This window comes from Tupaia chinensis, unplaced genomic scaffold (assembly GCF_000334495.1).
Source record: "Tupaia chinensis unplaced genomic scaffold, TupChi_1.0 Scaffold000314_1, whole genome shotgun sequence".
In the NCBI taxonomy this organism is placed as follows: domain Eukaryota; kingdom Metazoa; phylum Chordata; class Mammalia; order Scandentia; family Tupaiidae; genus Tupaia; species Tupaia belangeri.
In genome coordinates this window covers 2,274,108-2,335,755 of record NW_006159807.1, presented here as the reverse complement: position 1 = coordinate 2,335,755, position 61,648 = coordinate 2,274,108, and the positions used below count along the sequence as shown (strand labels likewise).

Sequence of the window (61,648 nt, the reverse complement as noted above, 5' to 3'; positions counted from 1 at the left end):
AAAGAGAGATAGAGAGAGGTATTTCTGACAGTTTTGTGCATCAAGATCCTCCTGCCCCAGTGTCGCAGTTAGCTAGGATGACAGGTACATGCCACCCTGCCCCACGTGCTCGCGTTTGCCCAGGAACTGAACACGGGCTTCCAAGTCACCTCCAGCCACCCCAGTTGTTTAACCTGTTACCATCCACTAACAGTTAAGATACACTTTCAGGTAGCTGTCTTCTTGATGGTATTTAGACCCAAGTTAGAAGTACTGAGAAAACAATTTGCTTCGCATGGTATTTTAGACTTTCTCCAAGAAAACCATTAGCCTTCAGCATGCCAAGTAAGATAGCTTTCTACACACTATACAATCTTAGTAATCCAATGAAGAATATTACAGAGGTTTGTAACTGTCAGTACCACTTAATGATTTGCTGAAGAAAAGTTATTCCACTTCACAAGTTTGGTTCTTCGGTGTTTTATGTTTTTCAGTAGATGGCATCAGTAAAGGACAACAGGTAAATTTTACACAAAAACTTCTTTATATTCATTATTCTCCCACTTTAGATTCTAATAACATCTAGATAATAGGGGTTAAGGGGTGAAAACTACCAATCTGTTCAGTTAACTTGTAAAAGGATTAGTTTTGGAATTGTACTGTGATCACTAATTTACAAACATGGGTCTTGACCAAAGTGTTACAGATTTTTACTCCAAAGTGTAATTTGTTGTCCAACTGTTTGTGAATACTGTCCTTTTCTCCCTAATTTGATCTGGAGGACTCTTTCTGGAGAGTGCCCTAGATGCTAGCCCTGCACTGACAGAGCTCAGAGGAGGTGGTCACAGACATACACAGCATGCCTTTCAAGGGATACTTCTTTATCCTGATGGACAGCCTAATGCCTAAATGTCTGATCTGTGACCACGAATCCCTCTCACAAAAAACTTGTTTGTACTGGCAGACACCCTAGTGTCTCTTGTCTGACCTGTGTCCAGTTTATTTCTACCAAGACCACCACTCTCTGCGAGAGCCCTGATCAGAAGAGCTAGATTCTAATGTAGTACCAAAAAAGGCATAGAATAGCAGAAGCAGGTCCCAGAGAGAAAAGGGCACTGGGTCTCAAAGAGTCAATAAGAAGAGGGAAGTGGTCTGGGACATGCATGCTCAACCAATAGATGGGGAACAAGAAAGAGAAAGGGAGGAAGAGCCATTAGCCAGTCTTTTCTGGGACCCATAGCACTACCCAGCACATTTCTCGAAGAGTGTTATAACTGATGGGTTTACAGCAAGTAGACATGAGCTCCAGGAGTCCCACTGTGACAGAAGTGGTCACTGCAGGGCATTTCTGGGCTGTCTCTGTGGAGTGTGAGAGTTTAGTGGATAGAGTCAAATGGGTTGTCCCTAGCTGTCCCATATGAAAGGGGTCATCAGGAAGTGGTTGTATAAAACAGGTATCTCTGAACTGACCACATTAAGGAAGGAACTGGAAAGAGGAAGAGAAGTGAAAACTGGGCCGGGGGTGATTAAACCCTGCTGCTGGTTTGAGTATTCAAAATGAATGCCATGGCAGTATAAAATTATAGGAACTCACTACAATTGAATTTTAAACAGGAGCAAAAGATGACACCAAAAGACCACTTCAAAGGTAAAAAGAAGGTTGTTAAGTGACAGGTTTATTTTAAAATAAATACTTGGTTGTAATCATTCAAAGCCACAACTCAGCATTCCAGATTCGCCATTAACACCCAAGAGACATATGAGCATGGTAATTATTATTTTGGTAGAACCAAAAGGTGAACTATAGGTTGTCTCACCATATACTGGCCATCAGTGGTAAAACTACAATTTTAGTTAAAGTGCTTTCCTTCCACTCTTGTACCAACTCTAATGATCCCACCCTGCAGAATATGTCCTGTAAAATAAGCACTTTGTACCTCCCATTCACTCACTTAACAAGTACTTATTAAGTACCTACGATATGGCAAGCACTGGACAGAGCATCTGGAAAATGATAAACAAGACAGACCAAGATCCCTACCTTAACGGTGCTTACACCCTAGCAAGAGAAGATGGCAATCAATGACAAGTATAAATAAGTTAACTATTGAAAAGTATGTCAAAAAGTGAAAAGTTTTATGAAGACAAGACAAAGTAGAATAGGTAAGGAATGGAAATGCTGTGGGGGCGATAACGTGTAATTTCAAATACGGTAGTTAAAATGGGCCTGAGAGAGGAGCACGCCTGTGCATCTAAGGAATAAGAAGGCTGGTGTGGCTGAAGTGAATGGGGGTGGGAGGAGAGGCAGGGAAGCAGCAGGAGAGGATCACAGCAACACAGAGTGGGCAGGTGGGCCTTAGAAAGCATCTTTCGGATTGGGTTTCACTCTGAGTGAAATGTGAAGCCAGCGCAGAGCTTTGAGTGTAAGAATGACACAAGGTGACTCATTTCTACAGGGTCACCCTTATTTTTTTTTTTTTTTAGGAGAAATATTTTTGCTATCAGGTGCATGTGTTTACCAGAGAGTCAGAAAGCGAGAAATCACTCCCCAGGAGGATGGCCACGCCATAATCTCTTCTCCTCCGTTCTCCTCTAGGGATTGTGGGCATGCATGCACATGCACCCAGTATGAATTTTAAGCCACCGGATCTGGGACTTGAACCATAGTCGACTATGTGGGAGAACAGATAATGTAACCATTACACTGGGTGCTGGTCCCAAAAAGGTCACTTTGAGAACAGACTACGAGGGGAAAGACCAGTTAAGAATTATTTTGGTTATACCACTGAGAGATTACTATATGACAAGGTAAAATATCATAATATTACAAATCAACTGAAATATATAACTAGACACAACAGAAGTTTATTTCTTGCTTACTTTCATTCCTGGAAAGGAATTCAGGTCAGTACAACTGTCCTACATCCAGCAAGATTCCATCTTGTAGCTACACCTTTGCCTGTGGGGATCTTGTTTTTATCTGCATCCAAGCAGAAGGAGCAATTTATCTGAGGGGGAAATAATATGGAGGAATCTAAGTAATAGAAAGGATTTTTTCAGAGGTTTTTAAAGGACACATGCACTCACCAGAGAAAGAAAGAGAGAGAGAGAGAGAGAGACTGTAAGCTCCCTGAAGAGAGGGATCCTGCTTTATTTTACTTGAATCCCAAGGACCTAGAATAGCATTCCCTGAGGAAATATTAGTCTGATGAATAAATAGACATGCCACAAAAAGAATCAGAGCATCTCTAAGAAATAGAGATATTAAGGCACACATTTTTGTAAGCCATGTTATAAGAGCATTGTGCTGAAAAATAAATTACACAAAGGTATCTCATTCACTCACACATTCATGTTACTCTGCTGCGCTATTAGCGATCTATATTACACACCAGTTGGCATACCTTGGTGCCAACGTAATCCACCTGGGGGCGAGGGGACAGTTACTAGTCAATTTCCTACTCCTATAACTAGGTCTGAAGAAAACATTTAAAGTGCACATGCTACCAAGTGCATACCCAACATACATCTACCAGGCGCTGTGACTGGAATTACAATATAATGTAAAATGTGTCATTTTCTCTACATTTCTTTACATCAATAGCCCTGACTTGAGCTGTGGTGCATTTTGTGCAGCTTCAGTCTACGCTAACCATTTTGCCTAGAAAAAGACAACTGCCATTGTTGTAATAACGAGGACCTACACTCAAAAATGCCATCCAGCTCCTGCAACACGAACTCAAAAACTGTCATAGAGAGTATGGATTCATTTCATGCATTTAAAAAGACTTCACTACATTCCCACTGTTTGGGTAGCAGGAAAAAAAGTGTGTCCATTTTTAAATCCGATATTGAGGGATGGTGGAAAAACCAAAATGCCTTGATTTAGAACATACTTAACATCATTAATCAACTAAACATATGAAACTTCTTTGTTATCTAAATATAATACATAACTAAGATCATCTTTACAGTTATTAATTTAGATATCATTTATGTAATTTAAACTTGTGTCTAGTTTCTCTATATACTTATACTTGAAATTAACTAGGTGCTTGGCATAAAACAACAAGCAAAACCTCCTTTTATATCATTGAAACTGACAAAGGTATATATAAAAGGACTTCTAAAAGTTCATGGAAAAATGAACCTAAAGGATGAGTTTATTCTGATGCAAAAACATTTTTAAATACATACATAGTTTTTTTTCAACATACATCTTTTCTATGAGCTTTCTGAAAACCCCTCATATTTTGCATTTATTATATACTATATTTAACTGAATTATACACACACATAGTGACAAAGCTGTATACACAAAAATATGTACTATCATTTTATGGGTGATAAGGGATTTCCAAGGTTAATTCCGATTATATAAGATTTCCATTTTATTTGCTTACTTCAGAATAACTCTCCTATAAGACATCATTGCATTATATAACAGCATTATTAAGAAACATTTTAATCTTTTAATCTTCTAAGAATTTACTTGATTTCAAAAGCATGACTAAAATATTTAGTTACGGATGTGGACATTTTCTCCGTAGAAAAAAGATTATTTACATTTGAATTTCAAAATGTATGTTTGGTTTTTATTTTAAGAGATTTTTGCTAGAGGGCATGTGTGCTCGCTGGAAAGACAGAGAGACAGAAAGCAAGAAATCACACACCGGGGTGATGGCCACGTTATAATCCCTTCTCCTCCTCTTGGGATTTTGGACATGCACACACACGCACCCGGAGTGAGTTTTAAGTCACTGTGTCTGAAACTCAAATGACAGTTGACTATGTGGAGTCCAGCAATGTGACCATATGCCATCTGCTAGTCCCTCGAAATATATCTCAATCTATTTTAACCACAGTGGTCAACACTGCTAAATGGCAGGCTGTGGTGACATAGAAGGCCTGGGTTTGACTCCTGGCCTCCCCTAAAGGCCAGGCATGGTTGTATGTGCCTGTCATTCTAGCAGCTCTGGAAAATGAGGCAAGAAGATCTTAACATAATGAGACTCTATTAAAAAAAATTGTCTTAACAATATATTTTATAAAATAATCTTTTATGTTTTAGTGTCCACCACTAAAACTTACTCTGAGTGCGTGTGTGTGCATGTCCAAAGTCCCAAGAGGAAAATGGAGGAGAAGGGATTGTAACATGGAATTTGAGGTTGTAATGTGGAATTTGAGCTTGACCATCAACTGGCACTTCAGTCTGTCTGACTCCTTGGTGCTCATGATACCCAATAAACTTCAGTTCCTCCAAATCAAACATGTATACTTTAATGAAGACTAAGACTGAAATTGGCAACATTTTCTGGAATTAGGAAATAATGCATTAATTACAATTTGATTTTCTGTCATATTATTTGTTAAATATTTTGTTTTAGAGTTCTGCCCCTAATAATTTATGATTTAACAACTTTTAATTCAGATTTTAAAATAAGGCGCTACACATCTTGGTCTCAAGAATGCTAAGAGAAGTTCTTCTGAGAAAGAGCAGAAGGTGGAGTTCATCACCACAACCAAGAGTGGGCCACAAGAAAAAGGTTACACACATGGCTAGTCACTAAATATATGCTCCCTTTTAGCCTGGCATAATTCCTCAGACCCTGAAGCCACAGTCTGTGGTACAAGGCTGTAATTAGAAGAAAAGGGAGTTGACGTGCACATGCAGACAAACAAGGTCAGTTCTTCTCTTCTACAACTACAGGAGGAAAATTTTGGAAAGATGAAGTGATTGGATCCATTTTTTAATAAGATTATAATTAGCACCCATAGATAAGTAATAACTATCACTTAAAAAAAAAAAAACTAGCAATATATTACTTGTATTAACTTTTCCTTTAGTGTGGCTCAAGTCCAATTCCTTAGTGGAATTTGAGGTTGACCATCAACTGGTACTTCAGTCTGTCTGAATCCTTGGTGTTCATGACACTCAATAAACTTCAGTTCCTCCAAATCAAACATGTATACTTTAATGAAGACTAAGACTGAAATTTTCTTCTTTCAAAAAACAATTTCAGGTTGCTTCCCACTCTGACTAATCCTTTACTTTCATTTCACATGGATTATCTAAGTCGTTCAATTGTTACACAGAAATGTAATGCCCGTTCTGTCTCTGTTGTGCCATGGCATCCGTGAAAAAGCTTGTGGCGAAAGGGCACAAGAAAGAAACAGGTTTTGAAGTTCACCCTTGACCTCATCCACACAGTAGAAGATGGAATCGTGAATGCTGCCAATTTTGAGCAGTGTTTCCAAGAGACAAAGTGAGTGGGAAAGCCCGGAATATACGTGTAGAGGACATAACCACCGAAAAGAACATGGGCAAGATTACCACATCCTCTGAGGTGCCTTTTTCCAAAGGTAATTTGAAACAGTTCACCAAAAAATACCTGGAAAGGAATAATCTAAGTGATTGGTCACAGAATACTTGGTAAGCAGTGCTGAATTGAGAAGGTTTATGTGTGACTAGTGTGCTGGGCATTTGCTTTTCAACATTTTGAGTAGTTGACATGTAAATATTTTCTCAAAAATATTTAATACCATACTGTTTCTGTTGTTATAGAGTCACAAACAAAATTATACAAAATTATAAGAAATATTTTGAACATTATCTTTAAAATTCGGTATTCTAACATTTTATAAGTTGTTTATTAACTGTCAGGAACTATGGAGTATGAGCAAAAAATTTTTGATATGTGAAGTAAATGTCTGTGGAAAAATGTAAAAAGAAATAAATGATAAAAAAATCTATGCATTCATATAAATGCATCCAATTCAATATTGATACCACAGTGAACTCCCAACATTGCCCCATCCCATATTTATATTTCCTAAGAACTCTAGTTCTCCCAAATCAAAATAATTGCCCACTTGCTCTATTCTATATTAAACATAAAATAATTTCAGGGGCCCAGCTGTGGACTCAACTATATAATTCTGGAACTATATGGTATGTAAAATCAGGGTTTGGTTCCCACATAGACCTGTTCACATTGGTCTCACACATGCCCATGATCCCGGCTAGGCTAGCTGGCTAGAAAGACTTAGGGGAAGATCATAGCATGAAACCCTATTTAGGGTGTTTGCCTTTCTTTCTTGCTCTCTCAAAAGAAATAATTTATTTTTTTAATGTCAGGATTATTACACAAGTACCACCACCACCACCACAGAGTCTACTAAGGAAGTTAAAGATTCTTTGTGTATTTTTTGTACTCAGAATATTTTCCTCTGAGTTTACACAGTCAGAATAACATGTTTAAAAGCTATTAAAGGGGCTAGCCCATGACCGGGTAGTTAAGGCAGCTGGATCCTCCATGACTGATGGCGAAGTTCGAATTTCCACCCTAGAGGCTTGAAAAACACACTGGGCCTGTATGTGTACATGCCTAGAATCCCAACCGGAGAGAGAAATAGAGAAAGGATTGTGCTGTAACCAACCCTGCCTCATGGGTAGGGGATGCTTTCTCACTTTCCCTTTTTCTGGGAAGTGCACGCAAAGGGGGGTTGGGCAGGCGGGGGCAAGGGATGGGGGTAGGGGGCTCTTCTGGCAAATTAAAAAAGAAAAACTAATTTTTTTGGTGATTATGAATAAATTTGTTAGGTTCCTTTGCTTCTGTTTATGATCAATATTAGGGTTTACTTTTTCGCCATTTCTGATTTAGTTATTTAAATATGTGACATATTTACAGAGTACAAAGAGAGAGTGAGACAGAGAGCACTGTCTAAGGGAATGGTCATATTGCGATCCCTTCTCCTCTATTTCAACATTCTGTCAGGATTCTGACCAGCGTGTTTTTCAAGCTGTCAGGGCCAGGATTTGAACCATGGTCAGTCATGTGGGATCTGATTCCCTTGAGCCCCAGGCTACACAGCTCTAGGCTACACATCCATTGTATTTTAAATTGCATTTCTCTCATTATCAATGAAGTTGAACATCTTTTCATACACTGTCGTATGTCATGTCTTTTCTTAGTGAACCACACATATCTTTCATTCATTTTTCAATGAAAAGAGTAACTCAATAATCCTATAATGATGTTTTCTAACTTTGTTTCAAAAAACAAAGAGTAAAACATAAGAAAAGAAGAAAAAATGAATGAATGAACTAGGATAGGAACATTACTGAACAGTAATATCAAACCATACTGTAATTTTCTATACTGTCTTCCAAGCAGTCCATTAACAGGTGGCAGTTATGCCAAGTGGGAAGAATGTTAAGAAAAATGCATTCAAGTCATAATTTTAAGATGCCAACGAGTGTAAATGGTAATTACACAAATGGTTAAGCCGGCAAGGAAGGTCAAAGTTTGGGAACCATAATCGAGAGACATTTCGTTGTAACAGTTCCATTACACCCACCTCACAGGTACAGGTAATCCTTCGCGGATGAGGGGCTTCCTGCTGCAGCTGATATACTGAGAGAAGGCAGAAACAAAAGATGTCAGTTTCCTTCATGTAGAGAACTCATGGATATATTAGGAATACCAAATTGGATGCTTTTATATTTCTAAGAAACCTGGTGCAATCTTATTTTTATTAAATTTGTTATCGACAAACTAAAGTAAACCAAACTAAAAATAGAGGAAGTCCAGAAGCAAACGCAGACAGAAAAATCACCATCTTCACAAGTGTTTTCCTTACAACAACTCAGTGCTGGATATATGGCTCTGCTCATCATAATCCGATCATTCATTTTCCCTAACTTTTTGTGGCTATATTTAAGAATGTACACCTCTGATATAAACTACTGAAGGTTACACGTATCTTAAAGCACATTATTAACTGTCAAGCTTAAAACTAAAATAAGGATTTATAGGCTAGAAGTAACAGGCTTTCTCTCTCTGGCCAGTGAATGCACTCTCTGGCAATTAAAAAATAAATGCTTCTGCTTTGTAGATTACTGTAAGGATTATATATACAAAAGACTTTAATTTAAAAAAGACTTAAAATAGCCCTTGACACACAGGAAATAATAAAGACAGTTTTTTTCATATGCAGGCTATTGATATTACTATGATACCAAAAATTCTTTATAGTAATATTTGATTACCAGGATGCATATTAAGTTTATCAAAAAGACGTAGCATGAGAGTAATGCCATAATTTAATAGGGACCAAGAAAACACAGTTTTACTATTTGAAAATGGAAAAAACAAAGTAGCCTAGCCGCGATGGTACAAGCAGTAGAGTACCACATTGCAAGGCTGGGCTGCATGGGAGGCTTAGGTTTGAGTCCCAAACCAACCTAAAACAGGCTAGGCAGAGTGGCGAATGCCTGTGGTCCTGCTGAGGCAGCAGAGGGATTAGAAGAAGGGGAGTCTTTGCCCATAATACCAATCTATCTCTTCTCACTCTCTCTCATAGAAAAAAAATGAACTAAAAAAATTTATTTAAAAGACAATTCTTTCTCACAGCCCCTACCTGGCTTGCTTGCCTCGTTTTATTACATGTAAGTTTTTGGGCTTCATTCGTATACTATGTAGCAAAAAGGAGCAAGCTACAGTTGTTTAAAAAGTCTTCAATTTAGACTTCCTGATAATTTTTTTAAGAGGCTTTTTTTTGTTTGGTTTTTTGGTTTTTTTTTTTTTTTGCTATAAGATATGTGTGTTTGCCAGAGAGGAGGAAAAGGGACTGTGGCATGACCATCCCCCCAGGGGTGATTTCTCGCTTTCTATCTCTGTCTCTCCAGTGAGTGCAGATACTCTCTAGCAAAACCGTTCTTTAAAAAAAATAAATAAAAAAGACCCCTTTATTTTGCCTCTCTTAATCCATTCTTTCCTTGAGATTAGACTCCTCACTTATTATCATTTATGTTCCTTTTTTTTCATCAAGATCTCAGAATAATTAGACTGCCTGAGTTTCTAGTTGTTATCCCCTCACTTTAGTTTTAGCATTCTTAACAAGTGGTCTCAAGTTGCCCTATGGGGAATCCGTGCAAGCTCAGAGGGATGAACTGCATTCCAGAAATGCAAAGCATACACAGACTTTGTAGAAACATTTCTTTCACCACAATTATTTCTTCTGTGCTTGTTCTAAACCATGCTGTGAATTAATTTTTCAGAAATGGGGAAAAAAATAATAAATCTTTACATCTAATGATACCAATATTTTTACATTATTTATAAAGTATATTACCTACATATTTAAAAATTACTTGTGTACTTACAATAAGATTTCCAAACAGGAGGTCTATATTCATCTGTATCTGAAAGAATAAACATGAAATTAACATTACTGATATTTATATCCTAAATAAAATATTTTAATAATTAATTTATTAAATATATATTTGTTGACTTCCATTTGCCCTAGATGTTTTGCTAGGCACTAAAGGGCATTCAAAGGTTTAGTCTTGGTCCTTACTTTCTTACAATAGTTTTACAAAAATGTTCAAAGAAAATTCCTGTATTTATTCAACTGCTTATCACATAAAAGCATCAGAATTAGGGACCAGCAGTTGGCATAATGGCTATGTCACTAGACTCCCGTGCAGTCGGCTGCGATTCGAGTTCTAGATCCGGTGGCTTAACCTCACACTGGGCATATATGCGTGCGTGTCCAGGATCCCGAGAGAAGAATGGAGGAGAAGGGATTGCGGCGTGGCCATCCCCCTGGGGGGTGATTTCTCACTTTCTGTCTCTCTCTCTCTGTCTTTCTGGTGAATGCACATGCCCTAAAGCAAAAATCTCTCCAAAAAATCAGAATTAATTTTTATTCATTTCTTACAGACACTTGATTGAGATAATAGTTAATCATGCCTTTGTTTCTTTGAGCTTACCAGTTATTTCACTGAAACATGCCTGAAGTCTAAGAATTTATTTTTCAGTCAAACTGACCAGATAACTCTCTGCTGAGTGTTTCTCTTTCTCTCCATTACATTTGGGAGACTCCATGTCACTGGTTATGCTAACAGCTATGAAGAGGGAAGAGCAAGGTACAGGTCTTAGTCGTCACATGTCCCTACCAATCTGAACCAGGAAACGAGAAGCTGGAGAGGGAACCATGAAGGGCACAGGTGCACGTCTGCTCTCCCCATCCATTTCCCCTCACTCTGCCAGAGTGCAGATGTGGGAGAACACAGTGGGACGAGGCAGCAGGCAGAGATGGAAATACCAACACAGGAGGAGATGGAGCGCTGCGAGAATGGAGAGGGATCAGTGCGGTCCAGCTTCCATCAGCAGAGCAGAGGGAGGAATAGCTCTGCCTGCAACACTGTGTAGCCAAACTACCAGACCCTGTTTGCTTGGTGTGGAGAGGTGTAGCCAGACACACCACCTGGCTCTGCTGGTACCCAACATAAACCCATTAGGGAATTTGGCCCTAGAAATCTTCCTTCCTTCCTTCCTTCCTTCCTTCTTTCTTTCTTTCTTTCTTTCTTTCTTTCTTTCTTTCTTTCTTTCTTTCTTTCTTTCTTTCCTCCTCTCCTCTTCTCTCCTCTCCTTTCCTTTCCTTTTCTTCCTGTCATTTGCTGTATATCAAACAGTATACAAAACTAGATTTTCCATCCAGTATACATTATATGTTGGTTCAATCAAGGATATAACCATACATGTTGTCATCAACAAATAATTTTCTATTTCTTGTTTCTTATACATTTTGCTTTCCTTCCTCCCCTTGATTCCCTACCTCTCGCCCTCTGCCAATTCTCCCCCTTCTCCCACATGGTCTCTGGTACATAGAGTTGTTTTCCATGCCTTATTTTTTTCACATTTTATTGATTCACTAAAGATCTTAATTAAAGACTTTCAATAGCAAGCACAGCTGATATATATTTATTTATGAACGCATAACTGATTTTTAGGTGTAAGCCTCAGTGAGTAAAGTGAACATACTATAAGGTACCATCTCGCTGGGTCTATATAGCTAACTGCAGTCATTAAATAGATATTAATAGATAATTTTAAATGCATTGTTTTAACTTCAAAAAAAGATTTATTTTTAACAGATCAAAATAAAAAATGTAAGAGAAATTTGCTTAAAACTTAAAGCCAGGAAAAAGGTTAGAATTCTATTTAAATAGTAGGTAGATGAACCTATCAACAGTTGAAGAGAAGACAAAAATCCTTAAATATGGAAATCAAAGCATCAAAGAAAATCAGTAATGCTTTAGTCTAAAGTGAACAAATTCTATTTCACTAGTTCAGACTCACGTCATTTATCTCTCTTCTATTGAATTTTCAGTGTTACTGTGGTCTGATCTTTCCATTTAAACTCTGGAGGCTAACATTCAACTCCAGACTTGCCCCTACCATTACGCTGACTATTCTCTTGGTTGTTTCTTGTACTCTATGTCTGTATGTCCAACTTTAGTTTTCCTAGTATAGCACTCCCTTCAGTAATTCTTGGAGAGCTGGTCTGGTGTTGGTAAATTCTTTCAGGTTTTGTTTATCTGAGAATGTTTTTGTCTTTTTTTCCCCCAGGTGAAAGATAATCTTGCTGGGTATAGTAGTTGAAATTGTTTTTCACTTAACACTTTGAATATATTTTCCCATTCTTTCCTTGCTTGCATTGTTTCCAATGAGAGGTCGGATGTTAGCTTTATGGGATATCCTTTGAAAGTAACTTTCTTGCCAATTTTAGTATCTTGTCTATGTCTGTGGTTTTGGTCAATCTGGCTATGATATGCCTTGGGGAAGATCTTCTTGGGTTGATTCTATGCGGGGTCCTTTGACCCTAGAAATCTTGATTTCTAAGAAGTCAAGAAATTCCTGGGAAGTTTACTGAGAAGGCTGAATGGTTTTTTTGTTTGTTTGTTTGGGCTTTTTTGAGATTTTTGCTATAGGGCTCGTGCGTTTGCTAGAAAGAGAGAGACAGAGATAGAAAGTGAGAAATCACCCCCCAGGGGGATGGCCATGCTGCAATCCCTTCTCCTCCATTCTCCTCTTGGGATCCTAGGCATGCACACACACACGCGCCTGGTGTGAGTTTAAGCCACCGGGTCCGGGACTTGAACTGCGGTCAGCTACATGGGCGTTCGGCGACATAGACATTACACTAACTGCTGGTCCCAAGAAAGCTGAATGTTTAGCTCAAGTAAAAAGTCACAGACTCAACATATATGGCCCCTGATTCCCAACCTCAAAAGTGCAATCTCACATTTCATTTATGAAGTACTATCATAAACCACACAAATACTTTGAGTCAGAGCAAGACTACTAATAATGGGCATAAGAACATAAAAAGGGACATTTTAAGTCATTTGGAAACTGCTTAGCACCAGGTAGAAATGTTTACTTACAGAACGAGTAAAAGATTACACAAATATATGAACAATGAATGATGTAATGCAGCAAATAGTTATTTCTCATTGTTTATGGCAGTTATAAAGTCACTTCAAATACTAAGAACACTGAAGCACACTGTTCCCAGGGGAAACATAGGCTTAGGTTCCTATGTGCCTCTGGGCACTTTTCCTTAACTTATCAATACAGATAACCTTGTTATGTGAGTTTCTGTTTAAAGGGACTTTATTCAGTATATGCTGCTAATTCATTAACATTAAATTCACAGCCAACGGCCCTATAACTCATGCCTATGTGAAACTTACCTAACACATGTATTTTCTCCCTACGATATATCACACACTTCTTGCACTTAGGAACACCAGACAGCACTTCAGCAGTATGCTTGGGGACCATTTTAATTAGCAAAATCACCGAGAAAACTCCACAAAAATGTAAAATATGTGGCACTAAATAGATCTCACACACACACACACACACACAAAACAGTACTTGTTCACAGTATGAGAGTTGAAACAAGATGGCAGACTGTGGCTGGGAATATGTAGGTCAGATTATTCAAAAGTTTTAGTGCTTTATGAATAGCTGCAAATAACCACAAGAAATCCACGAATATTTATTTTAGGATTAAAAATGTTAGTAGGCAAATTTACAAATACAGAACACATGAATAATGAAGACTGACCATATATAATAAGCAATTATTGAGGAAAACTGCGCACTTGGGAGCTCAACTAGTGATGATAGGAAGTAAGATGAAATATGACCTTAATGTAGTGATATATAGATATATACCTATTTCTTCTGCAAGGGGATGAATGCATGTGCACATGCCCATTTTAAGAGTTATATTAAAGTTTGTCTTAATAAGTAAATTATAATTAATTTTCAATACTAGGAAAATTTTGCCTGTAACTATTTGAGTTTATTTATGATTTCACTGATGATATATGAATGTTGCTTCACTGTCATTTGATCCTAAGTAGTATGATGTATAGATGGTTTTGGGTAAATAAAAGCAAAATGTAAATTCACTCTCTCTTCACTTGCCTCTGTTCCACATGTGTACCTGCTTCCTTGCCAGGCTCTGAACCAAAAGTCACAGTGACCAGGAATCTTCTGAATCTACCATTTGGAGGTGACTTGATTATCATACACTGTATTCATGCTTTAAAAAACATACTGTTCCCCACAAAGATAAACAGCAAATATAAGTAAGCCAGAAATTATCATTTAAAAAAGAGAGAATAAATTTTAAAAAACATGCTGTCCTGGGGCCAGAAGATGGTGTAGTGGTTATGTTGCTGGACTCCCACACAGTCAACCACAGTTTGAGTTCCAGACTCGGTACATTGAAAATCATGCCAGATATGTGTGCGTGCGTGCCCAAGATCCCAAGAGAAGAATGGAGAAGGGACTGTGGCATGGCCATCCCCTCAGGGGGTGATTTCTCACTTTCTCTTTCACTGTCTGTCTCTTTCTCTCTCTCTCTGCTGAGCACACGTGCCCTATAGTGAAACAAACAAAAATAAATAAATAAAACCAAAAAAACACCTGCTATCCTGACCTTCACCTGGAGTTTCTGCTGTGACCTGGGCTATGGTCTGACCAGAAACCGGCATCCTAGCAGTAGTTAGACCAGCAACTATCAATAAATAGTGCAGGGAGCTTTGCGCAGTGGCAGTATCGCAGCCAATGAGGTTTATCCGAGGCGTGATTATTGCTAATAAATAGTGCAGGGCTGGTCATCAGCACCACAGAGTGATACGAGAAGAAAGAGAAATCATGTACTGTTATTATGTCCTACATCTTCTTTCTGGCCTTTGGAAGAGTATGGGACCACTCTGCAACTAAGACTCTCGGGTTCAAACTTGGAGATAGAGACCGCCGATAAAGGAAGATACTGGCACTCCTGTTCCTGATTAATAGAAAAAAAAGCATGGTAGTATATTTGGCCCCTGAATATATATAACAGGTCATCTCAGTTTCTTCTGCATACTTTTTTTTTGGGGGGGAGAGGGTTTTTTTTGCTATAGGGCACATGCCCTAGCCAGAAAGACAGAGAGAGAGACAGAAAGTGAGAAATCATACCCCCCCACACACACACAGGGGGCTGACCACACTGCAATCCCTTCTCCATTCTCCTCTCGGGATCTTGGGCATGCACGCACATGCACCTGGTGTGAGTTTAAGCCACCAGGTCCAGGACTTGAACCACAGTTGACTACATGGGAGTCCAGCGACATATCCATTACACTAACTGCTGGTCCTCCTTCTGCATACCTTTTGATCCAACGATTCTATTTCTAGAAATTCATGGCAAAAACAATCCATTAAAGATGTCTGAAAAATATTAATATAGAATATCATAGCAATATATCTTCTAAGACTAAAAAAACTGAACTTGATCAAAATATCCAACAACTGGAAACTGATATAATCAAATATGATATATCCCAGTTTGACCTTGACTACATGAAGAGGATTTCATGTTTTTTTTGTTTTGTTTTGTTTTGTTTTTAGATTTTTGCCTTGGGACACATGCGCTCCAGAGACAGAGACAGAAAAAAGGAAAGTGAAAAATCACCCTTCAGAAGGGATGACCACACCACAATCCCTCTTCCTCCATTCTCCTCTTAAGATTCTGGGCACACACACACGCGCCTGGTGTGATTTTCAAGCCACCAGGTTCAGGACTTGAACCATGGTTGGCCATGTTGGAATACAACACCTTAATCCACCACATCACCTGCTGGCCCACACAGATGTCTTTTAAAGTAAAGGGAGTGGGAAGATGAGGGATAACAACAGGGAAAAGTGAATATGAACACAGAAACAAAGTATGTATGTGAAGAATTGCAAATAATGCAGAACGGCTGAAATAAGAGATTTTGAGGAAAACCTGAAATACAGGCACTGAAGCGAACTTTGGCTTGAGTTGTCCAGGAGGCATCTGTAAATAATGCACCACGAGATTTTTCTCTATTTTGTACATGCTTTCCATTACACAGTCAGCTATATGAGGACAGAGACAAATACCGTAGTGGGAACCAGATCAATTCTTGAGAATCAGAAAAATAAACCAAGCAGCAGGTAAGTCAAAGACAGACAAAACAGTAAGCAGAATGGATGGAGAACACACAAGAGGTAGGAAGTAATGGGCTCCAATCACCAATGCCAGGCAAGGCCTGGGAAGAATAGCTGTATGTCTAAGTAAGAGGGAAGGCAAGAACATAGGTTCTATTTGAGATAATCTCCTGTGACTCATAAAAATTTAAACAAATAAACTCAGGGGGAAAAAACTATTATAAGAAAAATAAAGGCTAAGTAATACATCTGGATATATTATACATATAATATATAATATTTATTATTAGTGCTCATGACATGAAAAGCATAGGCTAACTAGCTGTCAGGTGAGGAAAAAAAAACATGGAAATTGATTTAGATAGGAAAAGTTTCCTTAATAAACTCCATGGGAGGTTCTACTTATTTCGAGTGGGTTCTGTAATACACGCCTGACTGGAGAAATCACATTCCCATTCAGCTACAGTTTTGTAGAAAACTGAGACAAAATGAAGCACCTTCTTCTTCTAAAGTCTTTGAATTCCCTCTCAGAATCTTCCTGGAGGTCTTCCTTTACCTCTTCTCTCTGTTCTAATTGAATCTCCTAAATGGCAAGCATTCCTTACGGAAAAAGACAGTGGTCTCTTAATTAAATTTTCTTTCACTTTCAGTTAATTGCTAGAGTTTTGAGACAGAAAATCTTACCTAAACATTTTTACATATTTCATTTTTTTTTTTTAGAGAAATTTTGTTATAGGGAGCCTGCATTCACTGGGGAGACAGAGAAACAGGAAGCAAGAAATCACCTTCCATGGGGTGATGGTCACGCTGCAATCCCTTTCCCTCCATTCTCCTTTTGGGATTTTGGCCATGCACGCACACACTCCCAGTGTGAGTTTGAAGCCATCGGGCCCGGGACTTGAACCGTGATCAACTATGTGGAAGTCTAGTGATGTAACCTGCTGGTCCCCATATTCCACGTTTATAAAACATTATTATGGAGCCAGTAGGTGGTGTAGTGGTTAAGGTGCTGGACTTTCACACGGCGAATAGTGGTTAGAGACCCAGACTTAGCAACTTGAAACTCACATTGTTGGGCGCATGTGCATGCATGCTCAAAATCCTGAGAGAAGAATGGAGAAGAAGGGATTGCACTATGGCCATCATCGCTGGAAGATGATTTCTCACTTTCTTTCTCTGTGTCTCCAGTGACTGCACACACCCTATAGCAAAAATCTCTCTTAAAAAAATTTTATTTAAAGATTACATTTTTTTGCTCATTTAAACTCAGAGGTACAGATTTTAAGCATGATTTAGTGTTAAACTCATTGTTGCTTAAAATCTTATACTAAATATTAGAATTTTTAGGACATCCATTTTCCTTTAAACATTAAAAATTTCTCTAAATATTAGTATTTTCAAGATATTCCTCTTTAAATATTTTTAAAAATCAAGATATTTATCTGTGCCTTTAGGCAATGATTAAAAAAAAAAACTTCAATAAAATATACCTAGGATGAGTCAGCAGATGCCACAGTGGTTAAGGCACTGGATCGCACATGGCCAAGTCCACAGTTGGAGTCTCAGACCCAGTAGCTTGAAAAATGCCAGAAGTGTGTGTTTGTGTCCAAAATCCTAAGAGAAGAATGGAAGAGAAGGAACTGTGGCATGGCCATCCTCCCTGGGGAATGATTTCTCACTTCCTCTTTCGCTTCCTCCCTCCCTCCCTCCCTCCTTCTCTCTCTCTCTCACACAAATGCACAAAACCTATAGTGAAAAAAAAAATCACACACACACAGGATAACATCTTTGATGTAATTTACATTAGAGCTATTTATAAGGTACTCAAAAGTGTTCGTTTATCGATGACAAAATTAAATCTACTTATAAATACCCAATTTTCGGATTTTTTAGATTCATTTAGAACATTATATGATTAAATGAATCTTTATGCCTCTCTAATTATACCCTATTTACATCTAGTACATCTATGAATGTTACTGAAAATTAGACTTTTGAAAACAAAAAATGTCATTCTTTTTATTAGTCTTGTGTGTATCATTATATATTTATGTTTTATGCATGCTTTGGCTGAGAACAGTATCCTGAAGCCAGGCATGCAGCAGTAGAAATGCAACTGGACCTACTTGGGAAAGGTCCTGGTTTCAAATCCCAGGGCCTCCCCAAGCACGTCAGGCACATACGCACACCCCCTCGGGCCAACAAACTCAGGGCTCCCAATGATTCTGCATTATGGTGAGTTGTATAATTACGTTATTATATACAACAATGTAACAATATAGAAATAAAGTGCACAATAAATCAAATGCACTTGAATTATCCCCAAAACACCCCCCATACACGCCCCTTGTCCATGGAAGAATTGTCTTCCATGAAACTGATCCTTGGTGTCAAAAAGGTTGAGAACCATGGCTTTAAAGTGTATTTGTTTTAGTTGTCTTTGGTTGAAAATTAACTATTTTGATTTCTATAAAAAGAATTGACACTTACTGACAAGAGAAAGAGCATTTCTTTCCTTCAAATGAAGACTCACCTTTCAACAAAATGGCAAGAAATTCCTTGTATGACTTTAATACAAAAATGCAAGGCATTACTGACTAACCCCCACCTGTTGCTGTTTCCGTACCAAATTTAGACACACCAAAATAATAGAATGCTTATGACCATAAAACTTTATTGCTGTAAACTGATATTTTAAAAGAAAATTAAAGTAAACATGAAGTAAATACTACTGTTAATATCTGAAAAAGTCACAAAGACAACAACCAAACTCCTTATTCTAAAAGAACTGTTTCTTTGGAAAACAAAAATTCACAGTAAAAATTAAAAGGCTTATAATAACACACAATTCTAAACTAATGAGGAACCAAATAAAAATGAGCTTTGCTAGGTTTCTAAGTACCTCACATCCTGACTAAGGTTTTTTCCTGGAAAATTCTTCAAAATGTGGAAAGAAGGCAACTCAACCAAGATAATTAAAATTCACCCTGCAAAGGCATGGCCAAATCAGGTCAGTTAAATTCACCCTTAGAAGCAACAAAGTCATTTCAAATTTTTCCAAGCTGAAAACTGATGTGTCATGACTCAACTCTCACAGAAACTATTTTTAAAACCAAAGATAATTATTTTTAATTCTTCAGAGAGTAGTGACCCAGAACTGTTAATATATGGAAAAGACTTCCAAGATTGTGTAACTATAGTGCTCACATGCAACTTCATCAAAGATCTCCAGAAACAAATATTTTGCAAATGCAGTGCTCAAGTCTTCACCCAGGACCAAAAAGCCTCCTAAATGAAATTCAAAGCAAACTTGGGAACTCTCCTCTTTAAAACTCTAGCCTGGTCTTTTATTAAAGACCTAAGCAAAAAGACTACACAAAACCCTTCTGCCTACTCAGATCTCTAAACTATATTCTTCAAAACAAAAAGCTATGCATATGAGGCTAGGTCACCCAACAGACTCCAAAGGCCAGGGGTGTCATTTGCTGACCTACTCTTTCTTTCCTACACAAGTCATCTCTCTGTGAGGTTTTCTCCTTACAGGATGTGCTCATTTCTGATTATGTTTATCCTAAAGTGTTGGTATATGAACAGAAAGTTTTCAGGTGGCCCTACTTACCACAGAATTCTTAAGAAGGAACTGCAAGGGGAGATTCAGGTCCTGTCAAGCCTCTCAATAACATCTCGACATTCTCAACAGGCTCTCATTTGGATTTTATTAAGTAAAAATAACTCACTTTTAATAATATGACATGCTTCATTAAATCCTCTCTACCCCAGAAAACAGAATGCACAAAACTTGACAATGGCAATAAAGTATATAGTTTTATTCTCTGCATCTCATGTGTAAAAAATTAGAATGTAATAAGTAAATTTTTATGAAGTCCTTATAATTCACCCTTCAAAGGATATACCATGTTATGTATATTTTACCACAAATATATGTATATATAACTAATACTATACTATTACTATATGTATATGATAAGCATTTTCCCAATATTTAAGAATATTAACCATCCATAACACTTGACGTTCCAGACTTAAAAATGCAACCACATGAACAGTCTTTGAAATTCTTTTTTTTTTTTTTTAAGTTTATTTATTTAACTCATGTGAGAGAGAGGCAGGCAGGCAGGGACTCCCAGAAGGGCCTTGGCGTGTTACCTTTCTTCCTCCAGCCTTTCGTCTGCCAGGATCACACTGCATGTTCAGGCTGACCCAGGATCCAAATCCCGGGCCTTCCAATATGGCTCCAGTATTATGGTACAGCACCCTACAGCCTGTGCCATCATGACTGGGCCAGAATTATTACTTTTTATAGGAGCAAGTTCTACAAAATAACCAGTAAAAACCATACTTTCGGTAGGGATCTTCCCAGTCAGTTCTCTAAGAACTGTAACTCAGTTACCTCAAATGCCCTCATCTCCTTCAGTAGACACAATATATTCCCTCTTGGTTCTATGAAAGTTGCATGCAACTATTCGTCCTTTGGGAAAAATTATTCCTAACCCATACTTTTCCCATACACCAATACAGTTTTGTTTCAGTGACTCACTGGGATCATCACCATATTCTCGGGCCTCGGAGGATGCAGGACATTTAGCAGAATGTGCATTATCCTTTGACACAGATTACAGGCAGGATTTCCCCAATGATAACGTCAGTAAGTCATTTTACCAGGAAGTATCAAAACAAGAACCTTAGGAGGTCTTCCTTACATCAGTGCTTTCAAGTTTTATCAGGAAGACAAATACTCAGAAAATAGGACACACTAACTCTTAAGTGAAACTCCATGGGGAAAAAAGGGACTACTACTATTACTAATACTTTGACATCACAGGTCACTAAGATGGCATTCCTCGTCTTATCATCAGAATTCCCAAATGCATTTCTTTTCAACTGAACTTCTCTGGGAAAACCAGTCAGTCACTTAAAAAAAAAAAAATGTGGATTCTGAGAAACACAGAGAAGTTTGCTTTAGATTATAAACTGCAGAGCCAAATGTAGAATAAGGCAGCTCACAGTTGGAAGGAACACAGCAAAAGCAGATGTGGAAGTAATACTGTGTCAACCACAAATAAGCAGAGTTGGATAATTCTAAGCACATGCTAACTGTCCCAAAGTATAATGAAATTCTCAGCATGTTTTAATTAACTATCCTTTGACTGTACACATGACAGCACAGACTGCCAAAATGCAAAATCTCTTTAGAAACGAGAACTTGTGTCCCAAACTAATGTTACCTCTTTTCTCCCTTTGTGAGCAGAAGCAAGGCACGAGAGATTTGAGGTTGAGGTATCTCTTGCCAACAGTTGCATCCAACAAGGCCTAAAAAGAACATGGAATGAACTGATTGTCTTAAAGAAGTTCCTGCAGTGTGGGGACATGAGACGCAACTAAAAAAATGTGGTCATTTTTAGTGTTCTGAAAACAGAACAACAAACACCTGTGTTTTTTCAATTATAAAATCCAAATGCTTTGAAAAGTGAAAGTATTTTTATAACTCATTTGGCAGCAAACCCTGATCTGACCTGAACCTGAAAATAGTTCTATAACTCTTTAAAACTCGCCTGGTGGTAAAAATCTCACCTGAATGGATGTGAGAATATTAGCTTTTACTTATCTCACTGAGTATGACTGGGTATTCTTTTCATGTCAGAAATATTAATGTATGATTACAGAGTGATGTCTCAGACAATGTAGAGGTGCTATAAAATATACTATACATGTAGGTAATGTATTACCTTCCTAAAATCTGAAAAATTCTGGATTCTAACAGACATCTGGCACAACGGTTTTGGATAGGGGTTTTTAGACCTGCTACTGCCATTAGTATTTATGATTGAACATGCTAAAACATAAATCAAAATATGTTACACTCTGCTGGGTTCCCTCCAAAGGATTCCTGTGTCATTCGGAATAAAAGCCAAACTCTCTACAACTGCCTTCCAAGATTGCTATTCAAAGAGGACAGAACTTTTGCATCACCTGCTAAATTGTTAGATGTGCACAACTGCAGAACTAACTCCCACCTATGAATCACAATCTGCATTCTGGAACGATCCCCCAAGTGACATGCAAGCATGCACGTGGATTTCTGAAAAGCACAGACCTGCCACACTAATGATCTGTCCCCTTACCCCACTGAGTTCACTGACTTCTCTCCCCCTCATCCATTCTTCCTCAGTCTCTTTGGTTTCCTGGCCGGTCGTCAAAATATAAGACACACTTCTATGCAGCAGTTCCCCTGGTCTGGAATACTCTCCTCCAGGTGTCTCTGGCCTTCTCCTTCAAGCTGCTTCAGAGTGAGGCTTTCCCTCACTCTAAAAAGTTCAAAACTCTGATGCTTCACCTTCTCCAGGCTTTTTCCTCCTTGCCATCTAAAATACTATACATTTTACCAATTTATTTGTTTTTTTTATTGTTTGTTTGTTTTCTTTCTCTTTACTAGAATGGTAAGCTTGATGGAAGCAGGGATTCTTTTGATTATTTTTCACACTGTTGTATCCTTAGTACCTAGAACAGCAATTCCCAGGGTGGTCTATGGATCCCTCTGGGTCACTGAGAGCTAGCCAGGATGGCCCACAAAGTCAAACTATTTTCAGTTAATAATACAAACACATGACTTGCCTTTTCCACAGTAGTGACATTTGCACTGGTGGTGTAAATGGTTAAAACTGCTGGGCCTTAGAACAAAGCAAAGCAGAGGGAATAAACTGCGTTGTCACTGTATTCTTCACTACCATACCTTCTTTAAAAAAGAAATTCACAGGAACCAGCAGTTAGTGTAATGGCTATGTCGCTGGACTCCCACGTAGTTGACCGCAGTTTGCATCCCGGACCCGGTGGCTTAAAACTCATGCCGGGCGCGTGTGTATGCGTGCCCAAGATCCCGAGAGGAGGATGGAGGAGAAGGGATTGCGGCGTGACCATTCCCCCTGGGGGGTGATTTCTCGTTTTCTGTCTCTCTGTCTCTCTGTCTCTGTCTGTCTGGCGAGTACACGTGCCCTATAGCGAAAAATCTCTCCAAAAGAAGAAATTCACATAAGAATGCTCTTGATGAAGCAGTTTTGAAAATATGAGTTTTATCAAATCCTGACCCTCAAGTACATATCTTTTCAATATTCTGCGTAACAAAACAGGACATACATAAGGTGCATCTGTTCAAACTGAGAATTACGATTGTCTTGAAGAAAAGCATGTGTGAGTGCATGAGAGTTGTGAGCTGAACTAGCCACGATGTTCATAAACACATTTCACTTGAAAGAATGACTGACAAACTATGACTAATCAGACTTGGGTAACTGATAGACATTTTCTTGAAAATGAACGAAGTGAGCCTGTCACTTCAAGGAAAATAACAGACAGCATTTATCGGCAGTCATAAAAGTCAAACTTTCAAGTGAAAACCAGAATTTGGGAAAATCTGTATTCATCACCATGATTTTTTTTTTTTTTTTTTTTAATTTACTATAGGGCTCGTGAGCTCTCTGGATAGAGAAGGTGAGAAAGCACCACCCCTCCCGGGGGGACGTTCATGTCCTACGCCCTTCTCCTTCAGACTCGTCACAGGATTTTGGACACCCACCCACACACCTGGTGTGTTTCTCAAGTGGCTGGATCTGGGACTCCAATAGTGCAGTCGGCCAGGTGGGATCCAGACATCTTAACCAACACGCCACCTGCTGGCCCATCACCATGAGCTCAATAGTTTATTAGTTAAAGACTTTAAATGAGATCGCTGGTGATATTAAATAATGTGATCTTTAAAATACATTGCTGAATGAAACGTGTTACTACTTAGATCTGCATAACTCAGCAAATCATTATTTTTGACATGACAAAAGTACAATATAGTAAATTTAAAGTACAATGATACCACAATATCATGGTTAGGTAAAAGATTCAAACACAAAAAAGATCAATGACCCATGGGGGATACTTTCTCACTTTCTCTCTCTCTCCCTCTCTTTTGCAGGTGAATGTAAGCACCCTCTGGCAAAGTTGTGGTTTTTTGGGGCTGTTTTGTTTCGTTTTAAAAAAATAAAAAGAAACTACCATTGATCAAGTTTTAGTATAGTAACAAAGAATATCCACAACTATTTTGAAAAGATGATTAAAATACTTTATTCTTTTCTACCTACATAACTGTAGGAGACCTGATTTTCTTCATAGACCTTAATCAAAATAATATATTGCAACAGATGACTACAGATATGAGAATTCAGATGTCTTTTTTAAAAAAATTATTTGTTTTAAATATTTTAAAATTTGACCATAGACACAGAGAGAGAGATAAAGGGAAAAGTGAGAAACCGAGACACCAGGTCTGGGACTCAAACTGTGGTTGGCCACGTGGGAGTCCAGTGCCTTAACCATCAAGCCAAATGCTGGCCCCTCAGAATCCAGATGTCTTCGAAACCAGACAATAAAGAGTTTATAGAAATGTAAAAGAATATCATTCTTCTCAAACCCCCTCCCCCCATTTTTTTAGCATTTGCTATAGGGTATATGCATTTGTCACAAAAAGACAGAGAGACAGAGAGATGGCCACACCGTAATCCTTTCTCCATCATTCTCTTCTCAGGATTTTAAGCTAAAATATCTTAAATTTAATTTTAAATACAGTAAACAGCAATTTGTATATCATATACATAAATGCCTATTCTTTAGAGTTCTCAATAATATTTAAAAGTGCATATGGGATTCTGGAAGAAACCTGAGTGTGGCGTGAGCATGGGGAAACAAAAGAAAACGAGAAAGTATGCAACCATGAAGCAAATGCTCAGTCTCAGAGATCAAAGGCTTAAAGAAAAGGATAGATTAAAACCTAAAAAGAAAGAAAAGAAAGATCCTAGCACGCTGAAGGAAAGAGACGTCCCCCAACACCCTTCCTGCTTATTCTTTCAATATAATACACAGCTGGGTCCACCTTACCACATCCTGGTTGATACCAACTTTATCAACTTTTCCATTAAAGCCAAACTGGACTTAGTGCAGTCGATGATGGACTGTCTGTATGCCAAGTGTATCCCTGTATAACTGACTGTGTAATGGCTGAAATTGAAAAATTGGGGCAAAAGTATCGAGTGGCTCTAAGGATCGCTAAGGATCCAAGATTTGAACGATTACCATGCACACATAAAGGAACCTATGCAGATGACTGCTTAGTACAGAGAGTAACTCAGCACAAGTGTTACATCGTGGCCACAGTTGACGGAGACCTTAAACGAAGAATCTGGAAGATCCCAGGAGTTCCTATCATGCACATTTCTAGCCATAGATACAACATTGAACTGATGCCAGATGATTATGGAGCCCCTCGATTCTAATTCTTAAAGGACAAAGTTCCTCTGCCATTCTTTGACCAAATATCTCTGTTGCCAGTTCATTAAACATGCTATTTGTCATGAATTATTTTTCTGTCCACCTATACGCTGTGTAATGAGCTGAGTACGGTCAAGTACACTTACTTTTCAATGCTGTTTTGAAAATGTTTGTTTCATTTAAAAACTTGTATCTTTTTATTTTTTAAACTCATTGCATTTTTTTATAAATCAGATGTTTAGATGATTGCTTAAAAAAAAAAAGTGCATATGGATCCTGAGATTAAAAAGTTTGAGAACCCTTGGCCTAAAAGAAAAACTCGACACTACATTTGGTTGTATTGCATAATATGTCAGGGTCCTGTTAAATACTTCTACATTTGTTATTTCACTAATGCCTCAACACAGCAATGATTTCATTACTGTCAACAGTTTACAGATGAGAAAACCAGTACATAAGAATGATCAGGGCACCTGTCTAAAGTCACCAGTACTTGAACTGGCATCACATGACTGCAGAGCGTATGCTCCTAACCACCGATACTATAACCCTGGGATGCTAGGTTAGAAACAAGGCACACAGTGCAAATCCAGGTGGCTACATATGAAAATATCAGGGCAATTTGAGGGAGGATCCAAATACTAAGCCAAATGAATTGAAATTGAAAGGAAGCAATCTAAGAGTTTATGTGAGCATAAGGAAGGTCAGGACCTCTGAGAAACAGACCAGGTGTTTATGAAACTAGTTCAAGTGCAGTACACAAGGGCCTAATAACTACCACTAGCCTAAAGAATGGACAATAATAAAGCCTACCTATCTAGCTTCAACACCAGCTTCTAAGGACAGTAGTAGCGACAAGCTGATATCCCCTATGGTCAGATGTATTCTGACGCTACTGGGTCATTGGAAAAGTCATGACATATTTTTATGTTTTTCAATGCAAAATGAGTACGGTCAAGTACACTTACTTTTCAATGCTGTTTTGAAAATGTTTGTTTCATTTAAAAACTTGTATCTTTTTATTTTTTAAACTCATTGCATTTTTTTATAAATCAGATGTTTAGATGATTGCTTAAAAAAAAAAAGTGCATATGGATCCTGAGATTAAAAAGTTTGAGAACCCTTGGCCTAAAAGAAAAACTCGACACTACATTTGGTTGTATTGCATAATATGTCAGGGTCCTGTTAAATACTTCTACATTTGTTATTTCACTAATGCCTCAACACAGCAATGATTTCATTACTGTCAACAGTTTACAGATGAGAAAACCAGTACATAAGAATGATCAGGGCACCTGTCTAAAGTCACCAGTACTTGAACTGGCATCACATGACTGCAGAGCGTATGCTCCTAACCACCGATACTATAACCCTGGGATGCTAGGTTAGAAACAAGGCACACAGTGCAAATCCAGGTGGCTACATATGAAAATATCAGGGCAATTTGAGGGAGGATCCAAATACTAAGCCAAATGAATTGAAATTGAAAGGAAGCAATCTAAGAGTTTATGTGAGCATAAGGAAGGTCAGGACCTCTGAGAAACAGACCAGGTGTTTATGAAACTAGTTCAAGTGCAGTACACAAGGGCCTAATAACTACCACTAGCCTAAAGAATGGACAATAATAAAGCCTACCTATCTAGCTTCAACACCAGCTTCTAAGGACAGTAGTAGCGACAAGCTGATATCCCCTATGGTCAGATGTATTCTGACGCTACTGGGTCATTGGAAAAGTCATGACATATTTTTATGTTTTTCAATGCAAAAATGCATTGTGACTGTTCTGACAACCCAATATTAAAGTTTTCTGGCTGCTATTGGTTTTCCTGTAGCTCAGGCTTAAGTATAACCTTCAGTGAAATTGTAAGATGTTCTCTGGTTCTCATGTCCAAAGAGAGCTGTCAGTTGATTAAATCTATCCAGTCTAGGGGCCAGGCACCAGTGTAGCAGTAAGATGTGACACTGCACAAGGCAATCTGACATGGGAAGGCTCCCAGTTCAGGTCTGGAAGCATTCCTGATAATATCTGCCCAGGATCCAGGGCTGGCTGAAGACTGGGGGCAGACTGCAGCATCAAGACCCTACTGGGAGTGTGCATGTGCACTCCCCGACCCCAATTTTCCTACTTGTAGAAGATAAAAATAAATAAATGTTTAAAAAAATTTATTGGGCCTGGCAGATGACACAGTGGTTAAAGTGCTAGACTCTCACATGGTCAGCTGCAGTTCAAGTCCCAGACCTGGAGGCCTGAAATTTGCACCAAGCACAAGTGTGCATATGCCCAAAATCCCAAGAAGAGAATGAAAGAAAAGGGATTGTGGCATGGCCAACCCCACGGAGTGTGAATTCTCACTTTCTGTCAGAGTCTCTCCAGCAAGCACACATGCCCTAAAACAAAAATCTCTCAAAAAATTTTTTAAAAATCTATCAAGTCCAAGAATTCCTTCTTTGGGACTGACAATAGGATGGTACTCTGAAACTTCATCATCTTGGTTGGCTTAGTGACAAAAAAGGTACTTATTATCTGCAGAAGTCCTATAAAGTCAAGAACAGAAATCTCCCCACAATTTCAGATTCTCCTAAATTAAAAATCCCTGCTAGAATATGCAGAGATACTTCCTATAATCTTGAAATTTCTAACCTCCCACAATGCATATTTAACTAGACTCACTTCAGTGAAGATGATTAAAACATGGTGAACTAGGATTGGGAAGAGAAAAAGTAGCAGTGGGTGGAGGAGCAGTAGCCACAGCTTTAGCAATACAGCATTCAGAAAGACACTGGAAACTGCGGCAAAGGGAGTAAAGTACAATCCTGAAACTGCTCTCTCCACTCAATTCAGAGGGATGGAGGCAGCCCACGAAGTCCAGTTAGTAGAGTGTTTGACTACATTTAAGGTGTTCAGGGTTGGAACTGAGCATTATCACCTGAGAAATTAAGCTACATAATCCTATGGGAAAGAAAATTTAGAAAAATCTGACTCAGCTATGCATTATGGAAGGCCTTTTAGTATGCATAACTTAATCTGGAACAACAGAAAAATGAACTTGCATGCATATTCTCAAAATGTTAGATGAGAGAGGTCCTAAAAAAATTCCTAATAAACAAGGGATGATAAACATGATAAATGATCACTGATTTTTCTCTTTCTGATGTTCTATCTTCATTTTATATCAGTGACTATAAAAAGGAAATTATGAGGGCTTTCATAGCTTTACCAGTGACTCGGGGTCACCCTACCACTATTTGTGCCGTGAACCCTTCAGTCCTCAACCCCAAATTCTTCTACATGAGTCATCAAAGTAAAAGTCCTAAAGTCAGAAAAAAGATGCTTGATAACAACGATCCTGCCCTCTGGTATTTTCCACAGCTGAGCGGGCTGCCGTCCAATCTTCAGGCCTCCCTCCTACCACAGCCTACTTCGACATAAGTATATGTAACTAAAGTGACTCAACATTTTGCTGGATCATAAAAGAGAACACACATATGAAACACAGTTATTGGGTGCTCAGATTCCACTGAGCACTGAGGTCTCCTTGCATGATTATCAGTGGACTGACATAGGCTGCTGGCAGTCCAGGTGCAAAAGACATCTTTCTTAGGGTAAACCTGGATCAGAAACTGACAAAATATATTTCAAGGTAAAGCAAACTGAAGACCGAAAAAAGATTCTGGAATATTTTCCTATAATCAAATGAAACAAGCAAAAGACAAAGCAAAACAAAAACAAAAGAACAAGCAGAAGATAAAGGATTCCTGGGCCCTTCCCTTCTGGGTACCTAGAAGAAAGACAGCCACACATTTTCTATCAGGCTGATGAGAGTTTCAGGAGACCGTGTGGACCTGCCTTACTTTGTGTCAAGAATTGTGATGGTGCAGGAGGAGTTAAATGTGCAGGCTCAGGGGAGTTCGGGAACACCTATACCTGCACCCACTAGCTGTGAGATGGACCCTGGACATGTTAATTGAACAAATGAATATTAGCTATTATTATTACCACCAAAAAATTTGCAACTTGATTCCTGAGATATCTGACATTAAGGAAACTTCCAGGGAAAGAAAATGTAGAAGTCACTAGAAAGATTTTCATAAAGTCTTTAGAATATTTGTGATATAAGAATTTGAACTGTAACAGTAATAATACTTGTCACTATGCAATGAGCATTTTCTAAGCTACTGAGAATTCTCCATAAAATGAATGGTGAACAGAGCAAACAGCTTAATGAAAGTGATTATCTGATAAAGAACCAAAGTCCAATTGGACTCATCAGAATTTATCTAAGAACCCCAATGAACATGACAATCATGTGTGTGTATATATACACATATACATACATATTCGTATAGACCATATAAAAATGTGTGTGTGTGTGAATGAAATCAAGTATTGGACATAGTGGAGAAACAAGAATGGGTTAAAGTCATATGTTGAAATGTGTGAGTTAAAAGTGTATAAGAAGCCTTTTACATGATAATAGCTAAAACTCAATGAATTCCTATCAGTTATTGGGAAGTTGGGAGTCGCACGTAAACAGAATACCCAGATTCTCCCAAATTCCCATACCTTAAAGAATTTTCCAAACAGTACTTGTATAAAAGTTAACATTTTATTTGTTCCCACTTCATTTCAGAAGTCAGAATACTGTGCTGATGCCAAAAATACTTGACATTAAATGTTGTAAGCCAAGAGGTTTATCAAAATGTAAAGGTGAATAACCAGTTTATTTTTATATCTCTACATAGTGTCTTCTTTTGGTTAACCCAGACTTGATGAAACTTTCCGATAAGCAATATTATTTGTTATTAAAAAAGCAGGCTGAGTGATTTATGGCAGGCAGCTGTGAACAAGCATTTTGTTGAAAATATTGTATGCATACTTTACTGCACTAACATTGTTAGAATGCCCTGAAGGATTCTGAATACTAGGAACTGGAAAACAAAAGGTCACTGTCAATGAAAAATGAAAAAAAAAGAATTATTTGATTCAAACCAACATCAAGCACAGAGAAATTACAGCAATAGAAAAAAAACACTTTTACATGCCTTTAGCAGTCAGGAAGAGAATTATTTTTCTCTAATAAGACTTTCAAGAGTCCTATAATATAGCACAACAAAAATAAATGAATTTTTACAGTTCATAAGTGAAAATTAGTACAAAATCAGTTTTCTCATAAATTTTTAAAGAATTATTTATTCCATTTTATTTATTCATTCATTTATTTTAATTTGACTAGAGAGAGACACAGAGAGAGACAGAGAGAAAGAGAGAGAGCAGAGGGTAGGTGGGAAAGCAAGCCGCCAGATACAGGACTCAAACCGTGGTCAGCCACGTGGGAGTGTCCAGTGCCTTAACCACCACACCACCTGCTGGTCCCAGTTTTCTCATACGTTTTTGGGACCAGCAGTTAGTGTAATGGCTATGTTGCTGGACTCCCATGTAATTGACCACATTTCGAGTCCTGGACCTGGTGGCTTAAACTCACACTGGGTACTTGTGCGTGCGTGCCCAAGATACCGAGAGGAGAATGGAAGAGAAGGGATTGTGGTGTGGTCATCCCCCGGGGGGTGATTTCTCACTTTCAGTCTCTCTGTCTCTCTCTCTGTCTGTCTGGCGAGCGCACGCGCCCTATAGCAAAAACCTCTCCAAAAAAAAGAAAGAAGAAATCCTTAGTGGCCTGCAAATGCCTATTATTACCGTCACCATTTTAGTTCTCTAGTGCTCAGCAGTAAAACGCTAATACAATCAGAAGTAGGTAAACTAATAATTTAATTAATTTATTTATTTATACTATAAATACAAGTATTCTCCCCTAAAGGAATGTGTGCTGGGGGAAATAGTTCTTTTTTATCTGTTTGAGACACACATTTCCATTCAGGTGATTTTTTTCCCCTCAATTTTTTATCTTGGAAATATTCAAACCTACAAAAAAAATCTGAAAGAACAGTGCAGAATTTCTTTCAACTAAATTCACTAGTTGTTAATGTTCTGTCCTATTTGTTACTTCCTCTTCCCTCCTCTCTTAACATTAGCCCCCTCCTCAGGCATTTCTAAATAAGTTGCTGACATGCCACACTTAACCTATAAATAGTTCATGGTGTATCTGCTAAAGACAAGAATGCTGTCCTACATAACCACAAAAACACAAGATATTAACCCTCTATAGGCCAGGAAAAACAATCATGACCATTTACATAACATCCAGGTGTATGAACTCTATAAATGTTAAGTCATTTTATAGGTAATTTTTAAATAATTTTATAGACATAATAGCAAAAAAAAAAAAGAAATTTTAATAAAAATAAAATCATAAAAGGCCAAATTTCGTTTCCTATTCTTCTGTTTTGAATATAGGGTGTCAAGAAAGTCATGAAGTATTTTTCCATGCAAAAATGCATTGTTACTTTCCCGACAACCCGAATATATTTATCCAAAATAGGCAGTATTTTCTGAGTGCTCATCAACCGCCATGAATAAACCGGAACATACACACTGTGTAAATACCGATTCCAGATTTCAGATACACCTACTATATTGCAAATAGATTCAAGCTTATCACTCATTGCTGCTGGGTCTTCTTGCACTACTTGCACTGCCAAAATGCAATCAAGATTCCAGATTTTAAAAGCATCTTTATTATACTGTAGTTTGTCATTTATAGCTATTCTTCTTGTACTTTCATCTTCAAAACATAGTACTTCATAATTCTGTTGAAGAGAGAAGAGTCATCTTCTCCATTCTATAATTGCAAAACATTTTCATTTCTAGATTTATAAAAAAATAAAAATAAATAAAAAAAAAAAACTAAAGGCCCAGCATCTATGGCATGCTCTGTAGCACACTAGACTGTGGAACTGGAAGCCACATGCTAATCATGGTTCAAGTCCCCACCATGGTCAGCTTGTGCTTGAGTGTGCCCAGGAACATCACAGGCTAGAGAAATAGAGGAAGGGCATTGTGGCATGACGAAGCTCTGTGAAGCATGCCTCTCCTACCTACCCTCTCTTAGACACATGCGCTCTATCGTGAATATTAAAAAATACTAAAATGATCAGTTACTTTTTTTTTTTTTTGAGAGATTTTCACTGTAGGGCGCGTGCGCACGCCAGACAGACAGAGAGAGACATAGAGACAGAAAGCGAGAAATCACCCCCCAGGGGGGATGGTCACGCCGCAATCCCTTCTCCTCCATTCTCCTCTTGGGATCTTGGGCACGCACGCACACGCGCCTGGCGTGAGTTTTAAGCCACTGGGTCCGGGACACGAACCGCGGTCGACTACGTGGGAGTCCAGTGACATAGCCATTACACTAACTGCTGGTTCCCAAAATGATCAGTTACTTTTATACACACACCTGTCTTTAGCATTTGTCTGCCAAAGAACTGAACCAAGTACATTTTGGTGTACAAACATCATGAAAGACTAAAATTTAAAAATCAAGCATATTATTTAGCAAAACACAATGATCTAGATTCTTGCTGCAAAATATGATGCAATGAAATCTTTCTTGTTAAATGTCTAACTGGATTTGAATATCACATTTCCCTTTAGTCCTTAGAAACATATTATTCCCTGTCAACTACTGAGTTTGATAAAATTCACCTAAGATAGGTGCTATAGGGTGTATGTGCTCATCAGAGGGACAGAAGAAGATACAGAGAAAGTGAGAAATCACCCCCTCCCCTTGGGAGGAGGGTGGCCATGCCCCAATCCCTTCTCCATTCTCGTCTTTGAGTCTTGGGCATGCATGCATGCACACATGCCCAGTTTGAGTTTTAAGTCATTGGGTCCCAGACTCAAACGACAGTCAACTATGTGGGAGACATAACCATTACACCATCTGCTGGGCCCCCACCTCTCTCTCAATTCTGCCTTTATAGTAAAGTAGGCATAGACCATATGTAAATAACTGGACATGGTTTTCCTCAATAAAACTTCAGGCTGGTTTATCGACCCTAGACCTAGGATACCATCATCTGGTAATTTACATTGAGATTTCTTGGGAAAATATTTCTTGAGAGTAATAATATCTGTTCTTCTGATTTATCTAGTAATTTCTGTCAAATTATTTCTCATTACCATTATAGGCTAAATGAAAACAAACAATTCTAAATCTCTAAATGTATTCAACAGTGGGTTCAATAACTTTTTTTTTTAAGAAAGGTTTTTGCTATAGGGCATGTGCACTTGCCAGAAGGACAGAGACAGAGAGACAGAAAGCGAGAAATCGTCCCCCAGGGGGGATGGCCACGCCGCAATCCCTTCTTCCTCCATTCTCCTCTCAGAATCTCGGTCACACACACACACACACACACACACACACACACGCCCGGCATGAGTTTAAGCCACCAGGTCTGGGACTGGCACTGCAGTCGACTACATGGGAGTCCAGTGACATAGCCATTACGCCAACTGCCATTACGCCAACTGCTGGTCCCAGTGTGTTCAATAACTTAATGAAATGACAAAGATAGTGTCTCCAGTACTATTTTATACTTTTTTAAAAATTTTTCTTTATTAATAATAGCTTACATATTCACAAGAGAGAGCAAGAAAAAGAGAGAGAGAGAAAGGGAAGCATTCCTCACAGGGTTTGGTCATGTCATCACCCCCCTCTTCCAGTCCATTGGATCTTGAGCACATACACGTATGTCCACCATGTTTCAGGCTGAGCCAGCAGGGATGTAAACTGTGACTGCCATGTGGGATTCAGCCTCTCCTGAACGGTGAGTTCATAACCACTGTGGCAAGAGCTGGTCCTACGTCTACCTCCTGCAATATTTTGGGCAGTGTAACAAGAAAATGGAAAGATGACACAATAGTGATCATGTTTTTCATGATTACAACATTCTTCTGTATTCTTTTTATTCTAATCTTTTTTTCTTTTATCATAACTGGGAATAATTGGTAAGTAATTCCTAGGATGAAGAAGTGCCAAAATGTTTGAAGACACAGGAAAAATACAATTAGTAAAATCCTCTAATGTAGCTTACATTATGGAGGGACCTGTGTGGTAACTGCAAGATGTGACTTTCGTTCTATTAAAAAATACGTAAATGTCCCCTTTGTTCTTTGGAAGGCCTCTAAGAAAGAATGAAAGTAATGAAATTCCAACCCTTACAAATAGTTAGAACCACTTAAACTCAAAAATTAATATTGGGTAAAAGTGACTCTGACAATACATCAAGGTTTAAACATATCATCATAAACTTCCAATTACATAAAAAAATGTTCCTGTGTTTGGTTTCTTGATCCACAATATAATCAAGGATCATTCATTGCTTTTGATTGTCCTGTCTCTCTTCTCAGTGTTCTTTAACCTAGAACATTTTCTGTTCTACCTTTAAAAAAAAATCTTTCACAACAATGACATTATTGAATAATCTGGATCAGTTATCTTGTAGATTGCCTACCTTATGTTTTTCTGTAATTATTTCCCTGTGATTTATATCAGAACCTGCAACATAATTTATATAAAGCTCCTTTTTCAAAAGTTAAGAATTTTAAGATGGTTGGCGCTAGCAGGTGGTGTGGTGATTTAAGGCACTAGACTCCTACATGGCCAACTGCAGTTGAAGACCTGGTGGCCTGAAAAATCATGCAGGGCATGTGTGCGTACATGCCCAAAATCCCAGGAAGAGAACAGAGAAGAAAGGGTTGTGGCGTGGCCATCTCCCCTGGGTGCAATTTCTCACTTTTCTTCTCAACATCTCTCTCTCTCTTTCTCTTTCCCAAGTGCATACACTCTATAACAAAATATTAAAAACTAAAAAGAATTTTAATTTTAAAAATTAAAGAAAAAGAATTTTAAGATGGTGGCAGCAGAGCATCAAATCAAGAACAAGAGCCTTAAAAAAAAAAAAAAAAAAAGCCTTAAAAAAAAAAAAAAAAAAAAAGAAAGGAGTACAGGCCAACAGGTGGCAGAGCGGTTAAGGCTCTGGACTCCCACAGGCTGACTCAGACTTCAGTTGAGCCCCAGACCAGCATCCCCCCGAGGAGATGATTTCTCACATTTTCTCCTGCTCTCTTGCAAACACACCCTATGGAGAGAAATAAAAAACTAACAAAATAAAGAGAGGCTTATTCATTTTATCATGAGAGAGCATGTGTATGTGCATGGAAGGTAGGAAGTATCCTCGACACAGTCTTACCACATTGCCCTTGGCCTTCCAGCACCTTAGGATCGTGGGCATGCCTGTGCTTGGGGTGTCTTCAGGTCAACTCAGAAGCTGCACCCGTAGTCAGCCATGTAGCTTCCAGCACTGCAGGTCTACATGCTACCTGCACGACCAAGGCTGGGCCAGGAAAAGGTCCCTGTGAGTATGGGGCCTGAGTGACTGCAAAGATCATAAGCCAGTCCTGAGTCAGGCTGAATGTTATTCTAAGCCTGCCACACGGGTGATGATTCCTACTTCTCACCCCTCACATTAAGAGACAATCCGTTTTGTAAATACTACTGTCAGCCTTCAAACACATCTCGAATCAATTCTAGTTTATTATTACTTCTAGTTCTTTTTACACTTGCATTTGTCAAAATGCAGTAAAAATTTCAGATTTCAAATACATCTTCAATAAAGTCCAATATGGTGAAATACAATCAATGACACACAACCATTTTCAAACTGTTAACATGCTACCACTTACTCTTCTAGAATAACCAAACTAATGATGTTTTCAAAGTACCCTGAAAGTCAAATTATAGCCAAACCTTTAGTGATTCAAGGAAAAAAAGGTAGATTACCCTCAATCAGATAAAATCTCATTCATAGGGCCAGCAGGTGCCATGGTGGTTAAGAGTGCTGGTTTCCTACATGGCCAACAAAGTGCAAGTCTCAGACCTGGTAGCTTGCTTTCTCACTTTCTCTTTCTCTCTCTGTCTCTGTCTGGTCAAATTAAAAAATAATAATAATAGCATATGTATTAAGTAAATAAATAATTCTTTTTATTTATTTATTTTTTGAGAGGTTTTTGCTATAGGGCGCTTGTGTGCGCCAGAAAGACAGAGACAGAGAGACAGCGAGAAATCACCCCCCTGGGAGGATGGCCACACCACAATCTCTTCTCCTCCATTCTCCTCTAGGGATCTTGGGCACACACGCACACATGCCCGGCGTTGAGTATAAGCCACCGGGTCCAGTACTTGAACCACGGTTGACTATATGGGAGTCCAACGACATAGCCATTATGCTAACTGCTGGTCCCAATAAATAATTATTTTTAAAAATCTCCTTCATATATTCATTCACCCATAAAACACTGTATTAAGTATAAACTATGGATGTGACCTAGGGACACATTACACAGACATAAATATGAGTAAGGCACAGTTCCTGTATTTGAGAATTCCATAAGTTACACTTGAAGAAAGACATTAAGTAATCACAATTCAGTATGAATTAGAAATACCAACATAGAGTTGGTAAAAGACATTAGAAGGAAAACCAATGTCAAGTCTAGGCTTCTCCATTTACTAAATTTTATGAATACTAGCATATTTTACATAAGATTCAGTAGGATTACAATGAAAGAGAAAACACTTTAGAAATAAAATTATTAAGTAATATTGGAAAATTAAAGATATTATAATTATCAACCATAATATGTTCTTGATACTTTTACAAAGCTTAATTATTCTATTTGATAAAATATTCATGAGCAATAGAAGATTTTCTGAGTTATAGAGCAAGTGTTTATTTTTTAAAAAGAAAAGGGGGCTGGCAAATGGCATGGTGGTTAAGGGCAATGGACTCCCACATGACCAACCACAGTTTGAGTCCTGGACCTGGTTGCTTGTTTTCTCACTTTTCCTCTCTCTCTCTCTGTCTCTCTCTCTGCCCCCTATCTGGTAAAATTAAAATTAAAATAAATAAAGTTAAATAAAATAATTCTTAAAAAAATAAAAAGATACTATAAAAAAAGAACAACTTAGGGCCAGCTCCATGCACGGCAATTAAGCATTATGCAAAGAAAGCTGCATTCCACATGGCCAACCATAGTTTGAATACCAGCCCAACAGGATAGAGAAATGAGGAAAAATGATTACAGCAGACCAGGCCCTGTTTTTTCCCTCCCCCTACACTAGACAAGTGCTTACACTCTCTAGCAAATAAAAAAGGGTAGGATAGGGGTAGGGGCACCTTTGGGGTACAATTTAAAACAAACAAACAAACAAAAAAGCTTAATATAATTCAAGCCAGAATCTCAATCTTCCATTCTTTTTATGTTAGTCAGTTTGTCTATTGGCAGTGCTCTGGTTATCTGTAACCCAAGAAAAACATAAAGTAATACTTAGGATATACATCAGAATAAAATAGCACATTTATGCAGTGCAATTTTATGTCAAACTTTAAAATGCTGCAATGTCTGTACTCACCATCTCATTCTTACTCTTCTACAGAGGAAGGGAAAGTTGTGAAAACCTAAGAGAATGGGCCAGCCCTTGGCCAAGTGGACCAGATTCCACATGTCAAGCATGTAGTTGGAATCCCAGCCCTGGTGGCCTGAAAAACACATCAGGCATATGTATATGCATACTAAGAATTCCAACAGGATGGAAAACTGGAGAAGAGATTTCTGCATTACTATGCCCTACTGTGAAGGGGAAGGGGAGCAGGGGTGCTTTCTCCCTCCCCCACCCCCCCACCTCCTTGTAAGTGCATGTGCCCTGTGGCAAAAATAAAAGAAGAAAAGAAACTCTTAGAAATAAAAATGCTTCGGGACCAGCAGTTAGCGTAATGGCTATGTCGCTGAACTCCGATGAAGTCGACCGTGGTTCGAGTCCTGGACCCAGTGGCTTAAACTCATGCCAAGCGCATGTACGTGTGTCCCCAAGATCCGAGAATGGAGGAGAAGGGATTGTGGCATGGCCATCCCCCCTGGGGGGTGATTTCTCACTTTCTGTCTCACTGTCTCTCTCTGTCTTTCTGGCGAGTGCACATAACCTATAGCAAAAACCTCTCCAAAAAAAAAAGAAGTAAAAATGTTTCCATAAGAAAAGTAACCATACTTGTTAGCATTTTTATGTTATTAGGGCATTATTCTTTTTGTCAAATCTAAGTGAGCAAGAAAAAAAGTAATAACACTGACCACTATATTTCCAGTCCACCAAAAATGAGGAAGAACCAAACAAGTTTTAGAAGAGGGGTGGGGGTGCCATCAGCTGGCATAATGACTATGTTGTTGGACTCCCCATGTAGTCTACCGCAGTTCAAGTCCCAGACCCAGTGGCTTAGACTCACGCCGGGTGCGTGTGCATGTATGCCAAAGATCCTGAGAGGAGAATGGAGAAGGGATTGTAGAAGGGCTACCCCCGGGGAGTGATTTCTTACTTTCTGTCTCTCTGTCATTCTGGTGAGCGCACATGTCCTATAGCAAAAACTTCTCCAAAAAAAAAAAAAAAAAAAGAGGGGTGGCACCATGGCCGAATGATTAAAGGACCTGGATCCACACTCTAACCAAGATGTTCAAGTCTTGGCCCTGGCAGTTTGAAAATCACACCAGGAACATGTACTAGCCCCTAATCCTGACAGGTCAGAGAGATGGAAGAAAAGAGATTGTGATGTGACCACACCCCATCATGGGTGCTCTCTCCCTCTCCTCTTTCTCTGTTTCTCTATCACTCTCTGGTGAGCTAACAAACCATCTGGCAAATTAAAAAAAAATAATAGTAAAAAGCCTGATTTAGAAGAAAAAGAGTTTGCACTCTAAAAATCATGTTTGGTTTATTTTCGTTTATTTAAAAACTAAGAAATAGACAGGGGGCCAGCAGGTGGCATGGTGGTTAAGGCACTGGATTCCCACATAGCCAAACATGGTTCAAGTTCCAGAGCTGGTGGCTTGCTTTCTCACTTTCCCTTTTCCCTCTCTCTCTGTCACTCTCTGGTCAAATTAAAAAGTAATAATAAATAAAATTAAATGAATAATTCTTTTTTAAAAAACAGAGGAAAACCCATGAGTTCAACTTTCTGCCATAACTGTACTTGATCAAGATTTGCATTATAAATAGCACACTATTTAGTTCCACTTCTCTGCCATTGTAAGCTCCCTGCGACATAAACATATGTAAAATTTTATAGTCCTTATTTACCTTTTAAAAATTATGACTTTAAAATTGTTTCCAAGTGAGAGAATGTGTCATTGGTTAAAACAAAACAAAACAAAATGTTTGAAAAAAATTCAGTGTAAAGTATAATTCGAAGTACAAATGATTATTTTTTTAAAAAGGAACTCAGGTGAAGTGATGAGGACGCTATATTTTTCCTCAACTACAACTAATGAGACAGTAATAGTTAGGAGTAGTCATCTAAAAACCAGTAAGATGTAATTTTTTTAAACAGGTATTCTGTTGTGAACTTGCAAATAAACCTAAACTATGTAAGAAATACCTGAATAGAAGCTATCATGAAACTATAACTCTTCTAATATTTCATAATCCTGTAACTTTGAAAGAAAAACTCCAAAGATATTTTGCCACTAAACAAAAATATGTCTTAGCTAGGAGCAGTAACATAAAAACCTCAAGTTCACCTGCAAAGTTACGTATGGCTTAAAGCTCCCATAAAAATCAATTTAAGAATTACCTTAGCTATAACATTTGGCTACATGTCTGTGCTGTGGCAATAGTTGAATCCACATTTGGCAACCAGGAGGAAGACAAATTAGAGAAAGGTGCCATCATCTAATGATCTTTTAATGTACTTCAGGATATGTTCACACCACTGACTGAGGAAGCTAACCTCTGGCTCTTGTACTTGAAGTTGGATAAAAGCCTCCTAGTATTTAGGTTTCTGTATTATTTAGAAAAGTGATACCTATGTAGACATATCATTTTACAAAGTGCTTCATCATAAATCAAAAGATGTGAGATCAACTAAAAAATGTGTAGGCTTGGCCTATAAAGGAAGACAGGTAAAATGATAGGAAGACTGTCAGCATCAAGGCCATTGAGCCCCCAGAAGTCAACATATCATTCACAGAACCATAATCTTTTGTCACTGAAAATACTCTTTTAACAAATACTTTTTGAGACACCTTGTGAATAAGCAGCTTTTAGTTTCCCAAATGACAAAGCAATTTAAATTCTCAGCAGATGACACACCTACTGCAACTCCCACTAAATGAAGTGCTAAGACATTTTGGGGCTATTCAGCATCCTTTTTGATGACTGCCTGCACAGATCTCACAAAGCGATTAAAAATAAAAAATTCTTGGGACACCCTATGGCTTGGAGGTTAAGGGCGGCTGGATCTCTCATGGCCAACTGCACAATTCAAGTCCCAGACCCAGTGACTTTAAAAACACACTGGTCACTTGTTTATGTGTGCCCAAAATCCCAAGAAGAGAATGGAGGAAAAGGGATTGCAGGGTGGCCATCCTCCCAAGGGGTGCTTTCTCACTTTTCCTCTCTCTGTCTCTCCAGAGAGTGCACGTGTCCTATAGCACATTATTAATAAAGCAAACCAACAAAACAAAATTCTTCCTATTTACACTAATGGACTTATATGAGTCTGAAAACTCATTCAATGCAGTGTTCCATCACAGCTTAATTCATCAGCATTTTATTCATTAAGAAACCAATATTTCGTGATGATATAAAATAATATTAAATTTAAAATGAGTGGGGCCAGTCAGTGCTATGGTGGTTATGGTGGCTAGATCCCATGTGGCCAACTGTGTTTTTCAAGTCTGGAACAGGTGGCTTGAAAAGTACACCAAGGCGGGAACCAGCAGTTAGCGTAATGGCCATGTCGCTGGACTCCCACGTAGTCAACCACGGTTCGCATCCCGGACCCGGTGGCTTAAAACTCACGCCGGGCGCATGTGCGTGTGTGCCCAAGATCCCGAGAGGAGAATGGAGGAGAAGGGATTGCGGCATGACCATCCCCCCTGGGGGGTGATTTCTCGCTTTCTGTCTCTATGACTCTCTCTGTCTGTCTGGCGAGTGCACGTGCCCTATAGCAAAAACCTCTCCAAAAAAAAAAATTAAAAAAAAAAAAAAAGTACACCAAGGCCAGCAGTTGGCACAGTGGTTAAAGCACTGAACTCGCACATACCAACTGTGGTTTGGGTCCCTGATCCGGTGGCTTGAAACTCAAGCCAGGCACACATGCATGCATGCCCAAGATCCCGGGAGGAGAATGGAGGAGAAGGGATTGTGGAGTGGACATCCACCCTAGGGGGGGATGTCTCAATTTCCATCTTACTGTCTCTGTCTCTCTATCTCTCAGCTGAGTGCACATACCCTAAGACAAAAACCTCTTAAGAAGAAAAGAGAAGAGAAAATTAAAAGAAAATCAAACCAGCTGTACATGTGTGCCCAAAATCCTGAAGGAGAAGTCGAGGAGAAGGAATTGCAGAGCTTGGCACCCCCTGGAGGGGATGTTTTCTCATTTTCCTCATCTCATTTTCTCTGGTGAGTATACATGCTCTCGAGCAAAAATTACACACACACACACACACACACATATGCCAACAGCCAGCACCATAGCCCTGTGGTTGATCCCAGAGCTAGATCCCACATGGTCAACCATGGTCCAAATCCTGGTCCTGATAGATTGAGAAACATGCTGGGAGCATGTATATGCACCCCAAAATCCCAAAGGGATGCAGAAATGGAAGAGAAGAGATTGCAGCATGATTATGCCCCACTGGAGGTGCTTTCTCCTCTCTCTGTCTCTCTCTCTCTCACTCTCTCTGGCAAACGCATGTATCCTCTTGGCAATTAAAAAAAAATGATTAAACTATGGAGTAGAATATCAAATTCACACTAATTTTTAACATATATCATTTACTACAAAGAAATCCTACACTGAGGATTACAGCTGTTTATGACTCCAGCAATCCCTACCTCCTTCATCTACTTTCTGCCTCTGGTAGCAAATGTTAAACTTAAGTTGCTTGAGGTCTTTTTTTCTATAGACAATAGCAACACACTTTCACCTGTTGTTGATATCTCCAGCAATTTAAAATAAACAGTTATACATGAGGAAATATGTTGATTTTAAAATAAAGTTTAAAATTTAAAAATATACTATAAAAATAGTGTCCTCTACATATACAGATCCCCACTCCCACCCCCACTAAAATTCAGAAACATCCACTTGGGTAAACTGGATTCTAATAAAGTCTCTATTATTAAAATACATTTCATCACCACCATCAAAGACGAAATAAAAAGATATTAATAACAACAACAACAACAACACCTCGGGCAAAAGTAATCCATAATGTTAGATGTCAGGATGGCAGATGCTGGTAGTGTTCTATTTCTTGACTTGAGTAGAACTTACACAGGTGTGCTCATTTGGATGTAATTCAGTGAGCTTATGATTTCTATATTTTACTTACTGTTTACTTGTTTATTTAAATACACTTAAATATCATGTATTTTTCTATATGTTATACTTTAATTTTCAAACTGAAAAAAACCCTGAGGGATTAAAAAATATGACTCCTTATAATGAGACTGTTCTTAGCACAACATCAGGTAGTTCCACAAAACAAAATGTGAGGAGGGTGCAATGATTATCTCAAATAGTTATGGCATGAGCCAAGAAACTCAGGGAGGTCCCTCCACACAAATTTTCACATTACAACAGTTAGAGACTAGAAGAAGAAATGAGCAAAATGTATCTGAGTGTAAAATCAAACTTTAGAACTTTGACATTCAGGGGAAAAAAAAAAAAAAACAAGACAGCTGATCAGTTAGCCAACTGAAGAGACAAATCCTTAACAATTGCATATCTGTCTATATCTTCAAACAGAATGAAAAAGACTCAGAAAGAACAGATTTCCATTTAAGCTATTTAATTTTCACTTGGTTTCAAAATTGGTCTATAAATCGAAACACACAAAAAAACAGGCAAGGAATTTCTATTGAAAGTTTTTTTTTTCCCTTCTTTTTTTTTTGGAGAGGTTTTTGCTATAGGGTGCGTGTGCTCACCAGACAGACAGAGAGAGACAGAGAGATAGAAAGCGAGAAATCACCCCCCAGGGGGGATGGCCACACCGCAATCCCTTCTCCTCCATTCTCCTCTCAGGATCTTGGGGACGCACGCACACATGCCCGGTGTGAGTTTTAAGCCACTGGGTCCAGGACGCGAACCGCGGTCAACTATATGGGAGTCCAGCAACATAGCCATTATGCTAACTGCTGGTCCCTTTTTTCCTTCTTTTCAGAAATGTCTCAGAATTTTCATTCTGGGAAAAAAATACTTGAAAATGGGCATATTTGAAAGCACAATATTCATTTAACCAATGGAAAAACAATAAAGTATTTTAAAAATAACAGCTGAAGATCTCAGCATTCAAAGCCAGTGTATGTTATCAGCTGTGTTGCTTTGGGCACATTCCTTACATCTGCTCCCATATGACATTTTCGGACTGGTATTGCTCAAGTTTCTTAGCTCAGAAATTAAGTTAGCTTAAGCCCTATGTTTATATAAATTGAATGAAAATTACTGAACTTTAAAGAGATTGTGTTTTTAAGTTTTTAAGGAGGGCTCCTGTGCAATCCAGCATGATGTCAACGATGGTAAACTGCCACCGAACAGTACACCCTTGACGTGGGAAAGGGCACTAACAAAGGACTTGTTTCAATGTGCAGTCGCCGCAGAACACATTTATTATGCAAGCTGAGCAGCCAGGACATACAATTGTTTTTTAAAAGAAAGCTTTTATGATACTTCCTTCACAAAGAATAGGTTCTTTCTTTGAAAACCTTCATAAGAATGGTGAAAACACTGTCTTTTCAAAATTCTAAAATGTTTGGTTATAATTATTTGGTTATAAGCATAAATTTAGATTTTTGCAAGTCTGACTTGCAAAAAAAAAAAAAAAAAATCCCGTCTGAGTTTCAAACAGAAAGTTCCTCCTCTTGCTCCATGATATGCCTTTGTTTCTACTGGTCACCACTTTTATGACGAGGCTGAGAAAAATCAGAACACTACAGACCTAAACCTAATTTGCTCTAAATTTTACTAGATATATTTTTCTGTCCTAGTTTTCCAAGACTACATATCTTTCCATTAAAAGTGTTGACAGAATTTCACAAAGGAATATAAAACTTTCCTACCAACCTCAATCTCAACATAGTATCAATATCATTCTCTATCCTAAGGACAATATTAAGGTGAACAGTAAACATGTGAAACAGTATTAATTAAATGTTTAAATATCCAGGGGTAAAAAGATGTCTAATATAATTCGTATTATGAGTAGTTCCCACTGTCCTTCATTACCGTTCTACTTACTAAATCTCATTCATAAATATAACTTCCGAACTACATCACAACTACATCTTATTTTTAAATTTAAAAAATAACAAGATTACTTTAGAATTCTTAGTAACAGCTAGTATCCTTCTAAGTACGATATTTTAAGACACCTAGAAACTAAGCATATAGATCAACCCCTTGGGCCTGGCCTGTTGTCTCCCTCCCCCCACCTAAGGGGCCACACAGTGGCAGCGGGGGACTGAGCAAGGCTTCATCTGTGTCTGCAGCTGCTTCCCCATTCCTTCCATTGATGCCCCTGTCAGGCAGCGGTACTGGATTCCATGTGAGCACAAACCCTATTATGTGATTGTTTCACTGTACACTGCAAAGTGGTAGCGGTGAAAATGGGGTGTGCGGTGCGTATGGTGCATTTGGGTCATCCTGGGACGAACCGATTTTTAATGACCTCATGAATACTAAATATTTCCCGTTTCCTCCAGTCCATGGCAGGATTATCTCCCATGAGGCCAGTCCCTAGTGCTGACACAGACTACACGTTTTGTAAATGGCATATTTCCTTTTAAATATAAGCGTTTAAAAGGTGAATGGAATAAATGAAGTCTTTTGTATCAGATCTATTTCAGTGTGTTTTCAAAATAAACCTAAGACCTCCACGAAGACTCTTGGCTCCTCTTGACACTTCAAAACGACCAATTCAAGTTCATCAATTTTAAGGCATCCTGACTCAAATTTTTAGAAATCTAAACTTTGTCATTTTAAAAACACAAATATATAGATGTTCCTTAAATTTTGCAGAATATCCTTAAGCTAAGTAAAAACAGAAGAGTCAGGCTGGCAAGTGCCATCTTGTGGATGCCCTAGAAAATGTTTTCTCTCTCTTTATCAGTATAGTACTAGAAGTAAAGCACTGTAAATGTTCAAGATTCTAAAAGTCAAAATGTTGAATTTAAATCAAAAGGTTAATTTTGCAGGGTCTGAATATCAATAACTATGATGAACTGCATTTGTGGATTTGAAGTAATATCTTTTAAAAGCACTTGAAATATTGATGGCTAAACCACTACATTTGATTCTTAGATTATCCCCAGGAGTTAGGCTAAAAGATACATTATGCAATGAAACTTGAGAGTCTGATATATCAATGGAATTTAAAAAGCTCCCAGTCAATGGAAAACTTAGAATAATTATCCAAATTTTATAGAAAGCAAACAAGGCTAAAGAACAGTACACTTGGTTGGGCTGGCTCTGTGGCCTGGTAGTTAAGAAAGTCAGATCCCACCTGGCCAACCATGCAGGTCAAATCCCAGCTCCAGAAGCTTTTAAAACACGCTGGACACATGTGCATGTATGTCCCAAATCCCAACAGGATGCAGACGTGGAGAAGAAGGGATTGCAGCATGACCATACTCCACTGGGAGTGCTTCCCTACCCTTTCACACCCCGTCTCTGTCTCTCTGGCAAGTACCCGTGCCCTCTGGTTAAATAAATAAATAAATAGTATACTTTGCAAGAAAAGAGGCTCTTTGTTTTTCATAAAAACTAAACCAAGGAAGCTATTGAGAATTCTAAAATATACTGGAAATTAATAGATACTTCCACAGATCTAAGCATGTGCATGTGTGCACGTGTGTGTGTAATAAGGAAAAAGTTTATAGACTGAATAGAGTTAAAGTATATAGTATGTAAAGATAAAAAAAAAAATTAAAGACTAAAAGGAAAGAAAATACCCCAGAGTCCTAATGTTCACAGGACTCATTTAGACTTTAGAAATAACATGATTTTATTATTTCATACGGTATTAAAGAGGAGTATCAACATTCTGGATTTACATAGCACTGTCATATACACAGATTATATTATTACTCTTTGTTCATAACACTGTAATACAGAGATAAGTAAACAGAAGCAGCTTTTATCCCATTTTTTTAGGTTAAAGAATCAAAGACAATTTTTAATAACTTTATGAATACTAAATATTTCATTGAATCATTAAACATGAGTTATCTTCCTAGACTTGGTTACTGACAGTGTCTTATCTAGGACAAGGGAGAGCGGGGAATGAATGTTAATTATCCATGATATTCTAAACTGAGAAGGACACAAAAAACAAACTCTCCTAAATTGTTACATGCTAAAAGGCACTAATACGCTTAGACATGAGACTTTCTCAGTAGGAGTAAAATTTACCCATAAAAGTGATACCAAATAAGAGTAAGTGAAAGGCATGTTTGGTAAATATGGAGTATCTCCTTGAGTAATGAATGTGTCCCTATTCAAAAGGTATGACTGGACACAGGAGAAAGCACAGACTACCATGCATGTCAACTCCCCTCTCCAGACCTTAACCGTATTTTCATTGCGGAAACCCTCAACTCGCTGGCTTCCCTCCACCTCTCCTCTTCAGTCCAACTCATGTGACATCTTTAGGATAACCTTGTCCTCCCTGGTTCCCTCACCAAAGATTAGTACCAGGTCAGTCAGATTTTCCATTTCCACCACACTGAGTTAACAATTGCAAAGCCACAAACTAGTGACCTGTAGTTGCCTCACTACACCCCAAAGATGTGTTTTCTTTGGCCCACACAGTGCTTTTTTAAAGGTCAACATTTAAAATCAGGAAACTCCTCATCAGTCCCTATTGTCTATGTTACCTGTCTTCCCACTGTAAACATCCCAGTTGAGGTCCTGGTTTCCATTTTTCTTTCTAACTTCCCTAATTTTTTTTCAGGGTTCTTTTTTCTAGAACTCTTGGGAGAGGGCAGGGAGAGGACACAAACAGTGGCATCCAAGAGCATGTCTTAGGATGTCATGGAGCAATAATAACTGCTTAAGAACTCTTCGTCCATTTTCTGTTAAATGGAGCTTAGTCCCAGTTCTGATGCTGGTTGATAATGCACCAATACCTGGAGGTTTGCAGAGTATGCACCTTTCTTGATCTACGTTCTGAAATGCCAAACTTTGAGAGCTTTCTGGTTTGCCTACCTCTGGCTGGAAGAACTGAGATCTAAGCTTTCATTGTGAGAGAAAAAACAGACTAAATAGTTGGGGAGAAATGGGAGAGAACATTATTTTTACCAAGTCTAAATTGGTTTAAGATTTGATGGCATTTTTGTCTCCAACCTCAGCCACACCTGCTTTAATCAATTAACACAGAGCACACCATTTTGCAAGTGTGCTAATGATTTTTTCCTTTTGTGCTTTATAAGTGATTATTTATAACATAACAAATGATACATTTAGCTTCCTTATGACAATATGACAGATAATACTGTACACAGCTTTCTCAGGGGCTGTGAATATTTTTATAAGGTACTTTAAAGTAAAATGGGAAGTTTATTAAACACCATGGCTCGGGAACCAGCAGTTAGCGTAATGGCTATGTCGCTGGACTCCCACGTAGTCGATTGTGGTTCGTGTCCCAGACCCGGAGGCTTAAAACTCACACTGGGTGCGTGTGCGTGCGTGCCCAAGATCCTGAGAGGAGAATAGAGGAGAAGGGATTGCGGCGTGACCATTCCCCCTGGGGGGTGATTTCTCGCTTTCTGTCTCTATGTCTGTCTCTGTCTGTCTGGCGAGCGCACACGCCCTATAGTGAAAAATCTCTCAAAAAAAAAATGGCTTAAGCCCTTTAAGAAAAAACACAGTCTATAAAGAGATAATAAATGTAGTATTAAAATATACCAGTTCATCCAAGTTTTCAGCATTTACAATTTAATATTTTTATAATTAGAAAAAAATTTCATTCAGATTGCTGTGATTTAGAGAGCTTCCAGTGGTAGAATTCATTGATTTCAGTTTATATTACCAAGTCTAAGTCTGCTTCAAAATCATAACGTAAATTAAAAAGTACTATCCAATGGTATTTTTTTTTTTTTTTTTTTTTTGGAGAGGTTTTTGCTATAGGGTGTGTGTGCTTGCCAGAAAGACAGAGGGAGACAGAGAGATAGAAAGCAAGAAATCACCCACCAGGGGGGATAGCCATGCCACAATCTCTTCTCCATTCTCCTCTCAGGATCTTGGGCATGCATGCACACGCGCCTGGCATGAGTTTAAGCCACCAGGTCCTGGACTCGAACCACAGTCAGAAAGAGAGAGAGGGAATGTAAGAAATCACCCCCCAGAAGGGATGGCCATACTGCAATCCATTCTCCTCTTGGGATTTTGGGCACACATGCACACGCACCTGGTGTGATTTTCAAACCGCCAGATCCGAGACTTGAACCACAGTCAGACATGTGGGAATCCAGCACCCCAATCACCACACCATCTGCTGGCCCCTACATTGCATATTGCAAAAAAAAAAAAACTTTACTAACAAAAAATCTACAGATCTTTTACATATTATCTAATATTAGAATACTTAACATACATTAATTTTCCTTCTTCCTCTGGTAATGGAAAAGGGCTTATTTTAAGACCAGAAACTGTCAGGCATTTTCTGTTGAGATTTTTATCAACTTTTAGTTCATTAAAAATAACTTAAAATTTTTCAAGTGCCTGTTTTCCGTAAGGTCAATTATTGCACTTAAAAAAAAAAAAGATATACTAAAATAAGGAATGTTCTGATTAGAAGAGTAAGAACTGAATGCATCTTGACCCAAACGGGGTCTCATTCCAAAGGAACAAGTCCTAGGACCTGGGTGTGCAATCACTGCTACCCCCTCCATCCCTCCTGGCACACTTGGGTGTATGTGTCAGTGTGTGAATGAGAGAGAAAAGAGAGGCATGTGTCTGCAAGGGAAAGAAACACTGAAAAAGAGAGCAAGAGCTCCTCTGTCTGGAGAGACCTAGGAACAGCAGATGAGAGGTGGGCAGGGGAAAAGGTTTGTGGCTCTCCAGAGAACTGCAGAGCCATGAGTGGAAAATGCAGGATGACGGCCTTTCAGTATTCTGCAAGGCTCCCTACTGTACAGTGATGTCTGTTTCCTCCTTTTCTGTTATTATTGTATTATTCATTCATCTTGTACTTTTGAAACTTATCCTTTTAACTTCAACAAGAAGAGTGAACTGAAATCCAAAGATTCATTTCTCATGCAAGGAATGTAACTCTAAAGTCTTTGGTTAACTTTTAAACATTATGATAGAGAAAAACATGAATTGTGTCATTGTGGCTCTCATCTTCTAACTACATATTCTGTACACATACACAATGAGCATTTTTCTAATATCCAAATCTCAGATCCAAACCTAAGAATATTAATTAATATGCCTTTCAAACACCTAAAAGGCAGTATTGGCAAAATAAATGATAGGAACAACTAACTCTATTTCATCAAAAATCTTTTTCCATAAGTAAAGGAAATCTCAAAAGCATTATGTGAAATGCTTGGGCTAGCAGATGGCATGGTGGTTAAGGCACTGGACTCCCACATGACCAAGTCCCAGACCCGGCATCTTGAAAATCACACCAGACACATGTGCATCCATGCCCAAATCCAAAGAGGACAATGGAGGAAGAGGGACTGCAGTGTGGCCATCTGCCCTGGAGGCTGATTTCTCACTTTGTCTCTCTCTCTCCAGAAAGTATACCTGCTCTATGGCAAGAAAAAGAAAAAGAAAAAAGAAATGCCCTATAAGCCCAGACTTTATCTTTTTTTAGGGGTCACAGTCATTAGTGTGAGCTTTTGGTCCACTGCTCAGCAACTTCTATCTAACAACTTTAAAAACACTGAAAAGCCTGGTTTTGTTTGTTTGTTTAGAGAGATTTTGTTATGGGGTGCATGTGCTCACCAGAGACACAGAGACAGAGAAAAAAAAAGGTGAGAAATTACCTCCCCAGGGGAAATGGCCAAGCTACAATCGCTCTTCCTCCATTCTCCTCTCTGGATTTTGGGCACACATGCACATGCACTTGGTGTTGAGTTTCAAGCTGCAGTCTGGGACTCAAACCATGGTCAGCCATGTGGGAGTCCAGCGCCTTACCCACTACGTCACCTGCTGACCCCACTGATAAACCAGTTTTTAACTGCAGGACTAATGTGCAAACATCTATGACCTTGGTTAATCCCCCAAAGCCTAAAAAGGGAGATCTGAACAAGGTAGAGCTTCCCCCATTAAACAAGAAGCACCCATCACTGTTCTCACCTTTAACAAACTCTCTCTGGCAAGAGGTTTCTGTTTCCAACTGAATATTAGACACATGGTGACATTAAAGGGGCTAGCAAATCAACATGGACTGATAAACTCTGAATTTACTGACACCGTTTAATGTCCCTTTCCTTCTTTGAAAGGTAAAATAATGGTAAGGAGGTTTTTACAGAACGTAACACAGTATGAAGTAGCAATCATCATTTCACCAGAAACTGAAAAAAGTTAAGGGACCAGCAGTTAGCGTAATGGCTATGTCACTGGACTCCCACGTAGTCGACCGTAGTTCACGTCCTGGACCCGGTGGCTTAAAACTCACACCTGGCGCGTGTGCGTGCGTGCCCAAGATCCCGAGAGGAGAATGGAGGAGAAGGGATTGCGGCGTGGCCATCTCCCCTGGGGGGTGATTTCTCGCTTTCTGTCTCTCTGTCTCTCTCTCTCTCTGTCGGGCTAGCGCACGCGCCCTATAGCAAAAATCTCTCCAAAAAAACTTTAAAAAGTTAAACAAAAGCAACCAATCCCAAAGTAAATAATACATGTTTTTTAAATGCAACAACATTGCAGAGACATATACATTTCCACAACATTGCAGGGACATATACATTTCCCTGTAATAAAGATATAATAAAGATACATAACTATTATGAAAAGAACATACTAAGAAATGTCATGGGAGATCCAGAGATAAAATGATGAAGAATTTAGAAGATGGAGGGATGGATTCTTTTGGACGAATGGCAAGGAATGGTGGGAGAAGTTGTGACACCAAAAAGAAGGGCAGATCAACAGAGCTAGAAATACAGAAAAAGAAATCAACAGAAAAGCTACTATGAAGCCAGCTACTATGAAGGCCTGGCAGCTGATCAGGTATCAGAGACAAGAGAACAGAAGATGGAAGAGTGAACACTGAGAATGTGGAGGTGGAACACATGAAGTCTGAAGGACCCATAGGAATCCACACGGAGACGAGTGTGTGTGGAAGGGGGCTGAAGACAGAGAGGGCAGAGGCACCCATGCAGCGCTCACTGCTGAAGCCTACATATTTCAAAGTGAGAAAGGAAGGTCAGTTCTTGGAAAGCACTGACATTTAAGGGAGCCAACAGAGCCAACAGTGAAAGGGAGGAAAAGGAGTGTCAGCAGAGCATGAGACCTTGAAAGACAAAAGAAATAAAGTTTCAAGAGTAAACCATCTAAAATGTTGAATAATGCACCATGATCAAAAACAAAACTGAGAAAAGGGGACTGGGTCCTGGTTATTAATTGAAAAAGCACTCCCAGCTGAACTGAAGCAGATATAAGGTAATGGTTGGCACAAGATGCTCTCCCTGCCCAACGTTAGTCAGGCTCCCCTTGCGCTCTTCTCAACTAGGCATCGACCCTGGCCCTGGTCCCTGCCAATCGCGCACACTCTGCTTTAGCAAAAAGCCTGCTAGGTCAGTTTAGAAAATCTCTCTGCCTTTTATATCTGTTCACCTTGGCCAGCCTCAGTAAGAACTCTGGTCAGTTTAGCAGAATATACTCTCATCCTTGGTGTCTCCAGCACGACGTGCTCCTCGGCCACACATCCCCACTTGTTCCTGCCGTATTTGGAGCGGAGCCCAGTCTCTCCCCTACTGCAATTGTCTTGATACCTATTGTGATCATCCTAAAACCTGCCTTGCTGTTTTAACAACTGTTTAACAGTTGTCAACCTCTCTTTTCCCTAGAGATAAATGATAGCCACAAACACCCCATAACTAATTATGATAAAACACTGCAGTGTGACACTGAAGTTGGGAAGAGACAGAAGCAGTCTGGAGTTGAAGAATAAGCAGGCAGGCAGAAAGACGAGGTGGGGCTCACAGACCACTCTTTCAATAAACCTTTGGAAATAGGAGGGACACTAATAACTCCTGATGGCGCTTGAGAGGGTACCAAAGTTGCGGGAAGGCTTTATCGCGTGGAATAGCGAGCATGGTTGTAACCAGCAGGGAACAATCCAGGGGAAATGAAGAAACCAATGACACAAAAGAGTATCCATTTAAAAATGTGATGTTTAAACTCATGTTTCTATCTGCTCTTCTAATAACCATATGAAAACTAATGGGAATCCTCACGTAGTGCACAAATTTATTGTTATAAAAGACTGTACTGTTTTGATTTTCAGACCTCTAAAAGGTTAAGTTAGCCATTTTCATACTGAATTCCTATTCGATTTGATTACATTCCCTACCATGAGGGTAAAACATGAACAAACCAAGCTAATTCATGTGCAATTTCTCTGTACTATTGAAAGGAAAATGAACAATAGTTTAATGAAGCGGAATTTGTCATCTAATTATGCCAAATAATTTAGAAACATCTGCTGGTGGATAGTAATACTGTAGTTAAACCTCAAAGAATCAGCTCCCAGAGAGATTTCCATTTTGCTCAAGCTTTTGTGAGCTTGCAGTTGAGGAATCCATATTAAATTATGCAACTGAGGGATGACAGAATGGCACATTTACTGAATAATAAAAAAAAAGATGAAAAACACAAAGAAGTATATATCATATGAATTTGGACTTTATAACTAACATCTAAATTTAATACAGTAGACTACATAACATCTAACATTCATTCAAACGTTTATTGAATACACATTACACACTGTGATGACTTCTAAGAATACAAAATAAAAATAATAAAATTTTTAAAAAATCACTTTCCCTTTTGGGAAGTTCACCAAATAGGGGAGACAGGAGAATATAATAACTATTCACCACCACACGGTAAGTGCTAGGGCAGAGATGTGTATAGGACACTATGAATAAAGAAATTGAGTAACTCACCAAGTAAAGTTACAATACTTGTAACTATTGAGTGCAAAGAAACACTAGAGGAATCTAAGTGCCAAATGTACACTGAATAAAATTCTCTCTGGTAACTTCAAGTAGTTTAGAACAGCTGAAGCAGAGCTTCAGGGAAAGACAGGGAGAGATGAGGCCAGGCAGGTAAGCAACTGTCCTTCTTGACAGCCTCACATGTAAGCTAGAAAATTTGAACTTAATGGTAAAAGGGAACCAGGCAGGATTTTGCGAGCATGGTTGTAACCAGCAGGGAACAATCCAGGGGAAATGAAGAAACCAATGACACAAAAGAGTATCCATTTAAAAATGTGATGTTTAAACTCATGTTTCTATCTGCTCTTCTAATAACCATATGAAAACTAATGGGAATCCTCACGTAGTGCACAAATTTATTGTTATAAAAGACTGTACTGTTTTGATTTTCAGACCTCTAAAAGGTTAAGTTAGCCATTTTCATACTGAATTCCTATTCGATTTGATTACATTCCCTACCATGAGGGTAAAACATGAACAAACCAAGCTAATTCATGTGCAATTTCTCTGTACTATTGAAAGGAAAATGAACAATAGTTTAATGAAGCGGAATTTGTCATCTAATTATGCCAAATAATTTAGAAACATCTGCTGGTGGATAGTAATACTGTAGTTAAACCTCAAAGAATCAGCTCCCAGAGAGATTTCCATTTTGCTCAAGCTTTTGTGAGCTTGCAGTTGAGGAATCCATATTAAATTATGCAACTGAGGGATGACAGAATGGCACATTTACTGAATAATAAAAAAAAAGATGAAAAACACAAAGAAGTATATATCATATGAATTTGGACTTTATAACTAACATCTAAATTTAATACAGTAGACTCCATAACATCTAACATTCATTCAAACGTTTATTGAATACACATTACACACTGTGATGACTTCTAAGAATACAAAATAAAAATAATAAAATTTTTAAAAAATCACTTTCCCTTTTGGGAAGTTCACCAAATAGGGGAGACAGGAGAATATAATAACTATTCACCACCACACGGTAAGTGCTAGGGCAGAGATGTGTATAGGACACTATGAATAAAGAAATTGAGTAACTCACCAAGTAAAGTTACAATACTTGTAACTATTGAGTGCAAAGAAACACTAGAGGAATCTAAGTGCCAAATGTACACTGAATAAAATTCTCTCTGGTAACTTCAAGTAGTTTAGAACAGCTGAAGCAGAGCTTCAGGGAAAGACAGGGAGAGATGAGGCCAGGCAGGTAAGCAACTGTCCTTCTTGACAGCCTCACATGTAAGCTAGAAAATTTGAACTTAATGGTAAAAGGGAACCAGGCAGGATTTTGTTGTTGTTGTTTTAACTTGCCAGAGGATGTGTTGTGCTTACCAGAGAGAGAGAGGAAGTGAGAAAGAATACTCCCCCACAGGGAATCGTTATACCACAATCCTGTCTCCTCCATCTTCCCCTCCTTTCTGGATTTTGGCACACACACACACACACACACTCTCAGCATCTTTCCCAAACCATGGACTGAAGCCATGCAGACACCTTCACCACCATGCCACAGAGTGGCCCACTGGAAGATTTTAAAAGCCATGCAGACACCTTCACCACCATGCCACACACAGAGTGGCCCACTGGAAGATTTTAAGTAGGAAAGTGAATTGTTAAACTAACCACTTTTTAAGAGGCAGGCTTAAGCTTCTGATTATGGACTCTAATATAATAAGCAAGGATAATGTAAAAAATAAAGGAAGAAAAACAATCATTAAAAGTTCAACTATGAACTTGACTCTCAGCTGTTCACAGGTTATATACACACAGGGATTCTCCATTGTTACGTGTTGTTGGACACATATTGGGGTTTTTCATTCCTTCATTTATTCTCTCAGAAAACCTACTATGTGCTAGATATTGAGCTGACAGTCCTTGACACATGTGTGTATGTATGTGCTTCTGTGTGTGCGCATGCATGTGCGCGTGTGTAAAATCCTTTTCCCTCATTTCTCCATCCCATTGGGATTTGGAGCATGTACACATAGGCACCCAGCATGTCTTTCAAGGAGCCAGGCTGATATTCAAACTGCAGTCAGCTGGGTGGGATGTGGCTCTCTAACTGCACTACGGGGCTGGCCCCAGTCCTTGATATATTGAGTCTCTGGAAAAGTAATGATGTATTTTTCTGTTTTTCTATACAAAAATGTGTCATGACTTTTCCGAGGACCTAATATTTTAAGTGCCCAGAGGGCAGAGGCCCTATCTGATTACAGTCTGGACTACACTTCCTCCTAAAGGAGAAGCATTACCCGTCGGCCGGTATATTTTTTACATTCCCAGAATGCAACAGGAAGTGTCTCAGTGGCGAGCACTATCACGAAGTTTACCTGATCTTCACTGTAAGTCCCCTGAACCAGATCTCATCCAGATTATTCTCAAAGTCCACAGCTGCACATGGCACATGTTTATCCATACACACAAGCAAAAATATTGAAGAATCACTTTTTCAAGGGGGTCAGGAGATGTGTTAAAACACAGAAACACTATTGATATCTTGGATCTTTGCTAATAACAACAGTGGCAATGACACCATTAGCTACTCTGTATCTTCAAGCACTTGCTAAAAATTTTAGCATTTATTCTGCGTAAATGGAAGAAAGGAATTAATAGTTCCTCTTTATACATAAGGAAAGTAAGACCAGTGCACACGACTGGCACATGGCTGAAGGGGGATTAAATGTAATTCTCGTGCTCCAAAATCCAAGCCCCTTCCACTACAGTACGTGTTATCATCCTGCATGAGCTTTCCATCTTTTTATTTTTTAATTTTTTAAGAATTACTTAATTTTAATTATTATTATTTTTTAGATTTACTATAGGACACATATACTCACTAGAGAGAGAGACAGACACTCAGAGAGGGAAGAAGGGAGAGAGAGTGAGAGTGAGAAAGTAAGAAAGCACGCCAGGTCCAGGTGAGAATCCAGCACCTTAACCGATGTGCCACCTGCTGGCCTCCTGAGCTTCCCATCTTACTCAGAGTAATCCAGCACCTTAACCGATGTGCCACCTGCTGTGCACATCGGTTGTGCCCCATCTTACTCAGAGTAAAAAAAGTGAAGTCCTGGTTCACAAGGCCCTAGGTAATCTGTGACCCCCAACACTCCTGCAGGGCAGTAACTAATACAAACCTGGCATCCACTAGACGATAAATATTCATCAAACAGATAAGTAAGTAGATGACAACACAGCAAAGCAAACCCCAAATCTCAAAATTACTCCTCTGCAAAATTATGAAATAAAAAATTATCTTTCTCTCACTTAATGATATCATCCATTCCTCCCCTCAACCCCGAGTGTTGTGTGCTTTTTAAAAATATTGTTCTGCTTATTATAAGCCCTTCTTTGCAGAAGCACTTAAAAAAAAAAAAAGCAACCCTCTACCTTCTTTTTTTACAGTGTAACTTCTTCAATCAAAATGCTTGCCATATGTCTTATCTTTAACCTTCGGTTCATAAATTAAAATTCTTTCTTACCAAATGAAAATATACACATTTTACATGTCATTCCTCACAGGTAACATGCTAAAAATCATCCTTCAACTTTATAGTAATTGTGTAACATTCATTTACTATGGAAAGTCTGCAGAGGAAATATTCTGACAAGCAGACAATTCTACACCCCTCAAATAGACATGAATGCTACTTACCTGTTGTCTGTCTTACACAGCAGAAGCTATCGCAAATCCTAAAATAATCTCTACCAAAGCAATCTCACACCCATCAAGAAGCCAGAGAACAGTGACAAAGATCTACACAAAAGGTACAAGACAGAAAGAACATACTGTAAGGGTTGACAATATCTGCTTATGGCAGAAATTGGAAAATAAGGAAGGAATTGCAATTTTAAAAGCCTCTATTTATTCAACTTTTGGAGTGTCAAGTTTGTGGTCATAAAAATCTACTCAGGTAGAGATCTGCTTCCTAGACTAAAACTGCCTTTCTGCTTTGCTTACTTTACACCGTGAAATGTATGCAGCCCAGTGACATTCAAAGGTAAAAAGTCAGGGTGGAAAGAGAAAGGAAAAACTTTCAGTTCACTAGATAAAACACAATGAAGTGGCCTCATGCCATGCTACTAAGCAGCTGGCAACAGGCCTGACCTGACTCATCTTCCTTTCTCCCACGAATTACTCAACTGTCGGCATTAACTCTTTCCAAGAAGTACTTAATTTTCTTAATTAAAAAAAAGTAATAACAAAAACAGGTAGGAGCAGTTTTTGCCTACCAATTTTTTATTTTATTATTTTTTTATTTGATGAACAAAAGAAAACTTTTTCTTTTTTTTTTAAGTTGCTGTAGGGTGCATATGCTCACCAGAGAAAGAAAATGAGAAAGTGAGGAAGTATACCCTGGGGGATAACCACACTGAAATCCCTTCTCTTCCATTCTCCTCTTGGGATTTTGGGAATCCAAGTGCATATGCTAGGCATGTTTGTCAAGCTATTAGCACTAGGTCCAGAACCTGAACCTCACAGTCAGCCACTGAGGATTCAGCTGCCTTAACTACCACACCACCTAGCTGGCCCAGAAACAAACTTTCTAAAAACGTGAAAAATTCCAAAAGCTTCTTAGATATAAAACTATTCTTTTAATTTCTTTCTTTTTTTTTTTTTTTTTTTTTTTTTTTTTTTTTTTTTTTTTAAGAGGGATTTTTGCTATAGGGCACATACAATCACTAGAGAGACAGAAAACAAGAAATCACCTCCTGGGGGGTTGGCCATGCTGCAACCCCTTCTCCTCCATTCTCCTCTTGGGATTTTGTGCACACTTGCACAAGTGTCTGGTGTGTTGTAAGCCACCAGGTCAGGGATTCTAACGGTGGTCAACTACATTGTAATCTAGCAATGTAACCATTATGGCATCTGTTGATCCCAAAACTATTCTTTTAAAAATAGTTGTCTTTTTTTTTTAACTTTTATTTATTCATTTTTAATTTGACAGAGTGAGAAAGAGGGAGAAGGAAAGTGAGAATGCAAGCCACCAGGTCCAGGACTTAAACCATAGTCGGCCATGTGAGAGTCCAGTGCCCTAAACCACTATGCCACCTGCTGGCCCCAAAATAGTATTTTGGTTTTTTTTTTTTTTAGAAGTTCTTGCCATAGAGTGCTTGCCAGAGAAAGAGAGACAGAGACAGTGAGAAGAAAAGTGAGAAATCATCTCCCCCAGGGGGGTAGCCATATCACAATCCCTTCTCCTCCATTCTTCTCTTGGGATTTTGGACACACATGCACATGTGCCCAGTGTGATTTCCAAGCAGCCTTGTCAGGACTCAAACTGCAGTTGGCCATGTCGGAGTCCAGCACCTTAACACCACACCACTTGCAGGCCCTATTTTCTGACTTTTACAGTATAAATGAGGTAACTTTTTCTTTCATTTAATCTGGGTGTTTGTTTGTTTTGCTTTGTTTTATTTAGGTCAGATGATTATTTTTTAATTACAAACAACTTATTGAGCTACAACTCACATATGATAAAATTCACTCTTAATGTGTAAACTGCAGTGGTTTTTAGAATATTCACAAAGTAGTCATTCTTTTAAAAATAAGGAGCCAAGGCCTTGGTGGTTAAGGCAGTAGGATCCCATATGGCTGACCAAGCAGTTTGAATTCTGGACCGGATACCTTAAGAAATGCCGTATGCAAGTATCCACATGCCCAAAATCCTGAAAGGAAGGAGAAATGAAATCGAGAAGGGACTGTGGTGCAACCAAGCATGGAGGTGCTTTCTACTTGTCTCTCTCTGGTGCCATCTGGCAAAATTAAAAAAAAAAAAAAAAAGCCAAATTAGGAATATATCATTTTATGTGGTCAGACATAACTTTTTATTCCAAATGACTTTTTAATGTAAAATATGGTCACACTATCCTGTTTTCTTACTTCCTACCTACTCTGTTTTAAGAAGAGAAGGACTATGTTAATCAACAAAAGTCAAAGTTATGGAAATCATTTTCTGTTTAATAATGACATAATTGGAAGGCCAGGCTCAAGAACTTGACTTGAACTGTGCCAGAAAGTCCAGTGATTTCACTTAGGTTCCATACTGCAGATAAATAAAAATAAAGTTTTCTAAAGGTGCTGTTGCTACTTATATAAGATTGAGAAAATACCAGTCACTCAAATCAAAAGATATTCTTATTACAGAAACTTTGAGAAATGTTACATTCTCTCCAGTCCTAGCAAGGTTATAGCTGCTTCAAAATGACAGAATTGTTAGGTTCTAGGTTAAATCAATCTGATGAAAAAATGTATAGTTGATCCTTTAGAACTATCATTAGACATATAAGGCATAACAAAATAGTATTTTTCTGCCTAAGTAATGCTCTTATGATTGCTTTAAATTAAGCTAAAGCACATATTCTCAAAGGGGCTTTTTTGTGTTTTTAGCCCATAAAGCAGATATACGTATGGTCCATGAACAGATATACAGTATACACTAAAGCTTTGGTATTAAATTTTCATGAAGAGGGATCAGTAGATGGTGTAACAGTTACATCGCTGGACTGCCACATGGCCAATTGCGGTTTGCATCCCGGACCTGGCAGCTTAAACCATAGGCCGGGTGTCTGTGTGCATGCCCAAAATCCCAAGAAGAGAACAGAGGAGGGACTGTGCCTTGGACATCCCCCCCACCCCAGGGAGGGAGTGATTTCTCACTCTCTCTCTCTCTGGCAAACACACAAGCCTGTAACAAAAATCTCTCTCCAAAAAATAAATAAATGTATATATATAAATATATGTGTGTATATTTAAATCCACATATATACACTTTTTTTTTTTTTCAATGGAGAGAACAATTAGGAAAAAAAATGTCTAAAAGGCTTGGGGGGTGGGGAGGGTGATACCACAAAAAAAGGTTGAGAAAAACTAATCTAAAAGAAACCAAAACTCTTGACTGTCAAATGTTTATAATTACACATACCACCATCGCCTTCAAAGGTTAGGCTGCGTATGGGATAGTTATGAGCAAGGACAGATGTGACCACGAGACATCACCAACGTTCCTTCATAAGGTTCACAGATGGTGACTATCGGTCAGAGCTGTAACTGTAATTCTTTTATCTTTCTTAGACAGTACCAAATCTGCACATCTTAAAAGACAAATTTTAAAGCTTAAACATAAATAAGAGAGAAGAAATGGACAAGCATTTAAATAAAGGCAGTGACGCTAATGAGAGCTGTGAAGATGAAACATTCTGAGAATGCACATGCGCTCTCACCACTGGCGACCACCTCATGCCCTTTGGAACAACCGAAAAATAAAAATGTCAGCAACAGTGTAGTCACATGGGATTTTCCTAACATTAGCTTTTGGTCAAATAAACCACACTGAAGATGTTCAGTTGACTCAGTGTTGTTTTTAATTGCCAGAGGGCACATGTACTCGCCAGAGAGTGAGTGAGAGAAAGAGAAAAGGGAGAACGCACCCTCCCGATGTGGCTCGGTGGTGCGGCAATCATTTCTCTCCCATTTCTCCATTCTGTCAGGATTTGGGGCATATGTGCCCGGTATGTTTTCCAAACCTCCAGGGCTGGGATTCAAACTGCAGTTGGTCATATGGAATCTGGCTCCTTACCCAGTAAGCTAAGGGCCAGTTCAAGTTGTCTTTTTTTAAAAAATAAATTTCAACAGGGGCCAGCAGATGGCATGGTGGGTAAGGTGCTGGACTCCCACGTAGTCAACTACAATTCAAGTCCTGGACGTGGAGCTTGAGTATCATCTGGATGCACGTGTGTGCATGCCCAAAACCCCAGGAGGAAAAGGGAGGAAAAGGGACTGCAGTGTGGCCATCTCCCCCGGGGGGTGATTTCTCT

At 38.6% G+C, this 61,648-nt stretch overlaps 2 pseudogenes; both read left to right on the top strand.

Annotated features, from left to right (window-relative positions):
* Positions 1-14,889: 14,889 nt before the first annotated feature.
* Positions 14,890-15,067, top strand: LOC114008252 (uncharacterized; annotated as a pseudogene).
* Positions 15,068-25,049: 9,982 nt separating this feature from the next.
* LOC102474241 (rRNA-processing protein FCF1 homolog pseudogene) lies at positions 25,050-25,645 on the top strand (annotated as a pseudogene).
* Positions 25,646-61,648: the final 36,003 nt, after the last annotated feature.